A 65,179-nucleotide genomic window follows, 5' to 3' on the forward strand; every position below is an offset into this window, starting at 1 on the left:
TGCTCGGAAACCACACCACACAGTAGCCCCCCACTAGCCACAGCTTCACTTTCTGCAGTTTCAGTTGCCTGCGGTCAATCATGGTCTGAAAATATTAAAGAAAAAGTTCCAGAAGAACACAATATGTAAGTTTTAAATTGCACACCATTCTGGGTAGTGTGATGAAATCTAGTGCTGTCCTACTCCATCCTGTCTAGAACATCCCTGTGTGCAGGGTATCCACACTGTAGATACTACCTACCCATTAGCCACTGGGTAGCTGGATCCCTTATCAGATCGACTGTGGCGATGCTTCTGCTCATGTAACCCTTATTCTACTTCATAATAGCTCCACAGCTCAAGAGCAGTGATGCTAGCATATTATTACCATCGCTTTATTTCTCTATATCATTATTGTTCTTTTTTTTTCTTTTTCTTTTTCTTTTTTTTTTTTTGAGACAGGGCCTCACTCTGTCACCCAGGCTGAAGTGCAGTGGCGTAATCTCAGCTCACTGTAACCTCTGCCTCTTGGGTTCAAGCGATTCTCCCACCTCAGCCTCCCGAGTAGCTGGGATTACAGGCACATGCCACCACACCTGGCTAATTTTGTATTTTTAGTAGAGATGGGGTTTCACCATGTTGGCCAAGCTGTTCTCAAACTCCTGACCTCAAGTGATCTGCCTGCCTCACCCTCCCAAAGTGCTGGGATTACAAGCATGAGCCACTGCACCTGGCCTATTATTGTTCTTAACCTGTTACTGCGCCTAATTTATAAATTAAACTTGGTCATAGGTATGCATGTATAGGAAAAAACAGTATATAAGGTTCAGTACTATCTGCAGTTTCAGGCATCCACTGGGGGCCCTACAACATATCCTTGTAAGTAAGGGGGGACTGTTGTACAATTCTCCAGTCCCTCTTCCAGATAGCAGCCAAAACCAGAACTAGGTCTGCCAGATTTAGCAAATAAAAGTATTTTATATAGCAACCCTATCCAGGAGGTAGTTGCTAATGTGAATTTTCAGCCACTGTGTTACATAGTGCAGTTGAAACAGGGGCTTTTTCAGAGTCCCTCTCATCCCAGTAAGCTAGGGAATGATCTCAAGTTGGTTAACTTTGGCTTTGGTTACAGACGGAAGGTTAGAACTCTTCTGTCTCCCACCTGGAACAAAGAGGCCCAAAGAGGAGACCCAGCCACCCAACACATCGAAGATAAGAAAGCTCAGCCTTCTACTGGGTTGGCCCATGAAACCACGGACCTCAGGAATTTTTGTCCAGAAGGAGTGATCTGGGGCCCAGAGGGCCCACTGGGCTCAAAAATCTCTTGTGTAGCACTTAAACTTCTCCCAACTGGCCTTGGGAGCTGGACTCTCAGAGTCAGCCTAGGTATCACTAACCCCAAAAAGAAAACTATGCTAATGGCAGTCAGCTGCCTTACATAAAGAAAAGTGAAAAGACTGAGTTTTGTGATCTTGGCTCACTGTAACCTCCTCCTCCTGGGTTCAAGCAATTCTCCTGCCTCAACCTCCCAAGTAGCTAGGACTACAGGCATGCACCAACACACCCTGCTAATTTTTGTGTTTTTAGTAGAGATGGGGTTTCACCATGTTCGCCAGGCTGGTCTCAAACTCCTGACCTCAGATGATCCACCTGCCTTGGCCTCCCAAAGTGTTGGGATTATAGGTGTGAGGCACTGTGCCCGGCCAAGACTGAGATTTTTAAAGCATTTTAATGCATCTGGTTTAAAACATAAGAGGCCGTGAATACTCTTAATTTCTTCAAAAAATGTTGAGTGCTTGCTGTATGCCAAGCACCATTTCAGGTGCTAGGGATACAGTGATGAACACAAAAGTTTATGCTTTTTTTGTAGGGGGGATGGAGTTTTGCTCTTGTTGCCCAGGCTGGAGTGCAATGGCGCTATCTCGGCTCGCTGCAACCTCCGCCTCCCGGGTTCAAGCGATTCTCCTGTCTCAGCCTCCTAAGTAGCTGGGATTACAGGCACATGCCACCACGCCTGGCTAATTTTTGTATTTTTAGTAGAGATGGGGTTTTATCATATTGGTCAGGCTAGTCTCGAACTCCTGACCTCAGGTGATCTGCCCACCTCAACCTCCCAAAGTTCTGGGGTTACATGTGTGAGCCACCATGCCTGGCAAGTTTATGCTCTTAAGAAGCTTACATTCTAGCCTGGGCAACATAGTGGGACTCTGCCTCTACAAAAAAAATTTTTTTTAATTAGCTGGGTGTGGTGGCACATGCCTGTGGCTGCAGCTACTTGGGAGGCTGAGGAGGGAGGCTCACTTGAGTACAGGAGGTCAAGGTTGCAGTGAGACAGGATCATGTCACTTGCACTCCAGCCTGGGTGACACAGTAAGACCCTGTCTCAAAAATAAATAAAATGGAGCTTTCATTTTCGTGGGGAAGACAGACAATAAACAAACAAGAACATTCCAGATAGCAATAAGCATGTGAAGAAAACAAGGCAGGATAATGGGACGGAAAGATATGCAGGGGCTGCTATTTTAGACTGAACAGAGAAGCAGCCACTCTATAAGAAGGTGATATTTGTTTTTGTTTGTTTGTTTGTTTGTTTGTTTGTTTTTGAGACAGAGTCTCGCTCAGTCGCCCAGGCTGGATGGAGTGCAGTGGTGTGTTCTCGGCTCACTGCAACCTCTGCCTCCCAGGTTCACGCCGTTCTGCTGCCTCAGCCTTCTGAGTAGCTGGGACTACAGGCGCCTGCTACCACGCCTGGCTAATTTTTTGTATTTTTAGTGGAGACGGGGTTTCACCGTGTTAACCAGGATGGTCTCGATCTGCTGACCTTGTGATCTGCCCGCCTCGGCCTCCCAAAGTGCTGGGATTACAGGCGTGAGCCACCGTGCCCGGCCAGAAGGTGATATTTGAACTGAGGGCTGAATGGTGAGGAGTCAGGGAGGCAAGATCTGGAAAACGGTGCTCTAGACAGACAGAATAAGCAAGTGCAAACATTCATAGGTGGCAACCAGCCCAGTGTGTCCAAAAACCAGAGTGAGGAAGGGAGAGAGTTGCAAAAAATGAGATCATAGAGGTGAGGGGCCTTGGAAGGAGAATGGCTTTTATATAAGTGTAACGGGAGGGTTTGAAGCAAGCGTCATTGCCTAGCTTGTGTTTCAGAGAGATGACTGCAACTGCTGTGTGGAGACTGCATTAGAGTTCCAAGCCTAGAGGCAGGAAGCTAGTTCAGAGGCTTCTGGAGGCATCTAGGAATAACGGGATGGTAGCAGGGGGTGGTGAGAAGTAGCTGGGTTGGCAGTAAAGTGAAGGACATACTAGTGTAGGCGGTGGCAGAGCTTCTCAACAGCCTTGCCTGCCCCTGCCCCAATTCTTCGCTGGCAAGGTCCTGATTTTATTTGAGTATTCACCCTTGCTCAAGGAAGACGGCTTTCCCCCAGACCTAGGGGTGTGTACAGATTAGTCCAAACCATCCATGGCCATTTAACTCCCTCCCTCCAGTGACTGGTTTAGGCAAGAGCTAGTGAGATAGAAGGGGGAAGTCTGCTAGGGCGCTTCAAGGAAAGGTTTTTCTCCCGATAAAAAGAGATGTGGGAGGAAGCCCCCCATTTCCTGCCTTAAGACAGAGTCATATAAGGACATGATACTTAGAGCTGCTGTATCTTGTGTTCCTGAGGGAAGATGTCACCCGCTCTTTGAGGATGACAGAGCAGAAAGTTAGAAACACTGGAGTTATTGGTGACATGACTGAATCAACCCTGGAAAGGCCCTATACTCAGATTTCTTGTGGAATAATAAATACCCTCATTGTTCAAGCCACTGATAAGTTAGGCTTTCCATTATTTGCAGCCAAAAAATTCTAACTTAAAAGAGGGAGAGGGGAGAGAGAGGAAAATGATCCTAAAATAAAGATTTTATCTATTTATTTATTTTTATTTTTATTTATTTATTTATTTTTTTGAGACAAAGTCTCACTCCTTTCCCCCAGGCTGGAGTGTGATGGCGCAATCTCTGCTCACTGCAACCTCTGCCTCCTGGATTCAAGCAATTCTCCTGCCTCAGCCTCCTGAGTAGCTGGGATTACAGACACCTGCCACCACACCAGGCTAATTTCTGTATTTTTAGTAGAGATGGCGTTTCATAATGTTGGCCAGGCTGGTCTCGAACTCCTGACCTCAGGTGATCCGCCCACCTCGGCCTCCCAAAGTGCTGGTATTACAGACATGAGCCACCGCACCTGGCCAATCCTAAGATTTTAACTCAAGTACTTGAGAGGAAGATGATCACTCAGACTGGGAAGCCTAGAACAGAAGCAGTTTTGGCAGGGAGTGGGGTGAGGGTAGAAAACAGAGTTCCATGTTGACTGTGTTATGTTTGAGTTGTCTAATGGACTTTCAAGTGGAGATGTCAAGAAGATAATTAGTCATATGAATCTGAAGTTCAGAGGAGAGGTCGGAAATGGAGATATAAATTTGAGTCATCAGCATATATATGACATTCATTTCTTTTTATCCTATTCTTTCACTATTGTATGGGAGTGTATATACTCTAGTTCTATTCCTTTTTAAATAATTCCAAAAATGTTACAATAACTTGTTATTATGAATATTAAAAATATACCTAAAAGTAGAGATAATATAATAAAACCTCATATATTCATCGCCAGGCTTCAACAATTGCTCCTTCAGGGAGAAAAATAAATGAAGGAAATAAGAGAACCTGAGACTGGGTTATGGGGAACACCATTTAAAGTTAAACTATCAGAGGCCACCAAGAAGGAGGGGCCAGGACAAAAGCTAGGAGCCAGTGCTGTCATCGAAACCAAGAAAAAAGAATTTCAAGAAGGAAAGAAGAATCGACCATGTGAAATGCTGCTGTGAGTGGCTGAGAAAGATGAAGATGGAGATGTGTGGCCTTTGGATTTGGCAAGAGGCAGGCCACTAGAGACCTTGGCAAAAGCGTCTCAGCAGGGCATGTGAGTCAAGTCTGCAGGGAGAGTATTGAGGGGTGAATTCATGGATATGTGTTGAATAGGGCCACCCGTTTTGTAAAGGCTGTGCTGTGAGAAGGAGGATGGCTGGGAGACGTTCCAGTCTGGAAAAACTGAAGGGTGAACATCACTAAGGCTGTGACTCTACCTCTCCCAGATGGAGTCAGTGCAAACATTTTAAACTTTGAATACCTTGCTGCTCTGCTCCAAGATAAAGGTGAGACGCTGGGAAGGGGTCAGAAAAGATGGAGATTGATAATGGGAAGGGAGAAGACGGAGAGAGACGCAGAGGGAGAGTACACATGTAGGTAGATGGGCTGAAAAGTAATACAACAGGAGAGTGAATTAGAAAAGTAATTCAACATCTGGCAGCATTTTCTAGATTCTGTACATGTCTGTGAATGTCTAAAAGTTTTTAATCTGGTAAAATGGACCATTACCTGCATACTCACCCAGAGTTTATGGCCCTAATTCTGGGGATCTGTATACATCCTGAGGACACACACACACACACACACACACACACACACACACAAAATCAGAAGCAGAATCTGTATTTCACTAACATGCCCTGGGCATTTCTTTCTTTCTTTCTTTTTTCCAGATGGAGTCTCGCTCTTGTTGCCCTCGCTGGAGTGCAGTGGCACGATCTCGGCTCACTACAACCTCTGCTGCCGGGTTCAAGCAATTCTCCTGCATCAGCCTTCTGAGTCGCTGGGATTACAGGTGCCTGCCACCATACCTGGCTAATTTTTTTTTTTTTTTTTTTTTTTTTGATTTTTGGTAGAGACGGGGTTTCACCATGTTGGCCAGGCTGGTCTCAAACTCCTGACCTTGCGATCTGCCTGCCTCGGCCTCCCAAAGTGCTGGGATTTCAGGTGGGAGCCACCACTCCTGGCCACCTTGAGCATTTCTTCCTGCACCCATGTCTTCTCCATTTTGTCAGCTAGAAAGCATGCTCGAGGGTTGTAAACTCTTAGCTACAGTGGCCAGGGTATCATAAATGTGTAACGTGGGCTGATCGTATGAAGTTAAAGGACAACAGACACGTGTGTTCTGTGTCAGGGAGACACAGAGAGTGATGAGGACTGTGGCAAACTGGAGGGAGCTTGTTATCCATCTTAAGATGGTAGCTTCTGCACACCTCTGTTGTTGTCATATTATTTTCCTACTGTTACTGTAACAAATTATAATAAAAATCATAGCTTAAAACAACACAAATTTGTTATCTGCCAGGGCAGGAGTTCCGAAGTCCAAAATGAGCCAGGTGGGCTGGGCACAGTAAATCATGCCTGTAATGCCAGCGCTCAGGGAGGCTGAGGCAGGCAGATCATTTGAGCTCATGAGTTCAAGACCAGCCTGGGCAACATGGTGAAATCCCATCTCTACTAATACAAAAAGAAGAAGAAGAAAAAAAAAAACCAGCCAGGCGTGGTGGTGCACACCTGTAGTCCCAGCTACTCAGGAGGCTGTGGTGGAAGGATGGCTAGAGGACGGGAGGTGGATGTTGCAGTGAGCCAAGATTGTGCCACAGCACTCCAGCCTGGGTGATAGAGCCAGACCTTGTGTCCAACAAAAACAAAAACAAAAACAAAAACAAAACAAAACAAAACAAAACAAAATAAAATTGGGCTGGGTATGGTGGCTCATGCCTGTAATCCCAGCACTTTGGGAGGCCAAGGCAGGTGGATTACCTGAGGTCAGGAGTTCGAGACAAGCCTGGCCAACATGGTGAAATTCTGTCTGTACTAAAAATACAAAAATTAGCCGGGCATGGTGGTGCACACCTGTAATCCCAGCTACTCAGGAGGTTGAGGCAGGAGAATTGCTTGAACCTGGTAGGTGGAGGTTGCAGTGCACTGAGAGCTGAGATCACACTACTGCACTCCAGCCTAGGTGACACAGAGAGACTCCATCTCAAAAAAAAAAAAAAAAAAAAAAAAAAAAAAAGCCCAAAATGGGCCAAGTGCAGTGACTCATGCCTATCTCAGCAGTTTGGAAGGCTGAGGCAGGAGAGAGCTTACAGCTAGAAGCTCTAGACCAGCTTGGGCTGGTCTAGACCAGCAAGACCCCATATCTATAAAATATATACAGTGTGTGTGTAGTGTTTCTTTTTTTTTTTTTTTTTTTTTTTTGAGACAGAGTTTCGTTCTTGTTGCCCAGGCTGAAGTGCAATGGCACAATCTCGGTTCACCGTAACTTCTGCCTCCTGGGTTCAAGCGATTCTCCTGCCTCAGCCTCCTGAGTAGCTGGGATTACAGGCATGTGCCACCGCACCTGGCTAATTTTGTATTTTTAGTAGAGACCGAGTTTCACCATGTTCGCCAGACTGGTCTTGAACTCCTGACCTCCAGTGATCTGCCTGCCTCGGCCTCCCAAAGTGTTGGGATTACAGGCGTGAGCCACTGCGCCTGGCTGTATGTATATTTTTTTGAGAGAGAGTTTTACTCTGTTACCCAGGCTGGAGTGCAGTGGCTCCATCTCAGCTCACTGCAACCTCCACCTCCTGGTTTCAAGCAATTCTCCTGCCTCAGCCTCCTGAGTAGCTGGGAATTATAGGCTCCTACCACAATGCTTGCCTACTTTTGTATTTTTAGTAGAGACAGGGTTTTACCATGTTGGCCAGGCTAGCCTCGAACTCCTGACCTCAAGTGATCTTCCCACCTTGGCCTCCCAAAGTGCTGGGATTATAGGTGTGAGCTACTGAACCCAGCCATAATATATATATCTATATCTATCTATCTATCTGTATATATATATACACACACACACATACACACACACACATATATGTATATATATGTATATATATAGCTGAGTGTGCTGGTGCCTGTCTGTAGTCCCAGCTACTAGGGAGGCTGAGGTGGGAAGATTGCTTGAGCCTAGGAATTTGAGAGCAACATTGCAGTAAGCCATGATTGCACAGCAATCCAGCCTGGGCAAGAGAGCAAGATCCTGTCTCAAAAAAAAAAAAAAAATGGGTCTTACAGAACTAAAATTAAGGTGTTGGCTGGGTTGCCTTCCTTCTGAAAATTCTAGGGGAGAATCTATTCCTTGACTTTTCCATCTTCTACAGGCTGCCCATATTCTTTTACTCATGGCCCCTATCCCTCTTGAAAGCCAACAATCACATCATTCTGACCTCTACTTACTTTTGACCTCTTCTTTATTTCTTAATTTTAATTTTTTGGTAGAGACAGGGTCTCACCATGTTGCCCAAGCTGGTCTCAAACTGCTAACCTCAAGTGATTCTCCCACCTCAGCCTCCTAAAGTGTTGGGATTACTGGCATGAGCCACCACACTAGGTCTGACCTCTTCTTCTTTGACTCTGACCCTTCTGCCTCCCTCTTTCATTTATAAGGACCCTTGAGATTACACTGGGCCCACCTGGGATAATCCAGGATCATTTCCCTATCTCAAGATCTTTACCTTAATAACATCTTCAAAGTCTTTTGCCATGTAAGGTAACAGTCACAGGTCCTGGAGATTAGGATGTGGATATCTTTGTGGGGGAGGGGGAGGACGTTCTTCTGCCTACCATCTCTGAAGTGAAACAATTCTTCTGACACACATTTAGCAAATGCTAACCAGATGTGCTAAGCACTATGGTAGGCACTAGAAACAAAGATGAATAAGACACAGTCCTTACTTGCAATAGTTTGCTATCTATAATAGCAAGATGGACATGTACACAAATAACTACAGCATGATGTGCTATATGCACTAAAATAAATGTCACAGGTACTTACACAGTGCCTTGATGAGAATATGTACATCTCTAAATTCATCTGATACTCACAATCTGAAGTTGTTATCCCAGTTTTCCAAATGAAGAATCTGCACCTGAAGGTCAAAGAGGTTTAGGGTTTTTCCTAAGATAGCTCAAGTCTCTTACTACATTCATTCTGCTAGGATAGGAGAGCACAAGGAAAAAGAGGTTCAGGGAAGGTGTGCAACCTACTGCCATGTGTCCTGTAGTCACCACGGATGCTTCCTTTGTAGAGACCATGACCTTATTCCCCAAAGCAGCCTCATTATATGCCCCTGTCAGTTTGCTTTTTATGAATGAGTCTTGTTCTCCCAACCAGAAGGCAAGTCTACTGGGAAGAGAGACCTTGTCATATTTCACTATATTCCTTTCCATGCCTTGCCTATTTTGTTGCTAGAGAGTTGCCATCACGAGTTCTTTCATGGTATTGTGTTGTGTTGTCAGGTGATGGGGGAGGGTCGGGTGAATCCTTTCCAAGCGATGTAGAGCCGGGAAGACAGGTTTCTAAAGATCTGCAAACCAGCAGCACCTGGGGCACTGCCAGATGACTTTCCCCAGTAAAGGGAGACAATTAGAAAAGGCAAGGCAGGCCGGGGTGGTTGCTCAGGCCTGTAATCTCAGCACTTTGGGAGGTTGAGGTGGGTGGATCGCTTGAGCTCAGGAGTTTGAGACAAATCTGGACAATATGGCGAGATTTTGTCTCTACTAAAAATTTAAAAAAAAAAGTCTGGGCGTGGTGGCTCACACCTGTAATCCCAGCACTTTGGGAGGCCAAAGCGGGCGGATTATCTAAGGTCGGGCGTTGGAGACCAGCCTGACCAACGTGGTGAAACCCTGTCTCTACTAAAAATACAAAAATTAGCCAGGCGTGGTGGTGCATGCCAGTAATCCCAGCCACTCGGGAGGCTGAGGCAGGAGAATTGCTAGAACCCGGGAGGCGGGTGTTGCGGTGAGCCAAGATCATGCCATTGCACTCCAGCCTGGGCAACAAGAGCGAAATTCCATTTCAAAAATAACAATAATAATAATAAGCTGGGCATGGTGGTGCACGCCTGTGGTCCCAGCTACCGAGGAGGCTGGGGTGGAAGGATGTGGTAGAAGGATGGCCTTGAGCCGGGAGATGGAGGTTGCAATGAGCTGAGATTGCACCACTGCACTCTAGCCTCGGTGACACAGCAAGACACGGACAAAAAAAAAAAAAAAAAAAAAAAGAGAGAGAGCGGGAAAGCAGAAGTAGCTTGAAAAGATAGGGTGGGGAGAATGGAATGAAATGTAGAAAGAAGTGCTTCTGCGGAGACCTGGGGCAGAGTGCTGAGACCATTAACGTGCAGGTTGCATATCCTGCTCTTGGCTTAGAGACAGAAGACACCGCGAAAGAATCATCCAAGATATGAGAATCTCGATTTTCTTCTTTTCTCTTCAGAGTCAACAGATATTTTGATAGCTTACAACAATGTTTCCACTATGACATCACTGTCTCCTTTTCACCCACGAAAATGTCAAGGACTCAGTGAGGTTAAGTCACTTGCCCAAGGTCACACAGGGTAGCCTGGAAGAGAATCCAGGTCCTGAGGTCTCCGGGTCAGCACTCCCACAGTCTGGCAGCAGGTGAGCGGGCAGGTGCCCGCAGCGAGGGCATCATAGTGACAGCGCTGATGACGGGGCCACTAACCCGCGAGCCGCCGGCAAGCCGCGGCAGATTCCGGGGTCGGCCTGGGCAGACAGGCTGCGGGGCTCGACTCTGCGGGAGGGCCTAAGGCATCGGCACTCTGGGGCTCAGGCTGTGCAGTTCTGGGTCCTCGGCCGCCCACAGGCGTCGGCGAAAGCCTGCCGCCCGGGCCGGGGACCAGGAAGCGTCAGGCAGCTGGGAAGGGTTCCCCGGGGACGCGCCACAGCCTCACAGCCGGCCCGAGTCTCCTGGGAGGCGGGGCTGGAAGGGTATGGGTGAAGGCCAGTTGAGGCCGCTTGGGAAGGACAGCCTCGCCTGCTCCCGACCTAAGTCGGAACATCTGGATGACCGGCGCCTCCAGGACGCAGGTGCAGGTGAGACTCGCCCTGCCACAGCACCCTGCGTCTCCGCGGAGGCCCTAGGGAGCCCAGCGAGTAGGCTTAAAACGAAGAAAGAATGGTTAAAGCCCGAGTCGCGACTCTTAATCCCAGCCCGACAGGTGAGGAACCAGTGCGCAGCTTGGGTAGGGTACGCGGCCAGGCTCCTCCCCTCGGGGGGCCTCTTACCCCTCCTGGGAGGCGTGGCCTGCCGGCCGCCCAGCCCTTAGTGGGCGAGCGGGGAACGCGGGCCCCGCCTCCCGCCTATAAGGGCGGTGCGGCACTGCAGCTAGCGCAGTTCTCACTGAGACCCGTCACCCCGACTCAACGTGAGACGCACCGCCCGGACTCACCATGGTGAGTGCGGCCCCGCCGGGGTCGCGCCAGTCCCCTAATTGCCCCTCTCCTTTGGGGAACTTTCCTTCCAGGCATGCTCGGGGACCTCCACCAGGCGTTCCAGGTCTCCAGGAGGTGCGAGGGTTTTGCATCCTCCCTCCCCAACCCCCTCCTGGTGACTTTGGCCGAGCCGTGTAGTTCACCTTCGGTGGCTGGGGTTGGGGCTTGGGGTGGAGTGCAACTCTTCAGTAACAGAGAGGAACCCTTCTGGCACTCTGCTCCTGCCTTACCGAGCATTTGTGTCCCGACTCTGTATGAGAGTCACACGGGCCTGCGCCCCGTCCTTTCCGCGGGCGAAAGAAGACGCGCTTGGCTGCCCTCTTGCATCCCCAGTCCCCGGTCCCCAGCACTGACCGAGCACGTGCTTGGCATTAGAAGGTGGAAGGGGGTCGGGTTACCTGGTGCCACATCCCCCTTTCCTCTGTGTGTGCATTCCAACTATCCACAGAATCACCCCCCACTCGTGACTCAGCACCCCGCTTCTGAGCTGAGAGGGGTGGTGGGAACGGAGTTCAGCCTCCTGAAGCGAGCTGGCCCTCTCCAGCCGGAGCCCGGGTGCGCGGATGGGCAGAGACAGCTGGCGCTGAGCACTGCGCGGGCCGAGGCCAGGTTGGGGGGGAGGGGGAAGAGGTGCATGTAGGGGGTGGTATTTATAGCCCAGGAGCGGGGGCCGAAACCCAATCCCCGCTTTGGGCTGGGAAATAACTGGAAAGACTCCACCGGGAGAGCGGATGTAGGGCTGGGCTGCAGGATGGCGCCCACCCTGCCCGGGACAAGGCGGGTTACCTCTGGGGCCTAACCACAGGTTCCACTTCCTTTTCTGGGTATTTGGAAACCGTCACCCCGCCATTTCGGTGTGGGAAGGGCGCGCGGGACCTGCCGGACTTTAGTGCTTTAGGGGTTAATTTGGGGCTGACAGGGACGGAGCCTAAGGCAGTGAGTGTCCCAGTACCCTCAAACCTTGTTGCTGGCCCCTGCTGTCTGAGCTTACAAGCATTACCGTCGCTATTTCCGTGCGGGCTGACACGGGAGATGAAAGTGGTGAAGACACCCAGGGTGTGGGGGTGGAGGTGGGGAGAGGAACCAGATGGGATTGATCCCCAGAGCCAGATAGGATTTAAAGGTGAGGGAGGAGGGCATCCTGATGGCGTGTGGTCAGTTGATGCCAGATTGGATGGTTGAGACACCTCTGCAGCTTACAGGAAAGAAAGAGGGAAAGGGTTCTATGAAGTCTAGCTGTTCATACTCAAAGCAAAGAATCAAATGGGGAGGCCTCTAGCTGTAAACCCATACCTCTAGGAAACCTTTTTTCATGTGGAGCCATAGAGCTCACTTGACAGATTCCCCACTGAGAAGTGGGCTAAGAGGTTGGCCTGCCCTGCTGGGTGCATCCAGGTGGGGAGTCCTGTACCTGGGAGCCCGGGCAGGCTGCTAGCCTCTTCTCACCTCTGCCCAGCCCCAAGCCTCCACTTTTGCCAACTGAGTCATCCTAGCTGGTAGGCGATAGGGTGGAAGAGAGACTTGCGAGGTGAGGTGAGGACTTGTGGATGTGGGGCTCATGCTGTGTCCCCTCTCTCTATCCCTCAGCGTGAATGCATCTCAGTCCACGTGGGGCAGGCAGGTGTCCAGATGGGCAATGCCTGCTGGGAGCTCTATTGCTTGGAACATGGGATTCAGCCTGATGGGCAGATGCCCAGTGACAAGACCATTGGTGGAGGGGACGACTCCTTCACCACCTTCTTCTGTGAAACTGGTGCTGGAAAACACGTGCCACGGGCAGTTTTTGTGGATCTGGAGCCTACAGTCATTGGTGAGAGAAAGTGGAGACAAAACTGAAGGGGGTGGAGCATGACTCAAAGCTTCTCCCTGGACAGAGAGGGTATTTAGACCAGGCATTCCTGGCCCTGAAAATTCCTAGCCGTATTTGAAGCTGCAGAAGGCAAGCTGATCTCAGACTGGCCTGGGCAGCCGGTCTGGGTTTCTCTCACACACTGATATCTCAGGCTGGCAGGAGGATGAGTCCTCCATGCATCTGGCCACAGCTACCACCCTGGGGGAGGAAGGTCCCTGCTGAGCATAGTTTTGTGGTTTTTGCTCTTCCAGATGAGATCCGAAATGGCCCATACCGACAGCTCTTCCACCCAGAGCAGCTCATCACTGGGAAAGAGGATGCTGCCAACAACTATGCCCGTGGTCACTATACCATTGGCAAGGAGATCATTGACCCAGTGCTGGATCGGATCCGGAAGCTGGTGAGAATTTGTCTTGGGAGGGAGGGAACTTTTGAGACTGTGCTAATGGTCAGGAGTATTTTTTTCAGATCCCTTTCAGGGAGTCATCTGTAACTGTACATGGTCTCAAATGTGGTGCAGCTATGGCATCCTCAGTATTTGCCCTGACTGCTGATGTATCTTGCACTTTATGCAGCCGGGTGATAAGAGTCCCTCAGGCCCCTCCCCTACCTAAACAGTTATTTCTCATTCTTGCCTTTCAGTCTGACCAGTGCACAGGACTTCAGGGCTTCCTAGTGTTCCACAGCTTTGGCGGGGGCACTGGCTCTGGCTTCACCTCACTCCTGATGGAACGGCTCTCTGTTGACTATGGCAAGAAATCCAAGCTGGAATTCTCCATCTACCCAGCCCCCCAGGTGTCTACAGCCGTGGTCGAGCCCTACAACTCTATCCTGACCACCCACACCACCCTGGAGCACTCAGACTGTGCCTTCATGGTGGACAACGAAGCAATTTATGACATCTGCCGCCGCAACCTAGACATCGAGCGCCCAACCTACACCAACCTCAATCGCCTCATTAGCCAAATCGTCTCCTCCATCACGGCTTCTCTGCGCTTTGACGGGGCCCTCAATGTGGACCTGACAGAGTTCCAGACCAACCTGGTGCCCTACCCTCGCATCCACTTCCCCCTGGCCACCTATGCACCAGTCATCTCTGCAGAAAAGGCATACCACGAGCAGCTGTCGGTGGCAGAGATCACCAATGCCTGTTTTGAGCCTGCCAACCAGATGGTGAAGTGTGATCCCCGGCACGGCAAGTACATGGCCTGCTGCCTGCTGTACCGTGGAGATGTGGTGCCCAAGGATGTCAACGCTGCCATCGCTGCCATCAAGACCAAGCGCAGCATTCAGTTTGTGGACTGGTGCCCCACAGGCTTCAAGGTTGGTATCAACTACCAGCCTCCCACTGTGGTGCCTGGGGGTGACCTGGCCAAGGTGCAGCGTGCCGTGTGCATGCTGAGCAACACGACAGCCATCGCTGAGGCCTGGGCCCGCCTGGACCACAAGTTCGACCTGATGTATGCCAAGAGGGCGTTTGTGCACTGGTACGTGGGTGAGGGCATGGAGGAGGGTGAGTTCTCCGAGGCCCGTGAGGATATGGCTGCTCTGGAGAAGGATTACGAGGAGGTGGGCATCGACTCCTATGAGGACGAGGATGAGGGAGAAGAATAAACCAGCTGCCTGGAGCCTGTTCACTATGTTTATTGCAAAATCCTTTCGAAATAAACAGTTTCCTTGCACGGTTTCTTGTCCCCTCTGAGTGCTTGAGCTTCTGCTGCCTTCCCCTTCATGCTGCTGCTGCTCTCACTGTTTGCTGTTCATGACCCTTATCCCTTCCGTCGAACGTGAGACCTGCAAAGGGGCCCTTGCCAGGCCCAGGAAGCATAACCCCAGGGACTTTAAATCGAAGCCCTAGGGGTATTCAGTATAGGGAGGAAATGAGGACCAAATCCAGGCACAAACTGTTGAAGGATGAGTCTTCAGTTCCTTTTCAAGTAGGAGTTTAATCCAGTGGTTTCTGTCTTTGAAAGTTAGACTGCTACCCTGTTCTTCCTGCTGCCTCTACATTTACCAACTCTGGAAGCAAGGCTTGGCCCAGACTCCTCTGTGCATTATGAGGGTTTGGGAGTGGGGCTGGGCTGGCCCAGAGTTCCTGGGCATGGAGCCACATCATAAGCTTGGGGGATGGGAGGGAACACAGGCAATCTCCTAGAGTTGTTTGTGCCACTGCACCTCTGAGCAGCTTTGCATAGCTTCCTGTCTTGCTGCTTTGCTGGAGCTGGGGCTGTGCCATTAAAAGTCAGGTCATCTCCCCTCTGTTTGTGATTTCTTTCTGGCCTCAGCCTCCGTGCTAGCTGGTGGGAGACTCCTGCTAGGGCCCTGGGGAAAGCTTCAACTTTGCTAACAGGAGCCCCAGGCCCCATGCTGATGTCAGCCTATGGGGTAGACATGGTTGGGGGGAGGAGGCTTGGATCACAAAAGAGCAGGAGATGCCAACCCTGCCCTTGCCTTTCTTCCCTGGTGTTTCAGGGAACAGTGCTCTTCCCTAGGGAACAGGTTTGAAGCCCAGCTAAGACAGGGCCCCTGTTTACTCAGCAGAGTAGGCAGGAAGTGGCAGCTGGATACTGCCACACCACACTGCCTCATTAATCATTAACCATGTATGAGCTTGAACGATCAGGGAGACATGGGCCAAAAACAGTTGCTGCTGCCACCTCCACTCCCCTTGCCCCTAGGCTGAGGATGGGAGACCTGTAATCTCCCCGTACCAAAGCTTCCTCAGGTGTCTCCACCCAGAGGCCCTTGCCTGGCAAACCGGCTGAGCTGCTCTAAGCTACTCACCCCAGGAGTGAAGGAAGGAAAGAACTAGTTGAGTGCTTTTAGGGGGCCCTGGTTCTTGACACAGGCAAATGCCAGCTTGAGCCCAAGCAGCTTTAAGTTTTGATCTAAGACGAGCTAGAACTGTCCACGGCTAACCAACCTCCTGTGGAATGAAGTCACACCATTGCTGACTCTGCAGCAGTCCTCCTCCTTCCCAGGCAGTTCTCCTGGAAATGGCAACCAGACTTTGGGCCCCTTGCACCTCTTCTCTTACTCTAGGAACACTGAGACTAAGATCCACACTAATCTGCTTCCACTTTATTCTTGTTTATACATTCTCCTGCTCCCAGATTTGGAGGCAGAACACTATGTGAGCTCAACAGTCCTGCTCAGAGCCATGCTCCGTATCCCACCATTTCCCTTTTCCCAACCCCCACCCACTCCCACTCAGTAAGGCCCCTTGCCCAGGTTTTGCTCTTGGAAGAAAGCAGAAGAGCAGATGCAGGACTAAGATGATTGTCCTGACCCCGCTACCCCCAAGTGTAAGAGCAGTCCTGGATGGAATGGGTAGAGATTCCAATGAGGGATGGGAACCCTCTTTCTGAGGCACGAGGGGCCATCTTCTCAACCTGCTGCTTTTTCAGATTTGGGTAGTATGCTGGCCAGGAGCTGGGGGCTGCAGCGCCTCCAGCTGACTGAGGAGGAGAGGAATGTGAGGACGCTGATGCGGGTCCACGGTCATCATCGAGGCCAGGAGCTGCCGCAATGCTGAAGAATGCCTGTGGAGGGAGGAGTGCAGGGGGACTGGATGACACCTATCTGTCAACCCAGCTAATACCAGGGGGCAGTCTGAAGTACTTGATGCCCCATTCGTTGCTTGCTCACCTGGGGCTTTGTGGGATGCTGAGTTGGTTCTGCACAGCAAGGGCCACACTGTCACCCTTTTGGAACACCATGTCATAAGGGCCTTCTCCAAACATCATGGCATATAGCACGCAGCCTAGGGACTGAGCATAACTTGGTTAGTCCCTAGAAGGGGACCAATAGAGATAACATCGCTCCCCTTACTTCTGTGGTAAAAGACTACATAAGCTAAAAAGAATAAGCTGACCTCAGCCACATGGCACCACCAGGGCACAGAGAAACTGCCAGTCGGTTGGAGGCCTCCGCAGCCCCTGCTTAGCTTAGCCCCTGCTCTTCAGTACTGATACTGAGCTGTACTCACCTTGTTCGGGGCAGGGATTATACCACATCCGGTGCAACTGGGTACAGTATCAGTGACAGTTCCCAGGAAGGAAGTTGAAGTGGATGGGGACATACTGTGGTTCCTGGGGCCCCATGCAACAGAAACGAACGACCTACTCTACTCCACAGCAGGTACAGAGCCACAGCCCTCCCTACCCAGATACCCACCCACATGCTCCTCACCCAGACATCAGTCCGCTCATCGATGACACAGTGACTCTGCACAGAGAAGAGCTCTGGGGCTCGGTAGGAGATGGTGCACCGCTGGGCTGCCCAGTCCTGGAACAGTGATCCCAGAGCTCAAAAGTGGGGCACTCGTCATGGTCATGTGACCAAACTGGGGCATGCACCAGAAGGGGTGGGAATGGGGAACAGGTGAGAAAAGGAACCTGGAGATTCTTTTACCTGCAGGGTCAGAGCCTGGCGGGAGCCCTCCACATTGATGCATGCTTGATTCATAGAACCCAAGTCCATTAAAACTGGCTGCCCCTCATCTCCGAGCAATATATTGGTGGGCTTCAAGTCCCTGTAGGGAAGTAGAAGTGACCTATGAGCATCTCTGGACAGGAAGGCTGGAATCCCAGCAAGCAAAAGAATCATACAGGCTGTTTCTTGGGAGAACAGAAACCTCCCATTTCTCTTGGTAAGGCTCTTCCTCTGGGCCCCAGCAAGCATACAGGGTCCTCCCACTGACCTGTGGGCATAACCCTTGGCATGAATGGCCTCAAGGCCTCTGCAGATCCCCAGCAGCAGCCAAAGGATTTGATCCTCGGTCAGGAAGTTGCCTTTGTCCTTCAGCCTTTCTATCTCATTCCACAGCGTACCTCTCTGCAACACAAGTTTCCCTACAGTTGGAGATGTTTTTGGAGCCTCTGCTCCTTAGGCCTGATCCCTTCCCTATGTCAAAGCCTATCAGCCCTTTCATGATACACACCTCAAACTCAAAATCTAAAGTGGCCAAACCCAGGACATGGTCCCTGCTTCCTAACATGCTGGACTGCTCACATAGCCCATGGGTAGGTGGCTCTGTTGCAACCCCCTCCATAACCGGGAGTCTTTCTGACCTTGAAGAACGGTAGCAGCAGCCAGGCCTCATGCTTAGCACCCCGCTCCCTCAGACAGTAAGCCACGAGGCGAAGGATGTTGGGGTGACTGAAGAGGCGATGCATGTCGGCTTCTCGCTGGGCCTCCTCCCGGTCCTGCTGCTCGTGACACAGGATTCGCTTCAGGGCGTAGAAGTGTCCATCATGTAACCCTTCCACTAGGTCCACATAGCTGAACCCACTGTGGGCCAAAGGGGTCAATGAAGGGTCATGGTCATCTCCCACATGGCTAAGACCTAGCGAAATTTCCTGGTGGGGAGTGGGGTGTCCTTCCCATTTAGCAGAAACCCTCCCAAGATGTGGCTCTAAGAGAAATCTGAAGAATATTACACTGTGAGCTCCTCAGGAGCAGAGATACAGAAATCTTTGAGGTCCTATGGTCGTAATAGAGACCTCTGCACGTGACAGATGCTAAATAAATAATAGCCAACACTTATCAAGTACTTAAGAACCACGCACTGGGTGAGACATTTTATACACATTATCTCATTTAATCCTCACAACTCCATCAGTGAGGGATGATAATCATCTCCATTAAACATATGAAAAAAACATGGTTTATCAAGGTCACATGAGGTGGATTTAGCAGGCCTGGCTCCAGAATCCACCTTCTTGATGCTGTGTAGCTAGGCTCTGTCAGGTGAGAGAAGATAGGGATAGGGATAAAACCCTTGTGCCCCAAGCACGTGCACACCGCTTTCCTTCAATGACCACAACCTTGAGGCCTAGTTAACTGACTTCCAAACACTCACCCCTCCCCCAGTTTCTGGATGAAGAGGTAGCGCTTATTGTCAATGATGACAGTTCCCCGAGAGCAGACACACAGCGCGTGGCCCATAATGTTTCAGTCATCCTCTTCAAGGACAGTCTGAGGCTACCGAAGAGCTCGTCCAGGGTGAGTGGGCTCTTCCAGGAGATGCGCTGGGGGCCAAGCGGATCATGCTGGAAAGAAAACAACGGCAGGGTCTCACACAGGTCCGGCACAATCTAGACGACTCATGAAGTACCAAGGCGGAGAGCTCAGGCCCAGGTCTCTGGAACCTACACTATTGTCTAGAGAAAATGGGCCTTGCTCCTTCGCCAGCTTCAAGCGGCGGGGGTCAGGGGCCTTATGGCCTCAGGATACACAGCGGCTACCGGGCCACTTCCTCCAACCCCAGCCCACCTTTGGGCAGGCCCCGCTCCCACACCCGTCGCGCCGCAAAGACAGAGCACAGCGTAGTTTCAGAGGACGTGCGAAGCTCACGCCCACTCCTGGCAGGGCCCACCCCCGGCCTAGGAGCCCAGAGTCCGGAATGGGCCAGCCTGCACTCCCCGACTGACCTGGCTCGGGACAGAGCGAAGCGCCACCGACCGGAAGCAGTGCTGACATCATCAGTCCGCGGCGGCGTAACGGCCCGCGGTATCTTAGCAACCGCTGGGCATCTGGAGGATGTGGGGGCGCGGAGCTGAGAGGCCCAGGGCGAGCTAGGTCTAGGGGTGGACGGGTCCCAGGACCCTGGTGAGGGTTCTCTGCTTGGCCTTCAGTGGGGGTCAAGACGCAGGCATCTGCGCCAAAGGGGAGCAAAGCCGGGCTCGGCCCGAGGCCCCCAGAACCTCCATCTCCCAATGTTGGAGGTAGGAGGCTTCATACCTCCGGCGCTCTGGGGCAGAAAGCGGCTACTACACTGCAGCCCGGAGGGGATTCCAGGTAGGGGCGGGTCTGGTGGCCTGGTCTCCTGATCCCTTACAACCTTCCGGGCTCTGGCCTGTATCCCACTACCTCTACTCTCAGTGGTTAAGAGCTCAGGCTTGTGAACCAGACTTTCAGTTTCTAAATTGAGTGTTAATAGCATACTAGGTGTGTAACCTCGGGCAAGTTACTTAACCTCTCGGATCCTTACTTTTAGTAGCTGTAAAATAGGTATAATAGTACCTAATGTTAAGTAGCTTAACTGTGAGGCCAGACTGACTAGTTCAAACGCCAGCTCTGTTAATGTAGTTGTGTGACCTTGGACAGGCTACTTAATGTTTCCCTCCTTTCCTCTCCTCCTCTGTAAAATGGAAATGATAATTATCTACTTCATGGAGTTGTTTGAAGATTAAATTAGATGTACAGTGTTTAATACAATATCTGACACATAGCCTTCAGTACATGTCAATAAACAGTAATTATTATTACCCTGATCTTCACATCCCATTCTTGAGATTGTAAAGTCAAAAGGAAAGGAAATTCACAAGTTTCCAAGCCTTGGCACAAAGCAGTTGTCCTTAACATCTGTTGCTGAGGCAGGCAGGGTAAGCTGGAGAGGGGTGCACTTCCAAAGAAGGTGGAATGGCCTGGAGGGAATTGCTGTTTTGCTGAAACGGTGCTCTCCAGGAAAGAGGTCCTTCTCGTGACCTGGTTCCTTCCTTCCACACCCCGGATCACCCTGAAGATTTTCCAACAGTTTCCCTTGATTCTGAACCTGTTTTAGCCCTTTGGTTCTGACATTCATTCATCCAGATTTAACCTACTCTGTGCCAGACCCTGTGCTAGAAGCTGAGGATTTGAGATGAACAGGGCACTCCCTGTCTTCAGGGCCCCCAGTCAAGTAAAGCCATGCTTCTCGATTTCAAAGGTGCTTAGGATCACCTGGGAATCTTGTTAAAATACAAGTTCTGATTCTATAGGTCTGAGGTAGGATCTGAGGTTTTGCATTTCTTTTTTGTTTGTTTTTTTGAGATGGAGTCTCGCTCTGTTGCCCAGGCTGGAGTGCAGTGGCAGGATCTCGGTTCACTGCAACCTCCGCCTTCCGGGTTCAAGCAATTCTCCTGCCTCAGCCCCCACCCCCACCCCCACCCCCACCCCCACCCCCACCCCCACCCTCGGAGTAGCTGGGAATACAGGCGCGCGCCACCAGGCCCGGCTAATTTTTGTATTTTTAGTAGAGACAGGGTTTCGCCCTGTTGGCCAAGCTGGTCTTGAACTCCGGACCTCAAGTGATCCACCCGCCTCAGCCTCCCAAAGTTTTGGGATTACAGGCGTGAGCCATCGTGCCCAGCCAGATTCTCCAGTTCTAACAAGCTCCCAGGTGACGTTGATGAAGCTGGTTCGTGAACTGCACTTTAACATGATGTAGAGGATTTTACAAACTAGTAGAGTAAGGGGGTGGCTGCAGGCTGGAGAGGAAGTCCAGGCTAACCGCCTGGCAACTTGAGGTGATCTCCGCCCCCTTGTTCGCTGAGGTTCCCTCCCAGGAATCCGACACGTGACGGTCTGTCCGCCGTCTCAGTCTAGAGGAGAGCTGTAAGCGCCATGGCTCCCAAGAAGCCGTCCTGCCTTCGCTCCCTGCTGCTGCCGCTCAGCCTGACGCTACTGCTGCCCCAGGTAAGATGAGGCGGCGAACCAGCCGGCCGGTTGCGGTGACGTGGGATCAGATACGGCGGATGAGAGAAAGTCCAAAGTAACAACCAAACAACCGGCAGGGGTAGTTCCATCTCCTCTGCTCTTGGCAGGCGCTGACCCTGGACGCTCCCTCGACCCAGGCCTCTGCTGAGCAGCGTCTCTTTCTCTTTGTAGGCAGACACTCGGTCGTTCATAGTGGATCGGGATCATGACAGGTTTCTCCTAGACGGGGCCCCGTTCCGCTATGTATCTGGCAGCCTGCACTACTTTCGGGTACCGCGGGTGCTTTGGGCCGACCGGCTTTTGAAGATGCGATGGAGCGGCCTCAACGCCATACAGTTGTAAGAAGTGCTCGCAAGAGCCGTGGAGGGATGGGACCTACTCTTTCTACCGCCCCCTTAGAAAGGAGGTCGGGACAGGAAGACTGCCAGGACTCCTAGGCCAAGGGTGGGAAAGGGCAGGCCAAGACCTCCTTCCAACGGCTTCCTGGAGATTCCCTGCAAGGCCTGAGCCCTTAGGCCTCCCTGGCATCTCTCCACCTTGGGCCCTATTAACCTTTTCCTTTCTCAGTTATGTGCCCTGGAACTACCACGAGCCACAGCCTGGGGTCTATAACTTTAATGGCAGCCGGGACCTCATTGCCTTTCTGAATGAGGCAGCTCTAGCGAACCTTTTGGTCATACTGAGACCAGGACCTTACATCTGTGCAGAGTGGGAGATGGTGAGTTAGCTGGAGAAGGGATAGAACCAGTTATCCTTGTGCAGTTCCTAGACTACTCCCATCTGCCCACACCCTAGGGCCATCTCCAGCACTATACTCAATTCCTTCGCTTCCTACCTTCCCCACCACACCCCACAACAAAACCTACATGCTTCTTTGTTCTCTTTATGTTTGTCTCAGGGGGGTCTCCCATCCTGGTTGCTTCGAAAACCTGAAATTCGTCTGAGAACCTCAGATCCAGGTGAGTTGAGACAAAAGATTTAACACAGAAGCAAGTAAGTAAAAAGGGCCATTTGGGTGCCAAAAGCAGAAGACACCATTCCCAAATTGGAGGTCATCATTCATCTACCAAGTGTTTCCGTCATACCCAGCAGGATGCTAGAAACTGGGGGACCAGACAGACCCCCATCCTGTGCTGTAGAGCTTATAATATAGTGGAAGAAACTGATTTAAAAAAAAAAACAAAAAACGGCTGGGGGCGGTGGCTCATGCCTGTAATCCCAGCACTTTCGGAGGCCAAGGCGGGTGGATGACCTGAGGTCAGGAGTTTGAGACCCACCTGGCCAACATGGCAAAATGCCATCTCTACTAAAAATACAAAAAATTGGCTGGGCGAGGTGGTGGGCGCCTGTAATTCCAGCTACTTGGGAGGCTGAGGCAGGAGAATCGCTTGGGCCCAGGGATTGGAGGTTGCACTGAGTCGAGATGGAGCAACTACATTCCAGCCTGGGTGACAGATCGAAGAGACTTTGTCTCAAAAAATAGAAAATCCTATCAGCTGTATCATCACAAACATTAAATTTAAGTGCTTTTTATCACCCCCATTGCCTCCACCCTGGTCCAAACCATCTCTCTCAGCTGGCTTATTTTATATCTTCCTAACTGGTTTCCCTTGTTTGCCCTCTCTCCCATACAATCTGTTCTCAGTAGAGCAGCCAGTGTGATCCTGTTCAAATATAAGTTTAAAGATACATCTCAGATCTTGTCATTTCTCTGCTTAAACCTCTCCAGTAGATTCTCATCTCATTCTGAATATGAACCATAAATTCCTTAATGTGGTAGGTCCTACACAATTGGCCCCAGTCACCTCCTCGACATTATTGCGTTTCTCCCCCATGTTCACTCTGCTCCAGCCACAGTGGCCTCATTGCTGTTCTTCAGACCCACCAGGCCTTGGGCTTTGAGGCCTTTGCATGTGGTGCTCCTTCACCGCAAGCTTCCTGCAGAAGTTACCTTGGGGAGGCCTTCCTGGTTTCTCTTTTCTCTCTATATACATACATATATATATGTATATATGTATGTGTATATATATATACACACACACACACATATATATATATAAAATTTTTATTTTTTTTGAGACGGAGTCTTGCTCTGTTGCCCAGGCTGGAGTGCAGTCACGTGACCCTGGCTCTCTGCAATCTCCGACTGCCAGTTTCAAGTGATTCTCCTGCCTCAGCCTCCCAAGTAACTGGGATTGCAGGCACCTACTACCTTGCCTGGCTAATTTTTTGTGTTTTTAGTAGAGACAGGTTTTCGCCATGTTGGCCAGGAGGGTCTCAAACTCCTGACTTCAGGTCATCCACCCCCGCCTTGGCCTCCGAAAGTGCTGGAATTACAGGCATGAGCCACCACACCTGGCCACTCTCTCTGTATTTTAGGCTCCCCATATACCACCATTCTTGTTTGTTTGTTTTGAGATGGAGTTTCGCTCTTGTTGCCCAGGATGGAGTGCAGTGGTGCAGTGTTAGCTCACTACAACCTCTGCCTTCCGGGTTCAAGTGATTCTCCTGCCTCAGCCTCCTGAGTAGCTGGGATTACAGGCACGCGCCACCACGCCCAGCTAATTTTTTTGTATTTTTAGTAGAGACAGGGTTTCACCATGTTGGCCAGGATGGCCTCAATCTGTTGACCTTGTGATCTGCCTGCCTCAGCCTCCCAAAGTGCTGGGATTACAGGCATGAGCCGCTGCGCCCAGCCTTACCACTGTATTTTATCCTCCTTCCTTGCTAGGGAATACAATATTTTATGTTTTATTATTTTATCTTTTTGAGATGGAGTCTTGCTTTGTCACCCAGGGTCGAGTGCGGTGGCATGATGTAACCTCACAGCAGCCTCCGCCTCCCAGATTTAAGCAATTCGCTTGTCTCAGCCTCCTGAGTGGCTGGGGCTACAGGTGCATGCCCACCATGCCCAGCCAACTTTTATATTTTTAGTAGAGACGGCATTTTGCCATTTTGGCCAGGCTGGTCTCAAACTCCTGACCTCAGGTGATCCGTCCACCTCAGCCTCCCAAAATACTGGGATTCCAGGCATAAGCCACCATGCCAGGCCATGTCTTTTTTTTTTTTTTTTTTTTAAGAGACAGGGTTTCACCACGTTGTCCCACTGGTCTCAAACTCCTGGGCTCAAGTGATCCACCTGCCTCAGAGTCCCAGAGTGCTGGGATTGCAGGTGTGAGCCACCACACTCAGCCAGGAATAGAATATTTTAAATTATTGTGTGCATGAAGCAAAGTTTGTGTACATTGAACCATCAGAAGTTAAAGGGTCAGATGTGGAATTTTCCACTTGTAGTATCATGTTGATGCTCAAAAATTTCAAATTTTGGAGCATTTAAAATTTCAGATTAAGGGTACTCAACCTATATAATAATGTTTTAATTGCTTATTTAAATCACCCGCATTGTCAGTTACATCAGGGTACAGGTCAGACATTCTACATTTCTGTGAACTCCCATGCTACTTTGTACCAATCTCAGGTATAAGTTGATTACATAATAAGAGCTCTAGGCTATGTATTTAACATTTTTCTTATGTTTATTTTTTGTGTAGATACCATTAAATTCACATAAGCATCTTACTTTTTTTCTCTGTCGCCCAGGCTGGAGTGCAGTGGTGCAATCCCCGCTCACTGCAACCTCCACCTCCCAGGTTCAAGTGATTCTCCTGCCTCAGCCTCCAGAGTAGCCGGGATTACAGGTGCCCACCACCACACCCGGCTAATTTTTTGTTATATTTTTAGTAGAGACGGGGTTTCACTATGTTGGCCAGGCTGGTCTTGAACTCCTGATCTCGTGATCCGCCCGCTTCGGCCTCCCAAAGTGTTGGGATTACAGGCATGAGCAACCACGCCCAGCCTACATTTGTTTTTAAGAGACACTACTTTAAGGTTTCCTATGTTCAAATTTCATTGACAGGCAAACATACAAGGTGCTTAGGGTTAGGAATTTCTTGACAAGAGTCATTGCTTCCCATATTTAGTGGTGAGCAAGTGTGATGGTAGCCCCTAACGCAGAAGCTCTGCTCCTTCTTTTAGACTTCCTTGCCGCAGTAGACTCCTGGTTCAAGGTCTTGCTGCCCAAGATATATCCATGGCTTTACCACAATGGGGGCAACATCATTAGCATTCAGGTACAAAGGGGAAGTGACTGGGGCAGGGGAAAGAGGTACAAGGGGTCTTTGACCTCAATCCCATAGCTGGGTTCCACTTTCCCTCCCCTTTGGCAGGTGGAGAATGAATACGGTAGCTATGGAGCCTGTGACTTCAGTTACATGAGGCACTTGGCTGGACTCTTCCGTGCACTACTAGGAGAAAAGATCTTGCTCTTCACCACAGATGGGCCTGAAGGACTCAAGTGTGGCTCCCTCCAGGGACTCTATACCACTGTAGATTTTGGCCCAGGTCTCATGCAAGGGCTGGGAGTGGAGTCTGGGGAGGGGACACCTCTTCCACGATATTTATCTTTTTCTTTTGCCTCCTTTTCACAGCTGACAACATGACCAAAATCTTTACCCTGCTTCGGAAGTATGAACCCCATGGGCCATTGGTGAGGGGCCAGAGGGGAATCAGGGAATCAGGGATAGGAATGGGTCCAGCTTAGTTCCATCTCACTCACAGCTTCTTTCATTTCACACTCTAGGTAAACTCTGAGTACTACACAGGCTGGCTGGATTACTGGGGCCAGAATCACTCCACACGGTCTGTGTCAGCTGTAACCAAAGGACTAGAGAACATGCTCAAGTTGGGAGCCAGTGTGAACATGTAAGTAAAGACACTGGGGGCAATATGAATCTGTAGTTGGGAGTTGGGGATGAAAGTTAAGATTCAGTGAGTCAGCTTTTACCTGTTTCCCCACCCTCTCTCACTTCAGGTACATGTTCCATGGAGGTACCAACTTTGGATATTGGAATGGTGAGTCCAGATGGTCCCTGGGATGGAAGCAGGGAGGTAAGAAGGAATTAGAATCTAAGGGCCAGATGGATTAGGATGTCTAGAAGCTGAATATGGCCACCACTGCCCCCTCTGATGGCAAAATTCTCTGCATGAAGCATGCTTAGTAGTGCCTGTCATCTGAAATAGATGTTGAATTAAATTGGCTCAACTTCAGGTGCCGATAAGAAGGGACGCTTCCTTTCAATTACTACCAGCTATGACTATGATGCACCTATATCTGAAGCAGGGGACCCCACACCTAAGCTTTTTGCTCTTCGAGATGTCATCAGCAAGGTACCCTACCACTTCATTAAGCTCCAAAGGCTTTTATTAATTTGGAGGAAGGGAGTGCCCACATTGTAAAGGGATCCCATAAATTGGTGGTTATTGTCTGGGCCACAGAGCCCTCTGAGCATCCCACTGAGGCATTTCCCATTCACCCAAATGGAACTATGTGTGAAGACACACAGGTGTGCAAAATTACTGAGCCTCCATGACCCCTGAAGCCCTTCCCTAGGCCCCAGGTTAGGAACTCTGCCCTAGAGTCTTGGAATAGGTATTGTTTTCTGTGGTTTTCCTATGGCTCCTGAGAGAATTTGGGCTCAGTTCCAGGAAGTTCCTTTGGGACCTTTACCTCCCCCCAGCCCCAAGATGATGCTTGGACCTTTGACTCTGCACCTGGTAAGTTCCTCCACATCTTTTCTCTAATATCACACCTTTTTTTTTTCCTAGGTAGCCTATTCTTTTTTGTCCTCTATCCAGAAACTTCCCTGATATTCTGATTCTTCTCCCTTATTCTAATAGGTTGGGCATTTGCTGGCTTTCCTAGACTTGTTATGCCCCAGTGGGCCCATTCGTTCAATCTTGCCAATGACCTTTGAGGCTGTCAAGCAGGTAAGGCATAAACCCACATCTGGTGGAGATGACAACCTCCCTCAACAGCTACAGCCAAAAGTTCCTTGGCTATAGCCACAGTGTCCTCTTTTGTTTGTCTGAAGTACTCATTCTTCCACACCCAGGACCGTGGCTTCATGTTGTACCGAACCTATATGACCCATACCATTTTTGAACCAACACCATTCTGGGTGCCAAATAATGGAGTCCATGACCGTGCCTATGTGATGGTGGATGGGGTGAGAACCTAATTCCAGGCCGTAAGCCCCAAACTCCTCCCTTCCCCAGGAAGCATTAGCCTTAAGTTCCCCATATTTACACTTTTCCATCTGCCTGCTCACATTTGCAGAGGGTTCCAGGGATAAGCTGGGATGAGGAAGAGTTTAAGGATAGAGTTCTAGAATAGATGGGTGATAAATGGCTACATTCTCTCTGCCCTCCAAATAAGTATCCTAATGTGGTTTCCTATGCAGTGGCTAAGAGCTAACGCTGAGCCTTGCTATCCTATCTCCTATCCACAGGTGTTCCAGGGTGTTTTGGAGCGGAATATGAGAGACAAACTATTTTTGATGGGGAAAGTGGGGTCCAAACTGGATATCTTGGTGGAGAACATGGGGAGGCTCAGTTTTGGGTCTAACAGCAGTGACTTCAAGGTGAGCTAGCTTTGCCTAGTTACATCCCAGGGCTTGATTAAGGATAGCTTGGCCTCAAAGCTTAGTGAATGATGACTTTTCATTTTCCTTCCCTACAGGGCCTGTTGGAGCCACCAATTCTGGGGCAAACAATCCTTACCCAGTGGATGATGTTCCCTCTGAAAATTGATAACCTTGTAAAGTGGTGGTTTCTCCTCCAGTTGCCAAAATGGCCATATCCTCAAGCTCCTTCTGGCCCCACATTCTACTCCGAAACATTTCCAATTTTAGGCTCAGTTGGGGACACATTTCTACATCTACCTGGATGGACCAAGGTATTGCTAATGGTGGTGGTTTGGGTAGCGGGGAGGTAAAAGAGAAAAATCACAGGAGGGGAGCAGAAAGTATCCTCTGATTAGAAACCCAAAAGGGTATGATTCTACCCCTGGAGAGCTGACCCTTTCTTTTCCCCTCTTTCCTGCTCCCTATTCCCCAGGGCCAAGTCTGGATCAATGGGTTTAACTTGGGCCGGTACTGGACAAAGCGGGGGCCACAACAGACCCTCTACGTGCCAAGATTCCTGCTGTTTCCTAGGGGAGCCCTCAACAAAATCACATTGCTGGAACTAGAAAATGTACCTCTCCAGCCCCAAGTCCAATTTTTGGATAAGCCTATCCTCAATAGCACTAGTACTTTGCACAGGACACATATCAATTCCCTTTCAGCTGATACACTGAGTGCCTCTGAACCAATGGAGTTAAGTGGGCACTGAAAGAAAGGTAGGCCGGGTGTGGTGGCTCACGCCTGTAATCCCAGCACTTTGGGAGGCTGAGACGGGTGGATCACCTGAGGTCAGGAGTTCAAGACCAGCCTGGCCAACATGATGAAACCCCGTCTCCACTAAAAATACAAAAATTAGCCGGGTGTGATGGTGGGCTGTTTGTAATCCCAGCTACTTGGGAGGCTGAGGCAGGAGAATTGCTTGAACCCAGGAGGTGGAGGTTGCAGCGAGTGGAGATCGTGCCACTGCACTCCAGCCTGGGTGACAGTGAGACTCCATCTCAAAAAAAAAAAAAAAAAAAAAAAAAAGGTAACCCTTGGACCTGGGACACGGAGTGGGCAGGATCCCTTGGTGCTGGCCATGGTGACCATAAGGAACTAAAGGCCACAATGCCTCTGAATGTAAGTACAAGTACACATTCCTTGCCAAACTTTATTGTGATTAAAGTTCCAGAGACAGTACCAGCTCCACATGCCTCTGTGGCCCTGTCTTTGCCCTGGTTCCCGAGTGTCCTTCACCCCCATCTTCCAAATAACCTCTGGTTTCATGGGGATGAGAAAACCTAGGGCTGCTGTGAATGTGCCCTCAGGTCCCTGAGTTGGCCCCAGGTAGAGCTGTAAGAGATCAGGAAGAGGGCCTCCCTGCCTGACGGCGATGATCCTGGAGGCAACGTGTGGAGCAGAAAGAGAAGTCGAGGTAGTGAAAGGGAGTGAGGCCTTGGAGGGATGCCCCACAACTCCAGCAGCGTCTGAACAAGAGGAAGAAAAATGGCTGGACAGGTACCCCAGAAACTTTCCAATCCACGCTCTCCCAATCCCTCATCCTGCCATTTCTATTTTCACTGTAGCATCTGCCAGAACATCTCAAATCTCAACAAGCCTTCTGAATACTGTGCAGGCACTCATTTCACCTGCTCCCAATGGTCCCTGCAACATTACAGTACACCCACTCCCTCATCCCCCGCCCCATACCGAGTATTGACGATTGCAGAGTCAGGGATTGGAGGGGTAGGGGCTCCCAACGGGGCAGCGAGTCGGCGATCTGCAGCCAGAGCTCTCTGAGGGAGACAAGTTGTGTTAAGGACAAGGCCCCAGTGGTGAGTAGGGCACCAAGAGGTGAGAGCTGCACGCTGGGGAAGGGGCTAGACCAAAGGAAGCCTTTCCATGGACAAGAGAACCTCCAGTCTCACTTTCTCTTGGTCATTCAGGGCGGCAAATCGCCGCTGCTCTTCTCGTTCACGCTCCTCCTGCTCCTGCTGCCTCCGCTGCTGTTCCTCCCGTTGCCGCCGGGCTACCTTCTGCTCCCTTTTCCGTGTAGCCTGCCGTGCCTCCATTTCTGGTGTCAATGGTCCTGGCACCTGGAGGATTTCAAATATAAGACCCTATAAGCTATCCTTGGTAAAACTGCAAGAAGTAGAAAGGATCTAGCCAGGAATGGTGATGCGTTCCCACTCTGCTTGTCCCTCCTATTCCAGCTGACCTGAGCCTTGTTGTAATCATAGGCATCTGGATTCTTCTCCATGAACCTTCGGAACTCATTACGTGTTGATTTGTCAGCCGCAACAGTGTAAGGTGGCTGGGCCCGAGAGTCCCTAGGCGCAAAAACTCCAAAAATGGGTTTAACTTGCCTCCTGCCTCTCCTAACATCACCCAACCAGACCAAGAGAATATTGTCAAGTAGCCAGTGCCAACTTTAACCTCCAAATTATCCTCTCTATACCCAAAATGACTCAGGATGGGGACCTTTACTCACTGCACAGTGGGGTCGGCACCTGCTTCCAGCAGCAGACGAACCACTGAGCCTCTGCCAGCTGCAGCTGCTGCATGCAGGAGAGTAAAGCCACCGGAGCCCAAGGGGGCACTGAGCAGAGACAGAATTCCAGGGTCTGCAGGGCTGGGTGTTAGCTGGAGCTTCAGCACTCCAACATCTCCAGCTCGGCAAGCAGCAAGCAGTGCATCCCAGAGCTCTGGCTGACCAGGGGCTTTGGCCTCATCCAGCAAAGGACCCAAGGGGGCTGCAACTGCCTGGGATGACTGTGCAGAAGGCTCATCTTCTTGAGGTTGCTGGAGAAGAGTCCGATGTGCCCCAGCCTCCTGGTCTCGGCTTTTCTCCTTCTTATTCCTTTTTCTCCTTCTCCGCTTGGGCAATACTTCAGACTCACGAAGATCCAGAGTCCCCACAGTCAACTCTACTAACTCCAACTCTACCTGAAAGCCATCTTCTCCCTCTGACCCTGAACCTAGGGAAAAACCTGACATGTGAAATCCATCTAGGGAGTTCTCAGAGGGTGGAAGCAGATGCATAAGAATGAAAGCCTGAAATGAAATTGTTTTTGTCACCCAGATAAAGTAGCACATCAAGAGTTGAGTCCATTATATCACATGCAGAAATGAGACTCTCAGCCCAGACAAGAACAAGTCGCTGGACTCTCCCTGTGAGCAGCCTTAGGATGCTACACAATAGAGGAAAACATGGAAGCAGCCCTCAGCCTCAAACCACAGCATCCAATCAAAGATAAACTATGTGAGATCCATGCAACACATGCACGCATCTGCTCCACGCGAAGACTTTCTTAGCTCTGGGGAAACATCCATAACAAAAGAGATAATAGACCAGGTGAGGTGGCTCAAGCCTGTAATCCCAGCACTTTGGGAGGCCAAGGCGGGCGGATCACGAGGTCAGGAGATCGAGACCATCCTGGCTAACACAGTGAAACCCCGTCTCTATTAAAAATACAAAAAATTAGCCGGGCATGGTGGCGGGCGCCTGTAGTCCCAGCTACTCAGAGGCTGAGGCAGGAGAATCACGTGAACCCGGGAGGCGGAGCTTGCAGTGAGCAGAGATCGCGCCACTGCACTCCAGCCTGGGCAACAGAGCGAGACTCCGTCTCAAAAAAAAAAAAAAAAAAAAAAAAAAGAGATAATAGATTTGGAAAGGTCACTAAACATGTCTCAGTAATTGCTAAGATACAGACACTGTGTGGGTGTGTGTTTAAATAAGGAAATGGGTCAGTTATGAGAGTAGAGAATTTGCCACTGCATTTTTAGGACAGAAACTCAGATCTGACAGTTGCCAGATAGTAATCAAACCCTGTTTGGGAGATTCCTCATTCTGCCCAAGTGCTTCCTTTTCATCACTGCAGATCTTTCTTATTTCTTCCTCAGTAGGCTTCTTTCTCTCCTCTCTTACTGTTTTCCAGTGTGTCTGAGGTAAGTGCAGTCTGACTGCTTCCCGAGGGTCGTCTTCTGCCATAAAACAAAAGATCTTTCTCAGCCTTATCTGAGGAGAAGCTAGTGCAGATTTCTCTCAATGCAGATGTAGCTGGGCTGCAGTGCAAGGCTTAGAAAGTCCTCTGGATATACCAATGAGAATGGAGGCTTAGGTTGGAGAGAACAGGAAGGTCTAGGGAATTGGGATCTGGAGCAAAGGCTCACCATAGATATGCAAAGTGGTCAGCTTATGGAGCACACGCTGTAGCTCTTGGAAGGTGGGTCTGCGGGTGGCGAGGGGGATATCCCAAAGTCGGGGATCCCCCCTTTGCAGGGGTGCCCCCTTGCCTCCAAAGAACAAAGACCGGCCAGAGCGGGGAGCACGCAACAGTATTGTACCAGCCTCCTCCAGCGCCTTAGCCCAGCCTGGCCCTGCCAGCATGTCACGAACATCCTAGAGAAGAGAGTAACTCAGTCCTGCATACCTTCACTTGGTATTTTTAAATCTCCAACTAAAAAAATGGCCCACAGAAGTGCAAGGAGTGGAAAGTAGAGAATAACACGGAGAAACAATGAGAGGACTAAGGCTCCTGGGGAATCCCTCATCTACCTTTGTCTACCTATAATGAAAATTGGAAGGATATGAGTCAAAAACCTTCCTACTTAACAAGTGAGTTGAACTGAGATGCAAAGAGTATGGATCCGTACCACCCGATCTAAAAGGCTTAACTCACCTTATATAGTGTGGCTTCATTGTAGCGCCTCAGGCTGGCTCCAGCAGAGCGTGATGGCCCACCCCGGGCATCCCGAAGCCCCTGGGCTGTGCCCCGCTTGGCCCGCACCGTATAGCGGTGAAAGGTTTTGTGTGTCACCACTTCTCTTCTGTAGACAGCACAGACTCAGTACTGGAGACCAGCTGGTGCTCCCTAGCTAACAGGATCCACTCCATCCTTACCCCCATGCAGCACCCTCTCACCCTTGAAATATGGCACCAGCAAAGTGCCCAGCTGCAGCCATGAGCACCACGCAGTCTCTGGGACCTCTACTTTGCAGGTTCTGTAGCAACAGTTCTGCCTCTCCTGGGGGATCCTTGATGACAGAGAAGCATCAGAAACATATCTGTTGCATTCACTGAGAGCAAGAAACGAAGGGCCAATATTCACAAACATTATCTCGTTTAATATTACCACTCTGAGACTTGTTTCCATTTGACAAGCAAGGAAATTTGAGGCTTGGAGAGGTAGTTAAGATGAAGTGGTAGAATCACAATTCAAACTAAATTGGTTTGTTTCCAAACTTAATTCCCTTAAACTTAATCCTTCCACAATTCAGGCCAGTTTCAATCCAAAACTATGTTGTCAAGCGTGATACCCACACCCAACAGGAAGGAAGAGAAGCAGGGAGAAATGCACTAGGCTAAGGGAAATCTAGGCTGGGTGTACAAAAAGCTGGGGTTAGCCATACAACCTGTACTGTCACTTGCCTGATGAGGGCCTAGGACACAGCGGTAGGCATAAAGAAACTGGCCCTGGGCATTCTGGAAAAGAACACGATGAGGGTAATAGCCTTGGGGTTGGCTAAACTTCTCAAATGTAGCCCTCTCCTGATCCAGTGTCTGCAAGTCCTCCTCACTGGCTGAGTCTGAGTCTTCTGATCCCGAGATGCTGGAAAGATATCCTGAGGACAGACAACACAAGATACAAAGTTTGGTACCCCATCTTTGTTCTTTCCTCAAACTCTAAACTAGTGCTTTCTTATACCTCCATGTCCTACTCCTACATAGGTCCCCCTACCAATCATCACCTGCGGAGCTCTGCTTTTCAAAGTCCAGGGCAGACAGGAGAGGCTTGTCCTTGAGACGTTGCTTTAGGTTAAACCGATGCCAGTCAAGCTTATAATGTTCCCTCTAGTACAAAGACAAAGAGTGAGATAAAGGTAGAAATATGCCCCAGCCTGGCCTTGTGTACTGGCCAAGACCAGTTATAGAATTCTAGGACGTACGACCAGGTAACACCAACTGCCTCAGTCAAAGCATGGACCTTTATGAAGACAAATCAAATGTCTACCTCTCCGCACCCACCATTACACTTTTGCTTCTAACATCTAGCTCTGCACCTGACCTATTACCTGTTCTTGGTGGTTCTGGAAGGTTTGGTCACAGGATGAACAGAATAACTTGTCTGAAATATCCACAGGACCCTGGAGTAGCTTTATTTCTGGGCTTTCTCTCTCCCCTGAGCCTAAATAAGGGAAGAGGAATTAGACATAGAAAGGGAGCCCAAATCCACAGTGGCAAGAATTATATTCAGTGTGTGATATACAAAGCAGAGGAGGATACAAGAGATGGCATGATACTGCTTTCAAGGAATTTACACTCTAGTAGTCATGAAATAAACAGTACAGCAATCACTTAATGCAATAAACATGCTTCTGAAAAGATGTATGTAAAATGAATGGAAATAAAATTGGCCAGACGCAGTGGCTCATGCCTGTAATCCCAGCACTTTGGGAGGCCGAGGCGGACAGATCATGAAGTCAGGAGATCGAGACCATCCTGGCTAACACAGTGAAACCCCGTCCGTCTCTACTAAAAATAGAAAAAATTAGCCGGGCTTAGTGGCAGGCGCCTGCAGTCCCAGCTACTCAGGAGGCTGAGGCAGAAGTGAGACTCTGTCTCAAAAAAAATAAATACATAAAAAATAAAGTAAAATGAATGTAAATAAAAGCTGGCCCTGGGCATTCTGGAAAAGAACCCGATGAGGGTAAAAGCCTTGGGGTCGGTTAAACTTCTCAAATGCAGCCCTCTCCCGAGATCCAGCCAATGCAAGTCCTCCCCACTGGCTGAGTCTGAGTCTGAGTCTGAGTCTTCTCTAATTTTTTTTTTTTTTTTTTTTTTTTTTTTTTGAGACGGGGTCTCGCTCTGTCACCCAGGCTGGAGTGCAGTGGCCGGATCTCAGCTCACTGCAAGCTCCGCCTCCCGGGTTCACGCCATTCTCCTGCCTCAGCCTCCCGAGTAGCTGGGACTACAGGCGCCCGCCACCTCGCCCGGCTAGTTTTTTGTATTTTTTAGTAGAGACGGGGTTTCACCGGGTTAGCCAGGATGGTCTCGATCTCCTGACCTTGTGATCCACCCGTCTCGGCCTCCCAAAGTGCTGGGATTACAGGCTTGAGCCACCGCGCCCAGCCGTCTTCTCTAATTTAAATTAGCCAAACAGATTGTTTAGGCGAATCCTAAAGAAAATAATTTCGGTTCGGTTTAAAATTATTTTTAACTGTACAAAAACCACTTCCCAAATGCTATTTTTTAAAGTTTACATTTCCAATTAGTGTACAGTTTGTCTAAGAAGAGGTGCAAGAAAAGATTTAGCCAAACTAGAGTTACACAAAACAGGCCCGACACGGTGGCTCAGGCCTGTAATCTCAGCACTGCGGGAGGCTGACACAGGCAGATCACTTGAGGCCAGGAGTTTGAGACCAGCCTGGCCAACATGGTGAAACCCTGTCTCTACTAAAAATACAATAATTAGCCGGGCGTGGTGGTGCGGGCCTGTAGTCCCAGCTACTCGGGAGGCTGAGGCAGGAGAATCACTTGAACCCGGGAGGCGGAGATTACAGTGGGCGGAAATCGTGCCACTGCACTCCAGCCTGGGCGACAGAACAAGACTCTCAAAAAATAAAGCTATACAAAACAATAATACATTGTTTTATATTCAGCAAAAAGGAATAATTTGAGTGGCGCCCGGTTAAATGTGGAATATATCTGAGAACTTTATCTCTACAAAGTTTAAAATGTTTTTGAAAGGAATGGTGTTAACGTGAGGAGACATATGCGATGGCAAAAAGACTTGTTTGAAAACAAGGGCTGTGCTGGAAATTACCCAGAGATTAAGTTAATTTAATCAAGCAGAAAAATCAACTGGCCTCCTAAATTCGGGAATACCAATAAGAATGTGTTCCCTGAACGAGCAATACGCTCTAAGGAGCCCTGTCACGTTTCACTGAAACCTTCCCGGATACCTGAACAGGAAGTACGCGGAGCCCGGGCCAGAGCCTCCCCAGGCGCGTGGCTCACCAGGCTCAGGCCCTGAAGGATCGGAGCATCCGCGCTGAGGTCAAACAGGGAGATCGACGCAGGAGCCTGGGCTGCATCTGGAGCCGGCGACATGGCTGAGCAGAAATTACTTAGCAGCAGCTCCTGGAGTAGAAAGCGTGTCAGAAACAGAGCTCCTGCAAATGAGATCCTACTGCTGCGTCTCCTGCCTGCCTGACTTCGTTTCTCCTGCACCGCAAGTATTCTCGTCCCTCATCCTGCTACCAGCGGTGAGATGAATATCTTGACCCCAGTCCGGTTTCTCAAACCCCCAGGCTCGGCCCACAAAAGAATGAAATGGGCATCCAGCTCCCAAATCGAGTCCAACAGAGTTAAAAATCACTGAGGTTGCCTAGCCGAACTGTCTTCGTTACCCATGCGACCAGCAATGACTGGCCCACGTAAACTCGCCCACGCCCTTACAAGCCGCACCAAACGTCCCGGGAGCTGAGCAGCACGCAAGTCCTCAAGTCGACAGCCGGATTTGTGCAGCACAACAATCCCCGTCACTACGGAGCAGCGAAGAGGACAACCGGCGGCGTCCGCACCTGAGCCCCGCCCCACGTACAGCACACTATTGGGCCGCTGACTGTCCAAGACCCGCCTCGAGCCTTTAGTCTCATCCCTGAAGCCAAGAATTGGCAGTTGTGTCTCCACCCCCCGTGCTTATTGGCCAGCCTGGCTGCGGGTGACAGTGAGTGGCAGACACCGGGCCTAGCGCTCCGGATCGGGCCGGGCCGAGCCGAGCCGGCGGAGCCTCTGGAATCACACGGGTCGCTGTTTCTGAGGTGAGACGTGAGACGGTTATTGGAATCCCAGGGCCCGTGTCTGGCCTTGTTCAGGGGTGCCTGCGGAGCCCTAAGTGAGCTCGCGGCAGGTAACGGGGGAAGGGGCGCCGCCGGCGGGGCGGGGGCGTGCAGCCGGAATGTTTTGATTGCGGGCGCGCGCAGACGAGGGCGCGCGCGGGCGCCGGGGCCGCGCGCGAGGTTGTCCGCTGTTGGGAGCTGCCAGCCCTTGGCCTGGGGCCGGGCGACCCTGGGGCGAGGTGGACTCCGGTCCACGGTCGCCGCGGCTGGATGTGGGGAGGCAAGCCAGCCCACCCGGGCTATCAGCTGTAGGGCTGACTCGATCCCTGCAACATCCGCAGGAACCCCTGAGCCCAGGCCCAGCCGGCCGGGGCTCCACGGGCCCTGGTCCACACGGACCCTGTGAGTGGTGACTTCCCTGAGGGCCAGGACTCTCACTAGCCCAGGGAATCCCACCGGGGCCAGGCTGGGCCAAGATCCACGGCCCCCAGGGGCTGCACGGACAGGTGAGTACCACGACCATGCCTGGCTCCCAGGACCTAGGGAACCCACAAATTCACCTAGGATCGGGGGTCTACACTGACCCAGTCAAGGTTTCCCATCCAGCAGGTTTGCTCACCGGCTGGATCTTTGGTGCTAGGGAAGTAAGAAAAGGGTGACCAGAAAGGTCCTCTTCAGGAAAGACTCTCTTGGGGTTTTGTGGACCTTGAGAAGTATGTCATTTCTGAGGCTAAGGTGGGGCAATGAAGAAATAGTCCAGAGGGGCCCCTGGCCTCAGGTCTGTACCCATTCATTCTCCATGGGGTCCCTAAGTTATTTCTTGAGACTCTGGAGTTGGAAGAGTGGCCCTGTTTAGCGCAGCCAGAGGAAGTGCTCGTAGTCCTGGGCTGGAAGGGTGCTTCTTCCTCACTGCAGCCTTCCTGCCCCATGCTTGGCCTCCTCTTCATGGGGTGTGGATGGGTGGGAGGGTTGGGTTCCTTTATATCCCCACTCCCCACTCTCTGGGGCCTGACATCTTCTCCTCCAGCAGCTGCAGAGCATCGAGGGCTGGAGTGGAGCACATACTGTCCATGGAGCTGGTAGGGCCATGTGCTTTTCTCAAACATTTGTTTGCAAAGTGCTTCCAACCTGCTAGTCTCTTGGGAGACCAGGGTTTCCAGGATGGGTGGGGGAGGGACTTTTCTGTCCATTAAATAGAAGATGAAACAGCCCCCAACAAAGGGGCAGATTCTGGCTTTGGGCCAGGAAGGTAGCAGTAGACGCCCAGACTGGCCAGAGTTAAGGCCCCCCCAGCCCTGAGCTTACTGCCTTCCTTGTGTTACTACTTCTCTGCCTCTGAGCCAAGCAGGCTGGTAGTGGAGACAAAGCCCAAGGGTACTTTCTTACTCCTTTTTGCACTAGGCAGGGCAGCTCGTGGGCAGCAGCTAGAACTGAATCAGGGTCTCTTCTTCCTCATTGGCAGGTGGTCAAGGTGGACAGGGGGTGGTGGTGATGGCGCAGTTTGACACTGAATACCAGCGCCTAGAGGCCTCCTACAGTGATTCACCCCCAGGGGAGGAGGACCTGTTGGTGCACGTCGCTGAGGGGAGCAAGTGTGAGTTCTTGGACATGACAGCCATAGGGAGAGCTGATGGAAGACCATGGAGGGAGCAAGGGGCATGTGTTCTCCCAGAGCTCTGACATCTCTCTTCCTATCCCACAGCACCGTGGCACCATATTGAAAACCTTGACCTCTTCTTCTCTCGAATATCCTTTGTGTTTCTGAGTTGGAGCTCTGGGACCGTTAGTGTCTCTCTAAGCCGGGTCTCTGGTGGAAGGTGGGGGTAGGTTTGACTCTAATACCTGGAATGGGGAATGGAGCTCATCCTGAGGCTGAAAGAGGCTGGTGAAATCATCGTTAAGTAATGATAGCCCACATTTACCAAGATCCGTGTGCCCGTGTCTACTTTGTGGTGTTAATTTGTGGAGCCTTTCTAAGGGTAAGCCTCCGTTTTGTTTTGTTTTTTTTTGAGATGGAGTCTCTGTTGCTGCTAGAGTCCAGGGGCAATCTCAGCTCACTGCAACCTCCACCTGCCGGGTTCAAGCGATTCTCCTGCATCACTCACTCTCCCACGTAGCTGGGATTACAGGCACCTACCACGATGCCTGGCTATTTTTTGTATTTTTCATAGAGACAGGGTTTCACCATTGTTGGCAAGGCTGGTCTTGAACCTCCTGACCTCAAGTGATCCACTCCCCTCGGCCTCCCAAAGTGTTAGGATTACAGGCGTGAGCCACCACACCCAGCCGAGCCTCATTTTTGATGGGATGTTAATAATCGTAAAAAGTAACATCTTTTGACTCATTCTGTGTCAGCTCTGTGTTAAATACTTTACATGCATTATCTCAGACCTAGTACTCCTATGAGATAAGTGTTATTCATTCCTAATGTGCCACTGTGGACAGACAAAAGTTGAGAGGTTAAGTAACTTGGTAAAGTCACACAGCTAGAAAGTCACAGAGCCAGGACTTAAGCTTGAGTGTGTTGATACCAAAGTCTGTGCTCTTACCTGCTATCTTTACTGACCACTTTTTCTTAACAATTATACGTTTATAATCTGCACCAGAAGAATGGCTTCACATGTATGCTCATCGGGGAGATCTTTGAGCTCATGTAAGTATAAGAAGGGACAGATGATGTGGTGAAAGAATACGTCTTAGTCTTTCCTCTCCTTGCACTCACACCTGGCCCAACCTGCCAGTACAACTCAGTCCTAGGCTAAAACTTTGTAAACCTCTGTAGTTCAGGGACTGGGTGTGGCACCAAAACTTACAGCTTCACCTTTCTTTTTTTTTGAGATGGAGTGAGTCTCACTCTGTCGCCCAGGCAGGAGTGCAGTGGTGCGATCTTGGCTCGGTGCAGTCTCTGCCTCCCAGGTTCAAGTGATTCTCCTGCCTCAGCCTCCTTAGTAGCTGGGACAACAGGTATGTGCCACCATGCCTGGCTAATTGTTTTTGTATTTTTAGTAGAGATGGGAGTTCACCAAGTTGGCCAGGCTGGTCTCGAACTCCTGACCTCAGGTTAGGTTATTCACCTACCTCGGCCTCCCAAAGTGCAGGGATTACAGGCATGAGCCACCATGCCCGGCCAAGCTTTCTCACAAGAAAAGCTTTCCAAGGCTTATCTCTTCCATGAAGAGAACCCAGGCCTTGGTTGGGCGCGGCAGCTCACACCTATAATCCCAGCACTTTGGGAGGCCCTAAAAATACAAAAATTAGCCAGGTGTGGTAGCGCACGCCTGTAGTCCCAGCTACTTGGGAGGCTGAGGCACAAGAATCACTTGAACCTGGGAGGTGGAGGTTGCAGTGAGCTGAGATTGTGCCACTGCACTCCAGCCCAGGTGACGGAGTGAGACTCTCTCTCAAAAAAAAAAAAAAAAAAAAAAAAAAAGGAAAAGAAAAAATAACTCAGGTCTTGACCTTGATCATCTCAACGCTCCAGTGGAAATTACATTGTTCAGTCAGGAGGTCTCAGAGATGCCAGCCACAGAGAAAAGCCTCTGTTCTGCCTTGGCTGTACCATGGCCTGCTCCTAGGCAGAGAGCCTCCTGGGAGAGAGAAGCCATATAGCATTGCCAAAGGGGAAGGGGTTAAGAAGCCCTCCTTCAATCAGAAAACTCCCCCAAGGGCTTTTAACTACAACCTCAAAAGGCAATCAGGGACTGGAGATCAGAGACCCACAGGATGAAACCTTCAAGAGTCCAGAAGTGGTGGCTGAGGTTACCATGAGGTGAGGAAAGCAGGCTGCAGCTGTGGCAGCTGAGGCTAAGAGCAAAGAGTGGGCCTGAGACAGTTCTGTGGGGCTGAGGAGCAGAGAGGGCCCACTGGGAGTTCTCCAGGCCCTTCCAGTTCCCAGTCTTGTTCTGCTACCTCCAGACTCTTCTCTTCCCACTGGGTTTCACTGGGTCCTCTCTGGCTCTCAGACTGCACTCCTTCTTTCCAACTCTCCAGGCAGTTCCTCTTTGTGGTTGCCTTCACTACCTTCCTGGTCAGCTGCGTGGACTATGACATCCTATTTGCCAACAAGATGGTGAACCACAGTCTTCACCCTACTGAACCTGTCAAGGTCACTCTGCCAGACGCCTTTTTGCCTGCTCAGGTCTGTAGTGCCAGGTAAGGGCTGCAAGTCAAGAGGACACCATAGCCTTGAGTTCTGCTAGCAGGTGGGTAATAGAGTGGAGTCTGAGGCAGCAACTCATACTCCAGAACTGACTCAAGCTCAGTCTTGCAAAAATACTTCAGGATAGCAGCGTCTCTGCCAAGACTCCTTCCTCAAGGGCCACCTTTCCTCCCCTTCTTTTTTCCCACCAGGATTCAGGAAAATGGCTCCCTTATCACCATCCTGTTCATTGCTGGTGTCTTCTGGATCCACCGGCTTATCAAGTTCATCTATAACATTTGCTGCTACTGGGAGATCCACTCCTTCTACCTGCATGCTCTGCGCATCCCTATGGTAAGACTGGGAAGTTGGGCACTTAGCCCATAGTCTAAGATGTATTGGGAGGTATGGGTGTATACCTGGGCATCAGTTGTCCTTATCTGTCATTGGCAGGTCAGGAAGTGTCTCTTAAGCTCACAACCCCTGAACCTCACTTCTAATACAGGGCAAAGGGGTCGAGGCAACAACTCCACCTTCCATACTTTGTCTCTTCCCCACCTCACCCTGCAGTCTGCCCTTCCGTATTGCACGTGGCAGGAAGTGCAGGCCCGGATCGTGCAGACTCAGAAGGAGCACCAGATCTGCATCCACAAACGTGAGCTGACAGAACTGGACATCTACCACCGCATCCTCCGTTTCCAGAACTACATGGTGGCACTGGTTAACAAATCCCTCCTGCCTCTGCGCTTCCGCCTGCCTGGCCTCGGGGAGGCCGTCTTCTTCACCCGTGGCCTCAAGTACAATTTTGAGCTGATCCTCTTCTGGGGACCTGGCTCTCTGTTTCTCAATGAATGGAGCCTCAAGGCCGAGTACAAACGTGGGGGGCAACGGCTAGAGCTGGCCCAGCGCCTCAGCAACCGCATCCTGTGGATTGGCATCGCTAACTTCCTGCTGTGCCCCCTCATCCTCATATGGCAAATCCTCTATGCCTTCTTCAGCTATGCTGAGGTGCTGAAGCGGGAGCCGGGGGCCCTGGGAGCACGCTGCTGGTCACTCTATGGCCGCTGCTACCTCCGCCACTTCAACGAGCTGGAGCACGAGCTGCAGTCCCGCCTCAACCGTGGCTACAAGCCCGCCTCCAAGTATATGAATTGCTTCTTGTCACCTCTTTTGACACTGCTGGCCAAGAATGGAGCCTTCTTCGCTGGCTCCATCCTGGCTGTGCTTATTGCCCTCACCATTTATGACGAAGATGTGTTGGCTGTGGAACACGTCCTGACCACCGTCACACTCCTGGGGGTCACCGTGACCGTGTGCAGGTGGGCCAGGGCCGCGGGGGGGAGCAAGCCATCTAGCATTCCTGGGAAACGCTTACATCTCACCATGACCCTGATCCCACTAGGTCCTTTATCCCGGACCAGCACATGGTGTTCTGCCCTGAGCAGCTGCTCCGCGTGATCCTCGCTCACATCCACTACATGCCTGACCACTGGCAGGGTAATGCCCACCGCTCACAGACCCGGGACGAGTTTGCCCAGCTCTTCCAGTACAAGGCAGTGAGTGGAGTTGGAGTTAGGGCCTGCTAGAGACTGGCTGGTAGCTTGGTGGTGAGGGCTGGGCTCTCTCCTGCTCACTTGTGACCTTGGTCCCGCCCTTTTAGGTGTTCATTTTGGAAGAGTTGCTGAGCCCCATTGTCACACCCCTCATCCTCATCTTCTGCCTGCGCCCACGGGCCCTGGAGATTATAGACTTCTTCCGAAACTTCACCGTGGAGGTCGTTGGTGTGGGAGATACCTGCTCCTTTGCTCAGATGGATGTTCGCCAGCATGGTCATCCCCAGGTACTGGGAGGGGGGGAGCCAGGTGGCCAGGGATAATGCTGGAACATACAGTGTCTTTGGGAAAACCGCAAAAAGACACCTCTTCTGAGTTACACAAAGGCAATCCTATACCAGGGGCACACTGCTTGGGAGCCTGGGCTGGATTTCAGCCAATTTGCACCCTTGGCCAAGCTCCCTTAAGAAAGGCACAACACAAGTAACTGCTCAGCATGCGGCCCCGCCTGGGGTGGGGGGCACCAGGGCCCCTGGGAAAGATTGACAATGCACTGTGGTTTCCATCCTCCAAGGGTAAGGCCTCTCCACTAACAGGAAAGGTGCAGGAAGGCTCCTGGCAGAGAACAGTCCTGCTTACTCTGCTCTTCCTTGTGCAGTGGCTGTCTGCTGGGCAGACAGAGGCCTCAGTGTACCAGCAAGCCGAGGATGGAAAGACAGAGTTGTCACTCATGCACTTTGCCATCACCAACCCTGGCTGGCAGCCACCGCGTGAGAGCACAGCCTTCCTAGGCTTCCTCAAGGAGCAGGTTCAGCGGGATGGAGCAGCTGCTAGCCTCGCCCAAGGGGGTCTGCTCCCTGAAAATGCCCTCTTTACGTCTATCCAGTCCTTACAATCTGAGTCTGAGGTGTGTTCCTGGGGACTGGGAGATGATGGGCAGAGTGGACTTCAGGAGCTGGGAGTTGAGGACCGGGCATGGGGTGGAAGGCTTCCTTCTGTCTCTTCAGTATGCACCACTGGGGCCTGAGATACAGAATACTACGGGACCCCGGAGGCCTTTTTCGTTCCTTAAGAATTCTACCTACCCCTTTCTTTCATAGCCCCTGAGCCTTATTGCAAATGTAGTAGCTGGTTCATCCTGCCGGGGCCCTCCACTGCCCAGAGACCTGCAGGGCTCCCGGCACAGGGCTGAAGTGGCCTCTGCCCTGCGCTCCTTCTCCCCGCTGCAACCCGTGCAGGCGCCCACAGGCCGGGCGCACAGCACCATGACAGGCTCTGGGTGAGTAAATGGGGGCCAAGATGGGAGGGCATGGCAGCCCTCAGCAGCTTGTGTGGGTCTTGGAAAAGTTCACAGCTGCTGTCTGTCTGTACTGGGAGAGACAGGGTGGATGCCAGGACAGCCAGCTCCGGGAGCAGCGTGTGGGAAGGACAGCTGCAGAGCCTGATGCTGTCGGAATACGCGTCCACAGAGATGAGCCTGCATGCCCTCTATATGCACCAGGTGAGTACGCAGCTGAAAAACAGAGTGGAGGGTTTAGATGCGGAGAAGTAAGACTGGGGTTCCAAACCCTTCTCTGCCATTTACCTGCTCTGCCACCCCCAATCCCGTATCTACTTTCTTAATATCCTTTTTAGCTAAGCGTGCTCTCATCCAGGGCCTTCACACGCTTGCAGTTTCCCCTGCCTAGAATCCACTTCCCTGGGATATCCAGATGGCCTCCTCCTTCTTCTTCGCAGGTCTCTGCAGCTGCCGTTTCCCTGAGACTTTCTCTGATCACTCTCAGTAGGCTTCCTTGCCCACCCTTCTGAGTCTTCCTGTCTTAGTTTTCTCCATAGCATTTAGCACCATGTGACATACCGTGCTTTTTCCTTATTTATTTACTTATTCTATATCCCCTCTACCAGTATATAAGCCTCACAAGGGCTGGCATTTCTGTCTGTTTTGTTCACTGCTGTCTCCGCACACCTAAAAGAGTGCCTGGCCCTTAGACCATCAGTCGGTTTGTTCTTGAATCAAATGAATAGGTAAAATGAGGGCCATTACAACACAGGCTTCTTCGGGGGATCTGCTGTGAATGTAACCTGCAAAGATGAGAGGTATATTACACACTATTAACATAATAGGTGCTCTGAGGCAAGGATTCTCAGGGAAGGGATAAAGCAGGAACTGACTGATAGCAGGTTGGAGGGCAGCTGTTTCAGATGGACATCCTTCTGTCCCCCACTAATGAGCCCCCCATTTCTCCAGCTCCACAAGCAGCAGGCCCAGGCCGAACCTGAGCGGCATGTATGGCACCGCCGGGAGAGTGATGAGAGTGGAGAAAGTGCCCCTGATGAAGGGGGCGAGGGCGCCCGGGCCCCCCAGTCTATCCCTCGCTCTGCCAGCTATCCCTGTGCAGCACCCCGGCCTGGAGCTCCCGAGACCACCGCCCTGCACGGGGGCTTCCAGAGGCGCTACGGTGGCATCACAGGTATCTAGTTGGGGGTATAGAAGGAAACAGGCTGCAGGGAAGAGTAGTTCTTCCAGGGCCTCTCATGGGGAGGAAAGTGGTCTGAGGGACCAGGCCCAAAGACTTACCCCCCCAAGCAGCCCCCAGCCTGTTCCTCATTCTTGTGTTCCTTCTGTGAGTATACTTACTCTTACTTGTCTCCAGATCCTGGCACAGTGCCCCGGGCTCCCTCTCATTTCTCTCGGCTGCCTCTTGGAGGGTGGGCGGAAGATGGGCAGTCGGCATCAAGGCACCCTGAGCCCGTGCCCGAAGAGGGCTCGGAGGATGAGCTACCCCCTCAGGTGCACAAGGTAAGGGCCCCAGGGCCTAGGAACAAGTGCCAGAAGTAGTAACTTACAGGGTGAGGTAACAGCCTTTCAGGGGAAGGAAGGTATGCCCCACCCCCACGCAGAGATTCTGTACCCTCCCTCCAAAATACACTACCCCTTCTTTTCTCAACTGCTCTGCAGGGCTTGGTTTTTCCTTTCCTTACCTCCCCAGGAATCAACCTTTCCTGTCCCTTTATCTCTAGGTTTCTATGGGGCTAGCAGGTATCAACCAGTAGCTGAAGACTATCTCTGTTACCAACCCTTTCTCTCCACAGGTATAGACAAAGCTGAGCAGGGTTCCTATGGCCCAGGATGGAGGCCACCGCTGCCCTGCCATCCCATCCCGTCTTTCCGCCATGGGAGGGCTCCTCTGAGTGTTGCCTGGCCCCACGTGTGTGGTGTTTGTGTGTCTGTGCCTGGCCAATGGAGGTGCCAACACTGGGCGCTTGCCACAGCCCCAGGAGAGGAATTTGGGGCCTAGGAACCGAGGGCACACAGGACTCTAGCCTCATCCCCAGGACCCCCTTGGCTCAGAGTGTGGTGCTAGAAACCGGTCCCCAGCCCAGCCCCAGTACTGCCACCTTTACACCTACCCCTGCAAGTCTCCAGAGGGCTGCCCAACACAGAAGCTGCCAAGCAGGGAGAACCTGTGCCAACTGTGGAGTGGGGAGGTTGGGCCTGGACCCTCAACCCCTGCAACCTTCCCTAGCCCCCTCAATAGATGAGCAGGTCAGGCTGTGGCCCTTACCTCACCCGCAGTTCTCGCCCAGTGCTGCAACCGGCTCACCACTCTCCGCTTCCTGCACATCACTGGCCTGTGTGTGCTGCTTGCTCCTGTTCTGTTTGCTTGCTCCCATTCCGTTCGGCTTTTGCTTTGCGTTGGGGTGAAGGCCCTAGCTTCCAGCTCCCCTCAACGCTATCTTTTGACACTAAGAAAGAAGGTTTCTAAATTGTAGGAGCAGGATGGAAATACTTTGCTGCCCTTTCCAACTTTTAGGATGGGCCCCCAGGAGACTAAGGTCTTCCTGGGCCCTCATTGCTGCTTATCGTACCCCCCATCACCTGCACATGGGACATACCGGGCTGGAGGGTGACCTCAGCTGTGTACGTCCCAGCAAGAGAGCTCTGGCCCGCATCTCGCTGTCCCCTGGAGGGGGATGAAGGGCGATGCCTCGCCCGAGGCTTTGGGCTGCTGCACTGCATGCTGGGACTGCTCCTACTCTGTCCCACCCCTCACCCAGCTGTGGTCCGGCTTTGGGAGAGTGGTGAATTGCGCTGCCCGAACTCGGAGCGGAGCAGGGTACTGACCGTGTACAGCTTGATAACCCTTAATAAAAAGGGAGTTTGACCAGACTTCTTCTTGTCTCGCGCGGCTAGAATCCTGGGAACAAGAGAAATGGGATGGACTCGGCCGGGGTCTAGAAGAAAGTTATGTTTAGGCCGTTGCTCAGATACGCTGAGCTAGGCGGCTGGCGGAAGGGCAGCTTCCGACCCCCGGTTCTGTGGAGGTCTGTTTCCAGCCCCAAGCCACGATTCCGTGGAGGTTTCCAGCCGAACGTGGTGGTCAGATTTCCCTCTCTGAGCACGTAAACAAGCCGGCTCTGCCCCTCTATTTCGCATTCCTCGCGTGCACCATTTCCCCCGCCCCCCTTCGGAGACATTTGGCCAATGGGAACCCTGGTAGGGGCTGGGGGCGGTCATGTGGGCGGGGCTACAGCTGTGGAGCTCGGTGCGAGTCCAAAACCGAGCATTCCCGTGGGCCTGCAGTCGGCGGAAGGGTCCCAGGCCCAGAGCGAGCGGGGCTGGGCTCAGACGGCGTACGTGCCCTGCGTGAGTGCGTGGCGGCGGCGCGTGCGCGAGGGGAGTGGGCAGTGAGGCCTGGTCCACGTGCGTCCCTTCCCGGGACCCCCGCAGCTTAGCGCCCAGCGGCTACGTGAGCCGAGCACCCGGATGTCCTCGCCCCTCTCCGAGTGATCAGTCCCGTCCTTTGGTCCCGCAGTGCCCTTAGCCCTGGCCGGCGTCCACGCATTGCCATGGTGACTGTGGGCAACTACTGCGAGGCCGAAGGGCCCGTGGGTCCGGCCTGGATGCAGGATGGCCTGAGCCCCTGCTTCTTCTTCACGCTGGTGCCCTCGACGCGGATGGCGCTGGGGGCTCTGGCCTTGGTGCTGGCTCTTCCCTGCAGACCCCGGGAGCGGCCCGCTGGTACTGATTCGCTGTCTTGGGGGGCCGGCCCTCGCGTCTCTCCCTACGTGCTGCAGCTGCTTCTGGCCACATTTCAGGTGGCGCTGCCCCTGGCCGGCCTGGCTGGCCGGGTGGGCACTGCCCGGGGGGCCCCACTGCCAAGCTACCTACTGCTGGCCTCCGTGCTGGAGAGTCTGGCCGGCGCCTGTGGCCTGTGGCTGCTCGTCGTGGAGCGGAGCCAGGCACGGCAGCGTCTGGCAATGGGCATTTGGATCAAGTTCAGGCACAGCCCGGGTCTCCTGCTTCTCTGGACTGTGGCGTTTGCAGCCGAGAACTTGGCACTGGTGTCTTGGAACAGCCCACAGTGGTGGTGGGCAAGGGCGGACTTGGGCCAGCAGGTGAGGGACTCTGTAGGGAGGGGGAAGCCTCTGCAGGCCGGGCCTGGGAGAAAGCACTGCCTGTCCAGTCACACTGCTTCCAGGCTTTAGGATGCCTCTAAGCAAAGGGAGAAGGGAGGGGCTGAGTCCTGCGGGGAGCTGATAGCCAGCTGGTGGGGTGTGCCTTTGCTGAGTCACTGTGGTTTTGCTTTTTTTTTTTTTTTTTTTAAGCCTGTAAGTGCTGCATGTGTTCCTGACACCAGTCCCTGGCCCTATTATAAGTAGTAATACAATGAAATTTTATTCTCAATGATACTCTCTCCACTTATATTTCCTTCTAGGTTCAGTTTAGCCTGTGGGTGCTGCGGTATGTGGTCTCTGGAGGGCTGTTTGTCCTGGGTCTCTGGGCCCCTGGACTTCGTCCCCAGTCCTATACATTGCAGGTTCATGAAGAGGACCAAGATGTGGAAAGGAGCCAGGTATACCTCAGTTTCTTTTTTTTTTGGAAACAGGGTCTTGCTCTGTCACCAGGCTGGAGTGCAGTGGCATAATCTCGGCTCACTGCAACCTCTGCCTCCCAGGTTCAAGCGATTCTCCTGCCTCAGCCTCCTGAGTAGCTGGGACTACAGGCGCATGCCGCCATGCCCAGCTAATTTTTGTATTTTTAGTAGAGACAGGGTTTCACAGCGTTGGCCAGGATGGTCTTGATCTCTTAACCTCGTGTTCCGCCTGCCTCAGCTTCCCAAAGTGCTGGGATTATAGGCGTGAGCCACCGCACCCAGCCTCTTTTGTTTTTAAGACAGAATCTTGCTCTGTCGCCCAGACTGGAGTGTAGTGGCGCAATCTCGGCTCACTGCACCCTCTGCCTCCTGGGTTCAAACAATTCTCGTGCCTCAGCCTCCCAAGTACTGGGATTACGGGTGTGTACCACCACACCCAGCTAATTTTTGTATTTTTAGTAGAGATGGGGTTTCATCGTGTTGGCCAGGCTGGTCTTGAACTCCTGACCTCAGGTGATCCACCTGCCTCGTCCTCCCAAAGTGCTGGGATTACAGGCATGAGCCACTGCACCAGGCCTCACCTCAGTTTCTGAATCCTAGAGTCTCTTCATTTTATTCCCTGTCATCATTCCTTCCCTGCAAAATGAAATGCTTCTTTTCCAAATATCAGTTTGCAACTTAGTTTTTCTGACCCCATCAAGGATCACTTGTGGGTCTGAGATACCTGGGAGCTATAACCCAATATGTTTTTCCCTAATGGGTTTCTGGCTAGTGCACTTGCTTGATTTCTGAGCTCCCCTCCTATGTGTTTCACCATCCTAGGTTCAGTCAACAGCCCAACAGTCTACCTGGCGAGATTTTGGCAGGAAGCTCCGCCTCCTGAGTGGCTACCTGTGGCCTCGAGGGAGTCCAGCTCTGCAGCTGGTGGTGCTCATCTGCCTGGGGCTCATGGGTTTGGAAAGGGCACTCAATGTGTTGGTGCCTATATTCTATAGGAACATTGGTGAGCAGGAGGAGCACCAGCTCAGTGTGCTGGTCCTTCATCAGTTTGGTGGCTGGGGTGGTCCTTACCTAGGGAGGTGGGACAGAGCTGGGTGGTCAGAAAGAGGCTGTGGCTGGTACCTGGGGCCATTTTGCCTGAAGAGAGTCCTGGGTGCCATAAGTGGGCTCTGACTCATTTTCTCCACAGTGAACTTGCTGACTGAGAAGGCACCTTGGAGCTCTCTGGCCTGGACTGTTACCAGCTACGTCTTCCTCAAGTTCCTCCAGGGGGGTGGCACTGGCAGTACAGGTATGAGAGACTCCGCCCTCACCCTGCTAGGTACAGTCCCTTCCCACAGGCATTCCCTCACCATCCACCTCCATCAGCATTCCTCCCCAGCCCCCATGTGCTCTCAGACCTTTCACTTTCTGGTGCTGGGCTGACATCCCTCAGCTCCCAGGCCCTACTGAGGCCTCCCCTGGCTCCCTACAGGCTTCGTGAGCAACCTGCGCACCTTCTTGTGGATCCGGGTGCAGCAGTTCACGTCTCGGCAGGTGGAGCTGCGCATCTTCTCCCACCTGCACGAGCTCTCACTGCGCTGGCACCTGGGGCGCCGCACAGGGGAGGTGCTGCGGATCGCGGATCGGGGCACATCCAGTGTCACAGGGCTGCTCAGGTGCCACCCCAGTGGAAAGGGCATGTGGGAGGGTGGAGCCAGAGAAGCAGGGAGAGGGGCCTGTAGGAGGAAGAGAACAGACCTTGCCTGAGGAGCTGCCCCTCCCACCTTAGTGTTTTTTAAATCATAGGATTATTGTATACATGCCCTCCTAATAACTCAGGTAATGCAGGCAGAGGGCAAATCTCTTTCGAGCTGCCCTCACTTCTTCAGAGCTTCCCACTGTTTAGTATGTTGGGTTCTGCTCTTTTTTTGAGACAGAGTCACGCTCTGTCACCCAAGCTGGAGTACAGTGGTGTAATCTCTGCTCACTGCAATGTCTGCCTCCCAAGTTCAAGCAATTCTCCTGCCTCAGCCTCCTGAATAGCTGGAATTACGGATATGCACCAACGTGCCTGGCTAATTGTTGTATTTTTAGTAGAGACGGGGTTTCACCATGTTGGCCAGGCTGGCCTCGAACTCCTGGCCTCGTGATCTGCCCACCTGGCCTTCCAAAGTGCTGGGACTACAGCTGTGAGCCATCGTGCCCGGCTGGGTTCTGCTTTTTTGCATTTTTACATACATACTATATATGCAGACTCACATAACTAATATGGTATCGTGGAGGTTTTTGCTAAAACAAATGGTATTGTGACATAGCCATCATTCTCAGAGTTGCTTATTACCAGAACATTATGGAGATATGTTTTTCTTTCATGCCTGAAGGTCTCCCTCATTCATTGTAATTGATACAGAGAATTCTGTAGTTTGGGCATGGTTGATTTAGCCACCCACCTCTTGAGGGTAGAATCAATTAAGACTGGTTCCAGTCTGTTGCTTGAAAATAAAACACTACCCTGAAATGTCTAGAGGCAGGGTTGCTGGGTTTAAGCCCCCAAACCTTTCTTATTCACTTGACCTGCCCTCCTAGCTACCTGGTGTTCAATGTCATCCCCACGCTGGCCGACATCGTCATTGGCATCATCTACTTCAGCATGTTCTTCAACGCCTGGTTTGGCCTCATTGTGTTCCTGTGCATGAGTCTTTACCTCAGTGAGTGCTGCTGGGTGACACCATCTCCGTGAACTATCCAGAGACTCCCTTGGCCATGAGCTCTGTCCCCACTCAAGTGACCCACCTATGGGAGGTGTTGGATTGGTGGACTTGAATGGGCTCCTGGTGCTCCTCATGTGATGGGCGGGTCTCTTCTATCAAATCAAACCTTAGCTCAATCTAGCTGAGGGGGCTGGGGAAGGACATTCTTGTCACGTTAAGTCTGCACTGTGGACACAGGTCAAGGAAGCCTCATTTGTGTAACAAGATGCAGCTTGCTTTCATTTGTTTACCAAAAGCGTTTTCTACACATGAGGCTTTGTGCAGGTTGCAGAGATGCCTCCCTGTGGAATCTGGGTCTCTGGGCTTGAGCATAGGTTTAGTGTGTACATGGCAGGTAGTGGACATTGACATTTGGTCTCTGCTTTTGGGGATGATGTCCTATTCTGCTCCCCATCCTGTCACCCGCCAGCCCTGACCATTGTGGTCACTGAGTGGAGAACCAAGTTTCGCCGCGCTATGAACACACAGGAAAATGCTACCCGGGCACGAGCAGTGGACTCTCTGCTAAACTTTGAGACGGTAACAGAGGCCCCAGTGGCAGTGGTGTAAGGTGTGGAGATGTGGAGGAGTGTGGCTAGGACCACTGGGGCTGACAGAGAGCTGGGGGTGTGATGTTTGTGTGATGTTTGAAATAAGGAAGGAGGACTGAGAGTTGGGGGGAATGACCCGAGTGCCATGTGTTGTGCCCATGCCAAATAATTTTGGTTTGAATTCATCAGGTGAAGTATTACAACGCCGAGAGTTATGAAGTGGAACGCTATCGAGAGGCCATCATCAAATATCAGGTGAGGAGGCTAGTTTGAGGCCTCCAGAGAATAATGCCCTGGCCTGGTAGAATTTTCAGGGCCAGGAGTAATAGTCGAGTGTTGGGGTGGAAGGGGCCTGGGCCCAGGTTTGGACTCACTGATGGCCATCGTGTATAGGACATTCCTCTTCCTGTGTTATCGCCCTCAGGGTTTGGAGTGGAAGTCCAGCGCTTCACTGGTTTTACTAAATCAGACCCAGAACCTGGTGATTGGGCTTGGGCTCCTCGCCGGCTCCCTGCTTTGTGCATACTTTGTCAGTGAGCAGAAACTACAGGTGAGGCAGGATCTTGGATGAGAGAGTGGGGCACAAGGAAAAGGGGGCCTGGGGCCTGTGTCTGGGCCACCAGGCTCTTGGCTAGGAAGTGGGCAGGGTGACACAAGAGGAGCAGCCTGCAGGCCTCCCATGACGTGGTCCGCTTCCTTGATCGCCACAGGTTGGGGACTATGTGCTCTTTGGTACCTACATCATCCAGCTGTACATGCCCCTCAATTGGTTTGGCACCTACTACAGGTAATCTGAGCCCTGGCCCTCACCTGTCCAGGGCACATTACTATTTCCTGGCTACTCAGAGAAGTCCTAACCAGCACCTTTTTGCAGGATGATCCAGACCAACTTCATTGACATGGAGAACATGTTTGACTTGCTTAAAGAGGAGACAGAAGTGAGTGAAGGGAGAGGAGTAGGATTTGGGGAAGGAGGAGCTGTGTGGTGTTTCTTGTGCTTGGAAAATACAAAGCTGAGAACCTCAGCACACATGGGTGGTGCCCTTCCAGGTGAAGGACCTTCCTGGAGCAGGGCCCCTTCGCTTTCAGAAGGGCCGAATTGAGTTTGAGAACGTGCACTTCAGTTACGCCGATGGGTGAGGCCTTCCTTTGCTTTTCTGTGCTTTTCTGCACACTGCCTTCCTGCCTCTCACTGCTCTGAATCCCTGCTTTTGGAAAAGAGCCTGGGCAGGGGAGGGGCAGGGCCTACTAGCAGCTCTGGTGATGGAAGGCGCCTGCTGAGCAACCACCCTTCCTTGCAGGCGGGAGACTCTGCAGGACGTGTCTTTCACTGTGATGCCTGGACAGACACTGGCCCTGGTGAGAGGAGACTCAGCCACTTGGCCCAGATGCCTCAAGCTTCCCTCATTCAGTGCCCATGGTAGCTCGTGACCCAGGGTGTGGAGTCAGAGAGCCCAGTCACGACAGGCAACAGGATTGAATGGTGCAGCCTCCACGGACATCGGTGACCTCTTGGAGAGGGAACCTTAAAAGCCAGTGGGCCTCAGCCGGGTGTGGTGGCACACGCCTGTAATCCCAGGACTTTGGGAGGCTTAAGTGGCCAGATCACCTAAGGTCAGGAGCTTGAGACCAGCCTGACCAACATGGTGAAACCCCATCTCTACTAAAAATGCAAAAATTAGCTGGGCGTGGTGGTGGGCGCCTATAATCCCACTACTCGGGAGGCTGAGGCAGGAGAATCACTTGAACCTGGGAGTCGGAGGTTCCAGTGAGCTGAGATTGTGCCATTGCACTCCAGCCTGGGTGACAGTGAGATTCGATCTCAAAAAAAAAGAAAAAAAAGCCAGTGGCCCTGAGATTTTTTCCACTGTTTCCATTGCAACAGGTGGGCCCATCTGGGGCAGGGAAGAGCACAATTTTGCGCCTGCTGTTTCGCTTCTATGACATCAGCTCTGGCTGCATCCGAATAGACGGGCAGGACATTTCACAGGTAAGGTTGCTCAGGAGAAGACTGTAGTTTAGGGGTCTGTGTGTGGAGGAATGATAAGGGCTGGGTGTCCAGAGAGAGTAGATGTCACCCTTGCAACAAAATAGGGCCATTCTAGCATGATATAACCTATAGTCACACAAGTAAAGTAGTCCTATGAAGGATTTGTGTGGTGCCATAAAAGCTACAAAGGTGGCTCATGCCTGTAATCTCAGCACTTTGGGAGGCCGAGGCAGGTGGATCACTTGAGCCCAGGAGTTCAAGACCAGCCTGGGCAACATGGCACAACACCCTCTCTACAAAAAATACAAAAATTAGCTGGCCATGCTGGCGCACACATGTAGTCCCACCAGGAGGCTGTAGTGAGCTGTGATCATGCCACTGCACTCCAGCCTAGGTGACAGAGCAACGCCCTGTCTCAAAACAAAAAACAAACACACACACACAAAAACAAAGGTACAAAGATCTTCTGTAGCCAAGTGTGGTGGCTTACACCCGTAATCCCAACACTTTGGGAGGTCAAGGCAGCAGGATCATTTGAGTCCAGGATTTTGAGACCAGGCTGGGCAGCATATCCCGACAACCCCATCTCAACAAAAAATTAAAAATTAGCTTGACATAGTGGCAAGCACCTGTGGTCTTAGCTACTCAGGAAGCTGAGGTGGAAGGATTGCGTGAGCCCAGGAGGTCAAGGCTGCAGTGAGCCGAGATTTTGCCACAGCAATCCAGCCTGGGTGACAGAGTGAGACTCTATCCCAAAACCAAACCAAACATTGGCAGCAATCTGGTGAAGCAGGAAGAGAAGATGGGGAAACACAGAGGAGTGATTTGCCCACACGGCTAAGGTCTGGGGCAGTGATGGTGGGATTCTTAACAGGGCCTCTTATCCCATGTGCTTCTGGCCAGCCCACCGTCCCTCCCAGGCCCTGGGGGTATCTCACAAGGCAGATTGTGTGGTCTTTTGGCCCTAGGTGACCCAGGCCTCTCTCCGGTCTCACATTGGAGTTGTGCCCCAAGATACTGTTCTCTTTAATGACACCATCGCTGACAATATCCGTTACGGCCGTGTCACAGCTGGGAATGATGAGGTGGAGGCTGCTGCTCAGGCTGCAGGCATCCATGATGCCATTATGGCTTTCCCTGAAGGTAAGATTCCTTTGCAGAGAGTCCCCTCCCCTCCTGGTGTTGTCCTGTTAATCTCTGACCCCTGTTCCCTCCGTTTCTTGTTTCTTCCACGTAAGAAACGTGTGGTGGGTAATATCCACAGGGTACAGGACACAGGTGGGTGAGCGGGGACTGAAGCTGAGCGGTGGGGAGAAGCAGCGCGTCGCCATTGCCCGCACCATCCTCAAGGCTCCGGACATCATTCTGCTGGATGAGGTGCGCCCTGGGTCTCCTCCCCTCCTTCCTCCCTTATGTATGCTCAAGCCATTCCTGCTGGGCACTGTCCCCACCTAGAACAGATATCATGAATCCACGTCTCACAAAACACACTTTACAGTTCTCAAGCCCAAACAAGGCTCTTGTATATTCTTGAGGCCTCAGCCAGCAGCCTGCCTCCTCCTTCCATTGGGGTTTTGAGTGGCAGGAACAGTTTTACCTGGACCCTCTCTACAGGCAACGTCAGCGCTGGATACATCTAATGAGAGGGCCATCCAGGCTTCTCTGGCCAAAGTCTGTGCCAACCGCACTACCATCGTAGTGGCACACAGGTACAGGACTACAGGCCTGGGGCGGCTGGCAGTGTGGCCGCTTTGGGTGGGGTAGTAGGCAACTGATCTTTGACTTCTCAGGCTCTCAACTGTGGTCAATGCTGACCAGATCCTCGTCATCAAGGATGGCTGCATCGTGGAGAGGGGACGGTAAGAGACATAGATCAAAAGGACAGGTCTTCTGAGTTGAGAGCTCCAGGAAAGGGGGCGTGAAGTCCCAGAGGCTTCTGGAGGGGACCTCCCTTGCCCATCCCATCCTCTCTGCGGGCTGGCGGCAAGGACCCTTGGGGTAAAACTGATGGTTGGGACTCACTTTCCTCCTCACCCCAGGCATGAGGCTCTGTTGTCCCGAGGTGGGGTGTATGCTGACATGTGGCAGCTGCAGCAGCAGGGACAGGAAGAAACCTCTGAAGACACTATGCCTCAGACCATGGAACGATGACAAAAGTTTGGCCACTTCCCTCTCAAAGACTAACCCAGAAGGGAATAAGATGTACGCCCCTTCCCTAGCTTATTTCATCCTGGTCTTGGGGTGCGGTGCTAGCTATAGTAAGGGAAAGGGACCTTTCAGAAAAACACCTTTTGGGGAAATAAAAATGTGGCCTGTGTGAGGATCACTGTGGCTTTGTGGGGTGGGGTACTGCAGTGGGCCTCTACCCGTATGTCAGGTGAGCATTGTTGATGCGGCTTTTCTGTTTGAGGTTAGAGAGGAGAGAGAAACACACCACTTGTATATCCTATCAACTGCCAAGATCCTTTATTTTCTCCAGGACCCTTCCTGCCCACTCCATGTCAGGGCAGCTCCAGCAAAAGGGAGATGACATGATGATAGGACTGAGAGCAGGGCCTGGCCAGCATCCACCGAGGGCCCAACCAGGCAACAGTTGCTAGCTGCTCTCTCCCATGCAGCTGGAACACTAGCAAGGCCTTCCAGAGGCTCCCAGGGCGACCTCCACATCACTCCCGCTTGTCTCTGCCCTCCAGGCTACTCCGGGCCGCCTCTCCCTGTGTACCCTAGAGGTGTGAGGGCCACAGTCCTCCTCAGGTGAACCTCCCTCCCCAAGCCCAGGGCCCTAGCACAGGCTGCAGTTGGATGGCTTCGAGCTGCGGCTCTGGGCCTGGAGCAAGGAGAGGGGAAGGAAGGGAAGACAGGGTGCAACGTCAAGGAAATGAGGGGACGACCCTCATTTCAGAGCTCAGCACAGGCTGGAGTCATACTGAAAACCAAAGGACAACCACCATTCCAAAACTCTGCACCACTCAGAAGAACCCCCATCCCTGACTTCTTCCTCCCTCCCACTGCAGCACCCATCTTCACCCCAGCCTCATACCTGCTGCTGCTGGTATTCTGCCTCACTGGCTGACAGTGCTTGTGCTAAAGCTAGGTCTTCTTCCTCCTGACAACTGGGAGGGAGGAACAGTTTAAGTTGGATGATGGTACGATCTAAAATTTGAACATCTGCTCTGTGTGTGTCGGGCCTCACGGTGCCGAGCACTGCTGGGGATTATCTCAATCTTCATAGCAACACTACAAGGTGGGTGTTAGTATTGTCCCCGTTTTTATAGAGGAAATGAAGGCTCCATGGGTTAAATAACTTGTCAAGGATGATACAGTTCATCTTAATTTTGAGCCCAAGTTGCCAGCAATTATCTTGCATTGTGTCAGAGTGGTCCCACCTACCTCCCTCCAGATCAAACCCTTGTCCACAGCTTGCCCTTTCTCAAGAGGGTAGCATACCTTGGAACCTGGGGTTTGGTCTCTGCCAGGGACATTTCCAGGGCCCGCTGCAGAGCTTCATCCTCACTCTGCAAAGGGAGAAAGAAGACCAGTGTCCTTGGACTTCACTCTCTGTGTGTTTGTTTCTGTCCATCCAACCTCTGCCCAACTCACCAGGCCATTCTGCAAAGCAATCACTGGAGGGGCTGTCCAGGATGGAGACTGGGTTGTGGCTCTATGACCAAACATTGAAGAGGTGGAGGTCAGAGGTGTGAAAGGGAAAAACAGGGAGCAGGGAAACGGGCAGGCCTACCTGCTGGGAGAGGGACAGGAAGGCATGGTTCGACTTGGGCTGAGGACAGTGCTTGTAGAAGCCACATTTTGTGCTCTGGAGATGGCAGCAAGTCTGTAGGGAAAGATATTGTTGGCATGTCTCCAAGAACCAGCCTTACCCAGGAATTCAGGAGGGGAATTCTGGAAAAACATGCACTTGAAAAGGAAGCTAAAAGACTCCCCTAGCCGACAGGGATATGGTTGAAGCTCCCCAATTTGTAACGACAGAGCTTGAGTCAGTTCCAAAAGAATGCAATAGTCCCAAAGGCAAGTAGAAGACTTGGCTGCAATTACCCTGCCCGGCTGGTTGGGTGCCCCTCCCCAGAGCAATCATGGTCCAGTGGGTGCCGGTGCTTGATGCAGAAGTTTCGGCTACACCGTTCACAGGTCAGTTTCATCATTTCTCGCTGCCGGCAGCCAGTGCGCTCACACTTATTGGTAAAGATCTGAGGTGAAGTGAGAAGGTTGTCCCTGCTGAGACTCTGACTAGCTGTTTGGGTTTCCAGGCATCCGTAGTTCCGACCCCTACAATGTTTACCTTACGTTTTTGCTGTGCTGGATCAGAGCGACAGTCTCTGTCAATGTGCTCTCCCACAGCACGGTCAGGGGGCTCCCCTCTGGCCACAGGCACAGGCACATTACAGAGAGGGCACACAGGTACCTGGATATCCTATAGTCAAGGAGCAAGGGTCAGTGTGTGGCCCACCCCAGTCCAACAAATCTCTGGTCCTGAAAGAACTTGGATAGGACCCAACACAAACACTCAAAAAAACAGTGTTTCCCAGCACTGACAGCCTCAGAAAGACAAAAGGGAGAAGAAATGTAAGACACGGATTTGGGAGATTCTGCACGCATTCTCCATCTGCCCGTTTTCACCCTGAGGATCGCCCCCTCACCTTTTGGTAAGCAGATCCACAGTGATGCTGGGCGTAGGCCACATGGTCTGCGCAGAAGATGCCTAAGCAGGCATCACACTTAAGCGGCAGAAAATCTGCAGAGAGTTGGTCGGATTGCAGGTACAGGGGGACCTCGATGTCCTTCTCTCTCACTCAAGCCTTCCACTCAGCGGAAGGAAAACACCATCCTATTTGCGACACACCGCCCCTTCCCAAGTCCATTACCTCCTTGGCCCCGCCCCCTCTGCCCCTGACCCCCCCCCCAACTTCAAGCCCCGCCCCCCGGCATTGCCAGCCTGGGAACCCACCCTTCCCTCCCCACCTGCGGTTCAAAGTCCCTTTCCGCTGGGCCGCGCCCCCCGCACGCTCCGCCCCTCACCCAAGCGCTGACAGCTCGGCTCCGAACAGTGAGCCCCGAGGTCCGGAAACTCCATCGCCAGGCCGGGTGGGGTCTGCTAGGAGAAGCGACGAGTGCTGAGAGGCTCTAGGGCTCGTGCTCCGGGTCCGGACCGCGACCCCGCACTCTGGCGGGCTCCCTGCCCCGCCCCTTCCTCTCCCCCGCCCAGCCCGTATTACCGGAGCCCCCGCGCCAGCCGGCCCACGGCGCCCGCTCCTCCCTCGGCGCGCGCGGCGCGCTGACGTCATCACGCAGGGCTGGCGCGTCCGGCGCTGTCTCCTGGCAGCCGGGGAGCGCCTGGGTCGAGCTTAACCCCGCCTTGCTTGGGGAGGCTGAGAGCCGGAAGACTGTCCCGAAGCGACAGGATGTTAGTGCGCTGCTCCGCGACCCTGGGCGAGGGCGTATTCCGCAGAGGGTCTCTCTGAGGGATCAGGGACGGGCGAAAGGGCCAGCGAAGGCAAAGACAGATATCTTAGGGGATGGAAGGCTGGGTGGTTTGGGGTCTTTCACAATTCGGTCCTTAGCCCGCTTCACACACGATGCCTTCCTCCTGGCCATTTTGTTCACGGTCACGGCTGCCCTTCGTCTCCACCAGCTGACAGCTCCCATATTTCCCTGAAGTACAGATATCTCTAGAGCTGCAGATCCCTCCTCCAGTTTCGACTTTGGTACCCTCCTCAGTCTGAACTAGGTGCACCTGCTATGTGATCTTCCTTCTTCCATTCTAGCACCCATATCACTAATGAGCTGTCCCCCAGCCCCTATATAAGTATACTGGGAAGTCAGGAACCACGTCTACCTTGTTTCGTGTTAGGTCCCAGCACCTAACAGTGCCTAGAACAGTGTGGTCCTCAGTCTTTAGTGTGAATCCAAATCGCCTACAGAGCAAGTTTAAAATGCGGATTTCCGGGCCCTGGAGCTTCTAATTCAGTCGGAAGCACCTAAAGGAATTCTGACACAGATTGCCCATGCACCACACTCAACACTAGCCTAGAATATTCTCAGTGATCATTAAATAAATGTAGCCAGGACTACAGGCACAAGCCACTATGCCCAGCTAATTTTTAAATTTTTATTTTGTAGAAATGGAGGTCTCACTTTGTTGCCCAGATTTGTCTTGAACTCCTGGCCTTAAGTGATCCTCCTGCCTTGGCCTCCCAAAGTGCTGGTATTACAGACGTGAGGCACTACACCTGACCTATATATATATATTTTTTTTTTTTTGAGACAGAGTCTCACTCTGTCGCCCAGGCTGGAGTGCAGTGGCGCGATCTTGGCTCACTGCAACCTCTGCTTCCTGGGTTCAAGCGATTCTCCTGCCTCAGCCTCCCAAGTAGTTGGGACTACAGGTGCACGGGGTTTCACCATGTTACCCAGGCTGGTCTTGAACTCCTGACCTCGTGATCCACCCGCCTTGGCCTCCCAAAGCGCTGGCATTACAGGCCTGAGCCACCGCACCCGGCCAATATTCTTTTTATTTTAAATTACTTCCAGGACTTTATAAATGCTTTTATTTTGTTTCAATATATAAACTGTCGGATTTCAAATAATTGTTTTCCAGTCTCATTATAATCATTTGATTCTAAGAATTTCATTTATTCCTTTTTTTCTCTATATATATTAATCAGTACAATTTAGAATTGTAGGCTTCCAGTCCCAGCATGGTGGCTGATGCCTGTAATCTCAGCACTTTGGGAGGCTGAGGCAGGAGGATCACTTGAGCCTAGGAGTTCCAGCCTGGGCAACATAGTGAGACCCTGTCTCTACAAAAATAAAAAGAATTGTAGGCTTTCAGTTTGGAGAAACGTGTATGGAGCAGACTAAGCAAAGATAAACACTGCTGCTCTCCCCACTCCCACTTTACAAATGCTCAGATAACCAAAGCCTTGTGGAACTCAAAAAATAAAAATCTTCGGATCTCATTTTTGAGCATGAGCCAGAATGCTTGAAGTGCCATGTAGTCATTTGTTCTTATGTTGCTATAAAGAAATACCTCGCTAGGCACAGTGGCTCATGCCTGTAATCCCATCTCTTGGAGGCCAAGGTGGGAGGGTCACTTGAGCCCAGGAGTTTGAAACCAACTTGGGCAACATAGCAAGGCCTCCCTCTCTACAAAAAATAAAAAAGTTGGCCGGGTGCAGTGACTCATGCCTGTAATCCCAGCACTCTGGGAGGCTGAGGCGGGCGGATCACGGGGTCAGGAAATCAAGACCATCCTGGCTAACATGGTGAAGTAAGTCGGGCATAGTGGCAGGCACCTGTAGTCCCAGCTACTCGGGAGGCTGAGGCAGGAGAATGGTGTGAACCCGGGAGGCAGAGCTTGTAGTGAGCCGAGATGGCACCTCTGCACTCCAGCCTGGATGACAGAGCGAGACTTCATCTTGAAAAAAAAAAAAAATACAAAAAATTAGCCAGTGGTGGTGGCAGATGCCTGTAGTCCCAGCTACTCGGGAGGCTGAGGCAGGAGAATGGCATGAACCTGGGAGGCGGAGCTTGCAGTGAGCCGAAATCTTACCACTGCACTCCAGCCTGGGCGACAGAGTGAGACTCCATCTCAAAATAAATAAATAAATACATCCATCCATACATACATACATAAATGAAAATTTTTTTAAAATTTAAAAGCTGGGCATGGTGGCATCCACCTGTTGTCCCAACTACTCGAGAGCCTTTGGTGGGAGGATTACTTGAGCCCAGGAGGTCGAAGTTGCTGTGAGCTATGATTGTACCACTGTACTTCAGCTGGATGACAAAGTGAGACCCTGTCTTTAAAAAAAAAAGAAAATCTGAGGCTGGTTGATTTATAAAGAAAAGAGGTTTAATTTACTGATGGTTCTGCAGACTGTATAGGAAGCATGGTGCCAGCATCTGCTCAGCTTCTGGTAAGGCCTCAGGAAGCTTCTAATCATGGCAGAAGGCCTAGGGGGAACAGGCATGTCACATGGCAAGAATGGGAGCAAGAGAGAGAAGAGGGAGGTCCCTGAGTCTTTTAGAAACCAGATCTCATGTGAACTAACTGAGTTAGAACTCACTCATCACCAAGAGGATGGCACTAAGCCATTTATGAGGGATCCACCCTCAGGTTCCAATCATCTCCTGCCAGGTCCTACCTCTAACATTGGGAATACATTTCAACATGAGATTTGGAGGGGACACATATCAAGACCATACCATGCCATAACAGACTTACCTCAGAGACCCCAGCGACCACAATGAAAGTGAATGAAGCTCTCACAGTACTCTCTCTCTTCCCAGGCAAACATTTTTCTGACTGATGGGTTATAGTCCTGACTAAGCTCTCTGTGCTGATTACCAGCCCAGGGGTCTTCTCATTGGGTGATGCTGTCGTCCCACGATTTAAAAAGAGTGCCTGCACAAACCAAAGTCACTATTCCCCAATACACAGTTTGGATGTAGCCTCCTTGCTTCCTGAATAAAATAATCCAGGAGAACACTGAGAGAGAAATCAAATAACATTTTGCAACTTGAATAAGCTGTTTCAGGAGGTATCAATTAACAACTGAGCATTGCTTAAGTCTCTTTTATTGTAGACCAACAAAGCATACACAGACCTGCTAAGCAGCCTTGCACTTTAGCTGTGGGTAACTATGAGCTGCAGCCTCTCACTGGGATAGTAGACATAGGTTCCCTATAAATTCGCAGGCATAGTTATAGCCAGATACCAGTTATCTTAGCTTTAGCAGGTCTAAAGCAGACAAGGTCAAAGTGAGGATAGTCAGAAAAGGTGTCTTGGCTCCAATTCTACTTGAATATTAGTTTAATGGTATTTGTCTCAATGGTTTTCCTCCTCTCAATTGACCCTTAGTGAAACAGTGCATATAGAAATGGAAAGAAAAGGTCAGGCAAGATGGCTCATGCCTGTAATCCCAACACTTTGGGAGGCTGAGGCAGGAGGATCACCAGAGGCCAGGAGTTCAAGACCAGCCTGACCAACATGGTGAAACCCTGTCTTTACTAAAAATACAAAAATCAGCCAGACATGGTGGCAAAAGAGCAAGACTATGTCTCAATAAATAAATAAATAGGAAAAAAAAAAAAAGAAATGGAAAGAAAAACTAACACTTATTGTTGAGTCCTGCTCTTCCTCATGTGTTAGCTTATTTAATCCCCTGTGAAACCTTTTGAAGTAGATATCATGTATCCCTATTTTGCAGATAAAAAAACTGAAGTTGAGAGAGATTACATTACTTGCTATGAAGTCAGAATCTGGGCCCAAATTTTTGTATTGTCTTCAGTTCTATGTTCTTTCCATCATACAAATTTGCCTCCCAAAAATCTACTGCTGGCCCCTCCTTAACAAATTAAAAAAGGAATTTGTTTTTTTTATTTTTATTTTTTGAGATGGAGTATAGCTTTGTTGCCCAGGCTGGAGTGCAGTGTCATGATCTTGGCTCACTGCAACCTCTGCCTCCTGGGTTCAAGTAACTCTTCTGCCTCAGCTTTCTGAGTAGCTGGGACTATAGGTGCCCGCCACCACACTCAGCTAATTTTTAGTAGAGATGGGGTTTCACCATTTTGGCCAGGCTGGTCTAGAACTCCTGACCTTGTGATCCACCCACCTCTGCCTCCCAAAGTGTTGGGATTACAGGCATGAGCCACCATGCCCGACCTGAAAAAAGGAATCTTAAGTGATGATTTTTCTCAGAGTGTTTGTAGAAAATCCCAAATCTCTCCATGGGTTATCAAAAATCAAACACCTTATCAGTGCAAGGTATTTAAATATCTAAGTGAGAGAACCAAGATGGGGAAGCTGTTTGATTGAAGCTGGTTTCAGATCCTAGGAGATTAGTTGGCTGGCATGACTGCCTTCCCTGAGCTGCCTTGCTCCCTTGGATGTGTGATACACAATCTTTGTGACAATACTCAGCCATTTGTCCTTAGGTGTACTAGCTCTCCCGTGAGCTCATTTTAGATGCCTAGTTTAGACAAATAGTTCAGATTCATATAACTTTACAGGTTTTAAAGTGATTTCATATATATTCAATCCACTAAAATATATAAATGTGTGTGCGTGTGTGTGTGTGTGTGTGTGTATATATATATATATATATTTTTTTTTTTTTTTTTTTTAACTCCAGCTAAATACCAACTGGAGTTATCAGGTCTTAGATGCAGCAACTAGTTCAAAATGAGAAGGACCAAATACAGTGGCTTTCCAAGTATTTCAACTTTGACCCACAGTAAGAAATATATCTTACATCTCCTCCCAATGTATATAAATATAAAATCAATGTTGTTTAAGCTGCACCGAATTGATTTCACAGCCCACTAATTTCATAACTCCAAGTTTGAAACCCATCCTCTAATGGGAAGGTGCGGGACACGGAAATGGGAGCCAGTAATGGCCAAGAGTGAGGCTGGAGAGGCAAAGTAAGAGTGCTCCAGGCAGACAAGATGCAAAATGCACTCCAGCCAGAGGCGGGCCTGGGGAGAGCAGCGCAAAGGTTATGGATGACCTTCACGTAGAGCTTAGAGGAGTCTGAGGGTGCAAGAGGCGAGAGGTGAAAGACAGACTCTGTAAAATGTGGTAAAATGAATGCATATGATTTTATGTTTGCTTCCTTCCCAAAGCCCACCGAAATAACAGTAAAACAATAAGGAGAACAGAAGCGAAAACAATACATGAAGATATGACAAAAACATTTTGGGAGCTAAAAAGCTGATGGAAGAAGAAAAACTGACTGGGGTCCGAGGAAGTTGAAATGGTGCGAACAACAATCAGCAGGCCAGTGTTGACTTTGGAGCCGCTGAAAAGCTTGGGACTGGGAGCATCAAGCTTTCCAAAGGTGGGGGTGGAAGGAGGAGGCTGGAAATGAAGGGTGAGTTTAAAGTCGACATAAGGAGCAGTTAGACCCCCATGTTCCCTCCTTCAGCCTGGGCAGCTGGGTGACTGCCCCTCTCCCACTGCCCCCGCCCCAGGAAAGGCAGGAGGCACATGGGCTCTCTGGAGAGAATGAACCAGTGGGGCCCTGGGCTTCAGGGCAGCTGAAGGTAGAGAGGGAGAGAAACTGCAGCTTCTTTCTCCTGGCTGTAGAGCACTGGCAGCCAGGTTCATGGTCCCCAGGCTGGAGGCTGCAGGGTTCTTCTTTGGGAGAACCGAGCAGCCTAAAAATTCTCTGGGCATTGAGGGATCTCAACACAACGGTTGTCTCTGCCACCTCCCCCTGCAGGGAAGATGCAAATCATTGAGTTTTAGAGAGCATTCAGTTGGCCTTTAAGTGCCTGTGCTCAAATATGAAGGAGCAAACCAGGATTGGAGGTAAGTCTCTTCTATGAAAGACAGAAGCCAAAATAAAGACATAAATGGTGGTGGGGAGGAAAACAGGTAAATACAGGGAATATAAAAATATAATTTATATAACTAGACTACTAATAATATAATGATATAACTTATTAAGAATGATCAGGGCTGGG

At 51.2% G+C, this 65,179-nt stretch overlaps 7 protein-coding genes and 1 long non-coding RNA gene across 24 annotated transcripts; 4 read left to right on the plus strand and 4 right to left on the minus strand.

The window, feature by feature from the left end:
* Positions 1-10,427: 10,427 nt before the first annotated feature.
* On the plus strand, positions 10,428-14,706 carry TUBA4A (tubulin alpha 4a). Of its 3 annotated transcripts, none has more exons than XM_050752420.1 (4): positions 10,428-10,773; positions 12,760-12,982; positions 13,276-13,424; positions 13,667-14,706. In XM_050752420.1, exons 1-4 carry the CDS (start codon positions 10,744-10,746, stop codon positions 14,636-14,638), a joined length of 1,374 nt encoding a protein of 457 aa, XP_050608377.1. In that variant the 5' UTR covers positions 10,428-10,743; the 3' UTR covers positions 14,639-14,706. The 3 variants fall into 3 exon arrangements, with proteins under 3 accessions (XP_050608377.1, XP_050608378.1, XP_050608379.1); XM_050752421.1 differs by lacking the exon at positions 10,428-10,773 and adding an exon at positions 10,961-11,133; XM_050752422.1 differs by lacking the exon at positions 10,428-10,773 and adding an exon at positions 11,682-11,781.
* Positions 14,707-16,086: 1,380 nt separating this feature from the next.
* STK16 (serine/threonine kinase 16) lies at positions 16,087-19,530 on the minus strand. 2 transcript variants are annotated; one of them, XM_050752447.1, is made up of 8 exons: positions 19,459-19,530; positions 18,888-19,077; positions 18,097-18,316; positions 17,727-17,860; positions 17,438-17,558; positions 17,216-17,311; positions 16,673-16,794; positions 16,087-16,566 (listed from the first exon to the last, which is right to left on the minus strand). In XM_050752447.1, the coding sequence occupies exons 2-8, from the start codon at positions 18,971-18,973 to the stop codon at positions 16,428-16,430; spliced, it is 918 nt and encodes a 305-aa protein (XP_050608404.1). In that variant the 5' UTR covers positions 18,974-19,077; positions 19,459-19,530; the 3' UTR covers positions 16,087-16,427. The 2 variants fall into 2 exon arrangements, with proteins under 2 accessions (XP_050608404.1, XP_050608405.1); XM_050752448.1 differs by having other exon boundaries at positions 19,181-19,502.
* A 37-nt stretch (positions 19,531-19,567) lies between these two features.
* GLB1L (galactosidase beta 1 like) lies at positions 19,568-29,213 on the plus strand. 3 transcript variants are annotated; one of them, XM_050752392.1, is made up of 17 exons: positions 19,568-19,825; positions 21,343-21,484; positions 21,677-21,843; positions 22,073-22,223; positions 22,404-22,464; positions 25,541-25,635; positions 25,732-25,906; positions 25,993-26,051; positions 26,145-26,266; positions 26,376-26,416; positions 26,613-26,731; positions 27,044-27,118; positions 27,242-27,331; positions 27,457-27,570; positions 27,853-27,984; positions 28,083-28,298; positions 28,460-29,213. In XM_050752392.1, the coding sequence occupies exons 2-17, from the start codon at positions 21,413-21,415 to the stop codon at positions 28,733-28,735; spliced, it is 1,965 nt and encodes a 654-aa protein (XP_050608349.1). In that variant the 5' UTR covers positions 19,568-19,825; positions 21,343-21,412; the 3' UTR covers positions 28,736-29,213. The 3 variants fall into 3 exon arrangements, with proteins under 3 accessions (XP_050608349.1, XP_050608351.1, XP_050608352.1); XM_050752394.1 differs by having other exon boundaries at positions 21,355-21,484; XM_050752395.1 differs by lacking the exons at positions 19,568-19,825; positions 21,343-21,484; positions 22,073-22,223 and having other exon boundaries at positions 21,736-21,843.
* ANKZF1 (ankyrin repeat and zinc finger peptidyl tRNA hydrolase 1) lies at positions 29,163-36,624 on the minus strand. 4 transcript variants are annotated; one of them, XM_050752388.1, is made up of 14 exons: positions 36,476-36,624; positions 35,971-36,148; positions 34,081-34,193; positions 33,757-33,859; positions 33,437-33,630; positions 32,930-33,042; positions 32,688-32,835; positions 32,179-32,407; positions 31,834-31,989; positions 30,497-30,983; positions 30,224-30,335; positions 29,934-30,101; positions 29,716-29,801; positions 29,163-29,492 (listed from the first exon to the last, which is right to left on the minus strand). In XM_050752388.1, the coding sequence occupies exons 2-14, from the start codon at positions 36,116-36,118 to the stop codon at positions 29,369-29,371; spliced, it is 2,181 nt and encodes a 726-aa protein (XP_050608345.1). In that variant the 5' UTR covers positions 36,119-36,148; positions 36,476-36,624; the 3' UTR covers positions 29,163-29,368. The 4 variants fall into 4 exon arrangements, with proteins under 4 accessions (XP_050608345.1, XP_050608346.1, XP_050608348.1 ...); XM_050752389.1 differs by having other exon boundaries at positions 36,467-36,552; XM_050752391.1 differs by lacking the exon at positions 36,476-36,624 and having other exon boundaries at positions 36,026-36,149.
* A 39-nt stretch (positions 36,625-36,663) lies between these two features.
* Positions 36,664-46,711, plus strand: ATG9A (autophagy related 9A). Of its 5 annotated transcripts, none has more exons than XM_050752383.1 (16): positions 36,706-36,831; positions 37,877-37,928; positions 38,312-38,443; positions 38,552-38,595; positions 39,438-39,502; positions 40,840-41,001; positions 41,200-41,341; positions 41,558-42,306; positions 42,390-42,543; positions 42,648-42,827; positions 43,199-43,447; positions 43,641-43,819; positions 43,924-44,041; positions 44,789-45,011; positions 45,195-45,340; positions 45,634-46,711. In XM_050752383.1, the coding sequence occupies exons 3-16, from the start codon at positions 38,341-38,343 to the stop codon at positions 45,637-45,639; spliced, it is 2,520 nt and encodes an 839-aa protein (XP_050608340.1). In that variant the 5' UTR covers positions 36,706-36,831; positions 37,877-37,928; positions 38,312-38,340; the 3' UTR covers positions 45,640-46,711. The 5 variants fall into 5 exon arrangements, with proteins under 5 accessions (XP_050608338.1, XP_050608340.1, XP_050608342.1 ...); XM_050752385.1 differs by having other exon boundaries at positions 36,743-36,831; positions 37,880-37,928; XM_050752382.1 differs by lacking the exon at positions 36,706-36,831 and adding an exon at positions 36,855-37,355.
* Positions 44,424-45,259, minus strand: LOC126933020 (uncharacterized). Its single transcript, XR_007718393.1, has 2 exons — positions 45,179-45,259; positions 44,424-44,622 (listed from the first exon to the last, which is right to left on the minus strand). It is a non-coding gene; the product is annotated as an uncharacterized LOC126933020 (long non-coding RNA).
* A 358-nt stretch (positions 46,712-47,069) lies between the features above and the next one.
* On the plus strand, positions 47,070-56,009 carry ABCB6 (ATP binding cassette subfamily B member 6 (Langereis blood group)). The gene is made up of 19 exons (XM_050752380.1): positions 47,070-47,940; positions 48,261-48,398; positions 49,242-49,422; positions 49,609-49,710; positions 49,894-50,077; positions 50,988-51,109; positions 51,582-51,691; positions 51,892-51,957; positions 52,127-52,252; positions 52,413-52,489; positions 52,577-52,640; positions 52,753-52,838; positions 53,004-53,061; positions 53,588-53,692; positions 54,661-54,835; positions 54,957-55,069; positions 55,307-55,401; positions 55,483-55,551; positions 55,732-56,009. Exons 1-19 carry the CDS (start codon positions 47,392-47,394, stop codon positions 55,841-55,843), a joined length of 2,532 nt encoding a protein of 843 aa, XP_050608337.1. The 5' UTR covers positions 47,070-47,391; the 3' UTR covers positions 55,844-56,009.
* A 130-nt stretch (positions 56,010-56,139) lies between these two features.
* Positions 56,140-58,993, minus strand: ZFAND2B (zinc finger AN1-type containing 2B). 5 transcript variants are annotated; one of them, XM_050752451.1, is made up of 10 exons: positions 58,924-58,993; positions 58,727-58,799; positions 58,348-58,442; positions 57,990-58,121; positions 57,746-57,897; positions 57,432-57,524; positions 57,293-57,353; positions 57,140-57,207; positions 56,733-56,805; positions 56,140-56,415 (listed from the first exon to the last, which is right to left on the minus strand). In XM_050752451.1, exons 1-10 carry the CDS (start codon positions 58,990-58,992, stop codon positions 56,359-56,361), a joined length of 873 nt encoding a protein of 290 aa, XP_050608408.1. In that variant the 5' UTR covers position 58,993; the 3' UTR covers positions 56,140-56,358. The 5 variants fall into 5 exon arrangements, with proteins under 5 accessions (XP_050608408.1, XP_050608410.1, XP_050608407.1 ...); XM_050752453.1 differs by having other exon boundaries at positions 56,140-56,519; positions 58,924-58,992; XM_050752450.1 differs by having other exon boundaries at positions 58,727-58,802; positions 58,924-58,982.
* Between the last annotated feature and the right edge of the window lie 6,186 nt (positions 58,994-65,179).

The sequence above is a fragment of the Macaca thibetana genome, chromosome 12 (assembly GCF_024542745.1).
Source record: "Macaca thibetana thibetana isolate TM-01 chromosome 12, ASM2454274v1, whole genome shotgun sequence".
NCBI classification, from domain to species: Eukaryota; Metazoa; Chordata; class Mammalia; order Primates; family Cercopithecidae; genus Macaca; species Macaca thibetana.

Coding starts and splice junctions, on each gene's coding strand:
- TUBA4A (XM_050752420.1), top strand. CDS start 10,744: ATGACCGGCGCCTCCAGGACGCAGGTGCAG. Junction 10,774..12,759: donor CCTCCAGGACGCAGGTGCAG/GTGAGACTCGCC, acceptor TCTATCCCTCAG/CGTGAATGCATCTCAGTCCA. Junction 13,425..13,666: donor TGGATCGGATCCGGAAGCTG/GTGAGAATTTGT, acceptor CTTGCCTTTCAG/TCTGACCAGTGCACAGGACT.
- STK16 (XM_050752447.1), bottom strand. CDS start 18,973: ATGGGCCACGCGCTGTGTGTCTGCTCTCGGGGAACTGTCATCATTGAC. Junction 18,317..18,887: donor ATCCAGAAACTGGGGGAGGG/GTGAGTGTTTGG, acceptor TTTGGCCCACAG/TGGGTTCAGCTATGTGGACC. Junction 17,559..17,726: donor GCCAAGGGTTATGCCCACAG/GTCAGTGGGAGG, acceptor ACTTCCCTACAG/GGACTTGAAGCCCACCAATA.
- GLB1L (XM_050752392.1), top strand. CDS start 21,413: ATGGCTCCCAAGAAGCCGTCCTGCCTTCGCTCCCTGCTGCTGCCGCTC. Junction 22,465..25,540: donor TCTGAGAACCTCAGATCCAG/GTGAGTTGAGAC, acceptor TCCTTCTTTTAG/ACTTCCTTGCCGCAGTAGAC. Junction 26,417..26,612: donor CAACTTTGGATATTGGAATG/GTGAGTCCAGAT, acceptor GCTCAACTTCAG/GTGCCGATAAGAAGGGACGC.
- ANKZF1 (XM_050752388.1), bottom strand. CDS start 36,118: ATGTCGCCGGCTCCAGATGCAGCCCAGGCTCCTGCGTCGATCTCCCTG. Junction 30,984..31,833: donor TGAGGAATCTCCCAAACAGG/GTTTGATTACTA, acceptor GTTTTTCCCTAG/GTTCAGGGTCAGAGGGAGAA. Junction 29,802..29,933: donor CCCTGAATGACCAAGAGAAA/GTGAGACTGGAG, acceptor TGTCTCCCTCAG/AGAGCTCTGGCTGCAGATCG.
- ATG9A (XM_050752381.1), top strand. CDS start 38,341: ATGGCGCAGTTTGACACTGAATACCAGCGCCTAGAGGCCTCCTACAGT. Junction 41,002..41,199: donor GCTCAGGTCTGTAGTGCCAG/GTAAGGGCTGCA, acceptor TTTTCCCACCAG/GATTCAGGAAAATGGCTCCC. Junction 42,307..42,389: donor GTCACCGTGACCGTGTGCAG/GTGGGCCAGGGC, acceptor TGATCCCACTAG/GTCCTTTATCCCGGACCAGC.
- ABCB6 (XM_050752380.1), top strand. CDS start 47,392: ATGGTGACTGTGGGCAACTACTGCGAGGCCGAAGGGCCCGTGGGTCCG. Junction 49,423..49,608: donor TATATTCTATAGGAACATTG/GTGAGCAGGAGG, acceptor TTTTCTCCACAG/TGAACTTGCTGACTGAGAAG. Junction 49,711..49,893: donor GGGTGGCACTGGCAGTACAG/GTATGAGAGACT, acceptor GGCTCCCTACAG/GCTTCGTGAGCAACCTGCGC.
- ZFAND2B (XM_050752451.1), bottom strand. CDS start 58,992: ATGACGTCAGCGCGCCGCGCGCGCCGAGGGAGGAGCGGGCGCCGTGGG. Junction 58,443..58,726: donor GCCGAGCTGTCAGCGCTTGG/GTGAGGGGCGGA, acceptor AACTCTCTGCAG/ATTTTCTGCCGCTTAAGTGT. Junction 57,525..57,745: donor CACCCAACCAGCCGGGCAGG/GTAATTGCAGCC, acceptor CTTTCCCTACAG/ACTTGCTGCCATCTCCAGAG.